Raw genomic sequence first — 72,089 nt, 5'->3', positions numbered from 1 at the left:
AATATTCCCTATGTCATTGCATACATGGTATATATAATCCTCATAATATTAAATTTACAGTTTTTGTAATGAATACTGTAAATTTATTAAAACTAAAATTAATTATACTGATTAAATAATATTAAAAATATATAGGCCTAGGCCTAGGCGTAGATCCTGGGCCTAATTTTAATTAGGTAGCCTACTAATACATATTAGGCTAGTAGTAGGCTAGCCTACTCAAGGCCAGGCTAACTAAGCCGGAAAGCTGCTTCTCTGTAGTAGGCTGCTAGAGAGCACAGGTCTAGCTAGGGCCTAGGCCTAGTATTAAAATAAAAATAGGGCCTATAATATTGGTATATGCCTACCCTACCCAGCCAGGCCTAAATAATTAATATAATGTAACATTTCCAAACTCATTTGGGTCAGCTGTCACATGAAAGGCAGTGTTGCAACTAGAGTAGACACAAGCCTAAGCCTAAAAATGACACAATTTGAAACGGCCATAGCTCAAAAATTCAACCATCACCTCTCGACCATTACGTTATAACATTCACAAATAACTAACTAATGCGATTTGAAGGTATTCTGAGCACTTTGGTGTTTTTATGTTAACAAGTTTTTTCGAAAATCACAAAATGGTCTAAAACGTCTCCAAATGCGATTTGAAGCTATTTTGTAAACTTTGATGTTTTGTGTGGAAAAGTTTTTTCGAAATGCTCAAAATGGTCTAAAACGTTTTTAAATACGATATTAAGCTATTTTGTGGACTTTGATGTTTTTGTGTGAAAAGTTTTAACGAAATGCTCAAAATGTGATTTTAAGCACTTTGATGTTTTTGTGTAACCAAGTTTCATCGAAATGCACAAAATGGTCTAAAACGTCTCCAAATGCGATTTGAAGCTATTCTGTACACTTTGATGTTTTGTGAGAAAAAGTTTTGTTGAAATGCTCAAAATGGTCTAAAACGTTTTTAAATACCATATTAAGCTATTTTGTGCACTTTGATGTTTTTGTGTGTAAAATTTTATCGAAATGCTCAAAATGGGTTAAAACGTCTCCAAATGCGATTTGAAGCTATTCTGTACACTTTGATGTTTTGTGTGAAAAAGTTTTGTCGAAATGCTCAAAATGGTCTAAAACGTTTTTAAATACGATATTAAGCTATTTTTTGCTCTTTGATGTTTTTCTGTGAAAAATTTTAACGAAATGCTCAAAATGGTCTAAAACGGTTTCTAATGTGATTTTAAGCACTTTGATGTTTTTGTGTAACCAAGTTTCATCGAAATGCACAAAAGGGTCTAAAACGTCTCCAAATGCGATTGGAAGCTATTCTTAGCACTTTGGTGTTTTTATGTAAACAAGTTTTTTCGAAAATCACAAAATTGTCTAAAACGTCTCCAAATGCGATTTGAAGCTATTTTGTACACTTTGATGTTTTGTGTGAAAAAGTTTTGTCGAAATGCTCAAAATGGTCTAAAACGTTTTTAAATACGATATTAAGCTATTTTTTGCTCTTTGATGTTTTTGTGTGAAAAGTTTTAACGAAATGCTCAAAATGTGATTTTAAGCACTTTGATGTTTTTGTGTAACCAAGTTTCATCGAAATGCACAAAATGGTCTAAAACGTCTCCAAATGCGATTTGAAGCTTTTCTAAGCACTTTGGTGTTTTTATGTTAACAAGTTTTTTCGAAAATCACAAAATTGTCTAAAACGTCTCAAAATACGATTTGAAGGTATTCTGAGCACTTTGGTGTTTTTATGTTAACAAGTTTTTTCGAAAATCACAAAATGGTCTAAAACGTCTCCAAATGCGATTTGAAGCTATTCTGTACACTTTGATGTTTTGTGTGAAAAAGTTTTGTCGAAATGCTCAAAATGGTCTAAAACGTTTTTAAATACGATATTAAGCTATTTTTTGCTCTTTGATGTTTTTCTGTGAAAAATTTTAACGAAATGCTCAAAATGGTCTAAAACGGTTTCTAATGTGATTTTAAGCACTTTGATGTTTTTGTGTAACCAAGTTTCATCGAAATGCACAAAATGGTCTAAAACGTCTCCAAATGCGATTTCAAGGTATTCTGAGCACTTTGGTGTTTTTATGTTAACAAGTTTTTCCAAAATCACAAAATGGTCTAAAACGTCTCAAAACACGATTTGAAGGTATTCTGAGCACTTTGGTGTTTTTATGTTAACAAGTTTTTTCGAAAATCACAAAATGGTCTAAAACGTCTCAAAATGCGATTTGAAGGTATTCTGAGCACTTTGGTGTTTTTATGTTAACAAGTTTTTTCGAAAATCACAAAATGGTCTAAAACGTTTTTAAATACGATATTAAGCTATTTTGTGGACTTTGATGTTTTTGTGTGAAAAGTTTTAACGAAATGCTCAAAAAAGTCTAAAACGGTTTCTAATGTGATTTTAAGCACTTTGATGTTTTTGTGTAACCAAGTTTCATCGAAATGCACAAAAGGGTCTAAAACGTCTCCAAATGCGATTTGAAGCTCTTTTGTGTTTTTATGTTAACAAGTTTTTCGAAAACTAAAAAAATGGTCTAAAACGTCTCCAAATGCGATTTAAAGCTATTCTGTACACTTTGATGTTTTGTGTGAAAAAGTTTTGTCGGAATGCTCAAAATGGTCTAAAACGTTTTTAAATACTTTTGTGCTCTTTGATGTTTTTGTGTAACCAAGTTTCATCGAAATGAACAAAATGGTTTAAAACGTCTCCAAATGCGATTTGAAGCTTTTCTAAGCACTTTGGTGTTTTTATGTAAACAAGTTTTTTCGAAAATCACAAAATTGTCTAAGACGTCTCCAAATGCGATTTGAAGCTATTTTGTACACTTTGATGTTTTGTGTGAAAAAGTTTTTTCGAAATGCTCAAAATGGTCTAAAACGTTTTTAAATACGATATTAAGATCTTTTGTGCTCTTTGATGTTTTTGTGTAACCAAGTTTCATCGAAATGAACTAAATGGTCTAAAACGTCTCCAAATGCGATTTGAAGCTTTTCTAAGCACTTTGGTGTTTTTATGTTAACAAGTTTTTTCGAAAATCACAAAATGGTCTAAAACGTCTCAAAACACGATTTGAAGGTATTCTGAGCACTTTGGTGTTTTTATGTTAACAAGTTTTTTCGAAAATCACAAAATGGTCTAAAACGTCTCCAAATGCGATTTGAAGGTATTCTGAGCACTTTGGTGTTTTTATGTTAACAAGTTTTTTCGAAAATCACAAAATGGTCTAAAACGTCTCCAAATGCGATTTGAAGCTATTTTGTAAACTTTGATGTTTTGTGTGGAAAAGTTTTTTCGAAATGCTCAAAATGGTCTAAAACGTTTTTAAATACGATATTAAGCTATTTTGTGGACTTTGATGTTTTTGTGTGAAAAGTTTTAACGAAATGCTCAAAATGTGATTTTAAGCACTTTGATGTTTTTGTGTAACCAAGTTTCATCGAAATGCACAAAATGGTCTAAAACGTCTCCAAATGCGATTTGAAGCTATTCTGTACACTTTGATGTTTTGTGAGAAAAAGTTTTGTTGAAATGCTCAAAATGGTCTAAAACGTTTTTAAATACCATATTAAGCTATTTTGTGCACTTTGATGTTTTTGTGTGTAAAATTTTATCGAAATTGTCAAAATGGGTTAAAACGTCTCCAAATGCGATTTGAAGCTATTCTGTACACTTTGATGTTTTGTGTGAAAAAGTTTTTTCGAAATGCTCAAAATGGTCTAAAACGGTTTCTAATGGGATTTGAAGCTATTCTGTACACTTTGATGTTTTTGTGTAACCAAGTTTCATCGAAATGCACAAAATGGTCTAAAACGTCTCCAAATGCGATTTGAAGCTTTTCTAAGCACTTTGGTGTTTTTATGTTAACAAGTTTTTTCGAAAATCACAAAATTGTCTAAAACGTCTCAAAATACGATTTGAAGTTATTCTGAGCACTTTGGTGTTTTTATGTTAACAAGTTTTTTCGAAAATCACAAAATGGTCTAAAACGTCTCCAAATGCGATTTGAAGGTATTCTGAGCACTTTGGTGTTTTTATGTTGTTTTTTCGAAAATCACAAAATGGTCTAAAACGTCTCCAAATGCGATTTCAAGGTATTCTGAGCACTTTGGTGTTTTTATGTTAACAAGTTTTTTCGAAAATCACAAAATGGTCTAAAACGTCTCCAAATGCGATTTGAAGCTATTTTGTAAACTTTGATGTTTTGTGTGAAAAAGTTTTTTCGAAATGCTCAAAATGGTCTAAAACGTTTTTAAATACGATATTAAGCTATTTTGTGGAATTTGATGTTTTTGTGGGAAAACTTTTAACGAAATGTTCAAAATGGTCTAAAACGTTTTCCCATATCATATTAAGCCATTTTGTGCAATTTGATGTTTTTGTGTTTTTGTTTCATCGAAATGAACAAAATGGTCTAAAACGTCTCCAAATGCGATTTAAAGCTATTCTGTACAATTTGATGTTTTGTGTGAAAAAATTTTGTCGAAATGCTCAAAATGGTCTAAAACGTTTTTAAATACGATATTAAGCTATTTTTTACTCAATTTTTTTTTGTGTGAAAAGTTTTAACGAAATGCTCAAAATGTGATTTTAAGCACTTTGATGTTTTTGTGTAACCAAGTTTCATCGAAATGCACAAAATGGTCTAAAACGTCTCCAAATGCGATTTCAAGCTTTTCTAAGCACTTTGGTGTTTTTATGTTAACAAGTTTTTTCGAAAATCACAAAATGGTCTAGAACGTCTCAAAACACGATTTGAAGGTATTCTGAGCACTTTGGTGTTTTTATGTTAACAAGTTTTTTCGAAAATCACAAAATGGTCTAAAACGTCTCAAAATGCGATTTGAAGGTATTCTGAGCACTTTGGTGTTTTTATGTTTACAAGTTTTTTCGAAAATCACAAAATGGTCTAAAACGTCTCCAAATGCGATTTGAAGCTATTTTGTAAACTTTGATGTTTTGTGTGAAAAAGTTTTTTCGAAATGCTCAAAATGGTCTAAAACGTTTTTAAATACGATATTAAGCTATTTTGTGGACTTTGATGTTTTTGTGTGAAAACTTTTAACGAAATGTTCAAAATGGTCTAAAACGTTTTCCCATATCATATTAAGCCATTTTGTGCAATTTGATGTTTTTGTGTTTTTGTTTCATCGAAATGAACAAAATGGTCTAAAACGTCTCCAAATGCGATTTAAAGCTATTCTGTACACTTTGATGTTTTGTGTGAAAAAATTTTGTCGAAATGCACAAAATGGTCTAAAACGTCTCCAAATGCGATTTCAAGCTTTTCTAAGCACTTTGGTGTTTTTATGTTAACAAGTTTTTTCGAAAATCACAAAATGGTCTAAAACGTCTCAAAATGCGATGTGAAGGTATTCTGAGCACTTTGGTGTTTTTATGTTAACAAGTTTTTTCGAAAATTACAAAATGGTCTAAAACGTCTCCAAATGCGATTTGAAGCTTTTCTAAGCACTTTGGTGTTTTTATGTTAACAAGTTTTTCCGAAAATCACAAAATAGTCTAAAACGTCTCAAAATGCGATTTGAAGGTATTCTGAGCACTTTGGTGTTTTTATGTTAACAAGTTTTTTTGAAAATCACAAAATGGTCTAAAATGTCTCCAAATGTGATTTGAAGCTATTTTGTAAACTTTGATGTTTTGTGTGAAAAAGTTTTTTCGAAATTCTCAAAATGGTCTAAAACGGTTTCTAATGCGATTTGAAGCTATTCTGTACACTTTGAAGTTTTGTGTGAAAAAGTTTTCTCGAAATGTTCAAAATGGTCTAAAACGTTTTCCCATACCATATTAAGCCATTTTGTGCAATTTGATGTTTTTGTGTAACCAAGTTTCATCGAAATGAACAAAATGGTTTAAAACGTCTCCAATTGCGATTTAAAGCTTTTCTGAGCACTTTGGTGTTTTTATGTTAACAAGTTTTTTCGAAAATCACAAAATGGTCTAAAACGTCTCCAAATGCGATTTCAAGGTATTCTGAGCACTTTGGTGTTTTTATGTTAACAAGTTTTTCCAAAATCACAAAATGGTCTAAAACGTCTCAAAACACGATTTGAAGGTATTCTGAGCACTTTGGTGTTTTTATGTTAACAAGTTTTTTCGAAAATCACAAAATGGTCTAAAACGTCTCCAAATGCGATTTGAAGGTATTCTGAGCACTTTGGTGTTTTTATGTTAACAAGTTTTTCCAAAATCACAAAATGGTCTAAAACGTCTCAAAACACGATTTGAAGGTATTCTGAGCACTTTGGTGTTTTTATGTTAACAAGTTTTTTCGAAAATCACAAAATGGTCTAAAACGTCTCAAAATGCGATTTGAAGGTATTCTGAGCACTTTGGTGTTTTTATGTTAACAAGTTTTTTCGAAAATCACAAAATGGTCTAAAACGTCTCCAAATGCGATTTGAAGCTATTTTGTAAACTTTGATGTTTTGTGTGAAAAAGTTTTTTCGAAATGCTCAAAATGGTCTAAAACGTTTTTAAATACGATATTAAGCTATTTTGTGGACTTTGATGTTTTTGTGTGAAAACTTTTAACGAAATGTTCAAAATGGTCTAAAACGTTTTCCCATATCATATTAAGCCATTTTGTGCAATTTGATGTTTTTGTGTTTTTGTTTCATCGAAATGAACAAAATGGTCTAAAACGTCTCCAAATGCGATTTGAAGCTATTTTGTAAACTTTGATGTTTTGTGTGGAAAATTTTTATCGAAATGCTCAAAATGGGTTAAAACGTCTCCAAATGCGATTTGAAGCTATTCTGTACACTTTGATGTTTTGTGTGAAAAAGTTTTGTCGAAATGCTCAAAATGGTCTAAAACGTTTTTAAATACGATATTAAGCTATTTTTTGCTCTTTGATGTTTTTCTGTGAAAAATTTTAACGAAATGCTCAAAATGGTCTAAAACGGTTTCTAATGTGATTTTAAGCACTTTGATGTTTTTGTGTAACCAAGTTTCATCGAAATGCACAAAAGGGTCTAAAACGTCTCCAAATGCGATTTGAAGGTATTCTGAGCACTTTGGTGTTTTTATGTTAACAAGTTTTTTCGAAAATCACAAAATGGTCTAAAACGTCTCCAAATGCGATTTGAAGCTATTTTGTAAACTTTGATGTTTTGTGTGGAAAAGTTTTTTCGAAATGCTCAAAATGGTCTAAAACGTTTTTAAATACGATATTAAGCTATTTTGAGGACTTTGATGTTTTTGTGTGAAAAGTTTTAACGAAATGCTCAAAATGTGATTTTAAGCACTTTGATGTTTTTGTGTAACCAAGTTTCATCGAAATGCACAAAATGGTCTAAAACGTCTCCAAATGCGATTTGAAGCTATTCTGTACACTTTGATGTTTTGTGAGAAAAAGTTTTGTTGAAATGCTCAAAATGGTCTAAAACGTTTTTAAATACGATATTAAGCTATTTATTACTCTTTGATGTTTTTGTGTGAAAAGTTTTAACGAAATGCTCAAAATGTGATTTTAAGCACTTTGATGTTTTTGTGTAACCAAGTTTCATCGAAATGCACAAAATGGTCTAAAACGTCTCCAAATGCGATTTCAAGCTTTTCTAAGCACTTTGGTGTTTTTATGTTAAGAAGTTTTTTCGAAAATCACAAAATGGTCTAAAACGTCTCAAAATGCGATGTGAAGGTATTCTGAGCACTTTGGTGTTTTTATGTTAACAAGTTTTTTCGAAAATTACAAAATGGTCTAAAACGTCTCAAAACACGATTTGAAGGTATTCTGAGCACTTTGGTGTTTTTATGTTAACAAGTTTTTTCGAAAATCACAAAATGGTCTAAAACGTTTCCAAATGCGATTTGAAGCTATTTTGTAAACTTTGATGTTTTGTGTGGAAAAGTTTTTTCGAAATGCTCAAAATGGTCTAAAACGTTTTTAAATACGATATTAAGCTATTTTGTGGACTTTGATGTTTTTGTGTGAAAAGTTTTAACGAAATGCTCAAAATGTGATTTTAAGCACTTTGATGTTTTTGTGTAACCAAGTTTCATCGAAATGCACAAAATGGTCTAAAACGTCTCCAAATGCGATTTGAAGCTATTCTGTACACTTTGATGTTTTGTGAGAAAAAGTTTTGTTGAAATGCTCAAAATGGTCTAAAACGTTTTTAAATACCATATTAAGCTATTTATTACTCTTTGATGTTTTTGTGTGAAAAGTTTTAACGAAATGCTCAAAATGTGATTTTAAGCACTTTGATGTTTTTGTGTAACCAAGTTTCATCGAAATGCACAAAATGGTCTAAAACGTCTCCAAATGCGATTTCAAGCTTTTCTAAGCACTTTGGTGTTTTTATGTTAACAAGTTTTTTCGAAAATCACAAAATGGTCTAAAACGTCTCAAAATGCGATGTGAAGGTATTCTGAGCACTTTGGTGTTTTTATGTTAACAAGTTTTTTCGAAAATTACAAAATTGTCTAAAACGTCTCAAAACACGATTTGAAGGTATTCTGAGCACTTTGGTGTATTTATGTTAACAAGTTTTTTCGAAAATCACAAAATGGTCTAAAACGTCTCCAAATGCGATTTGAAGCTATTTTGTAAACTTTGATGTTTTGTGTGGAAAAGTTTTTTCGAAATGCTCAAAATGGTCTAAAACGTTTTTAAATACGATATTAAGCTATTTTGTGGACTTTGATGTTTTTGTGTGAAAAGTTTTAACGAAATGCTCAAAATGTGATTTTAAGCACTTTGATGTTTTTGTGTAACCAAGTTTCATCGAAATGCACAAAATGGTCTAAAACGTCTCCAAATGCGATTTGAAGCTATTCTGTACACTTTGATGTTTTGTGAGAAAAAGTTTTGTTGAAATGCTCAAAATGGTCTAAAACGTTTTTAAATACCATATTAAGCTATTTTGTGCACTTTGATGTTTTTGTGTGTAAAATTTTATCGAAATGCTCAAAATGGGTTAAAACGTCTCCAAATGCGATTTGAAGCTATTCTGTACACTTTGATGTTTTGTGTGAAAAAGTTTTGTCGAAAAGCTCAAAATGGTCTAAAACGTTTTTAAATACGATATTAAGCTATTTTTTGCTCTTTGATGTTTTTCTGTGAAAAATTTTAACGAAATGCTCAAAATGGTCTAAAACGGTTTCTAATGTGATTTTAAGCACTTTGATGTTTTTGTGTAACCAAGTTTCATCGAAATGCACAAAAGGGTCTAAAACGTCTCCAAATGAGATTTGAAGGTATTCTGAGCACTTTGGTGTTTTTATGTTAACAAGTTTTTTCGAAAATCACAAAATGGTCTAAAACGTTTCCAAATGCGATTTGAAGCTATTTTGTAAACTTTGATGTTTTGTGTGGAAAAGTTTTTTCGAAATGCTCAAAATGGTCTAAAACGTTTTTAAATACGATATTAAGCTATTTTGTGGACTTTGATGTTTTTGTGTGTAAAGTTTTAACGAAATGCTCAAAATGTGATTTTAAGCACTTTGATGTTTTTGTGTAACCAAGTTTCATCGAAATGCACAAAATGGTCTAAAACGTCTCCAAATGCGATTTGAAGCTATTCTGTACACTTTGATGTTTTGTGAGAAAAAGTTTTGTTGAAATGCTCAAAATGGTCTAAAACGTTTTTAAATACCATATTAAGCTATTTTGTGCACTTTGATGTTTTTGTGTGTAAAATTTTACCGAAATGCTCAAAATGGGTTAAAACGTCTCCAAATGCGATTTGAAGCTATTCTGTACACTTTGATGTTTTGTGTGAAAAAGTTTTGTCGAAATGCTCAAAATGGTCTAAAACGTTTTTAAATACGATATTAAGCTATTTTTTGCTCTTTGATGTTTTTCTATGAAAAATTTTAACGAAATGCTCAAAATGGTCTAAAACGGTTTCTAATGTGATTTTAAGCACTTTGATGTTTTTGTGTAACCAAGTTTCATCGAAATGCACAAAAGGGTCTAAAACGTCTCCAAATGCGATTTGAAGGTATTCTGAGCACTTTGGTGTTTTTATGTTAACAAGTTTTTTCGAAAATCACAAAATGGTCTAATACGTCTCCAAATGCGATTTGAAGCTATTTTGTAAACTTTGATGTTTTGTGTGGAAAAGTTTTTTCGAAATGCTCAAAATGGTCTAAAACGTTTTTAAATACGATATTAAGCTATTTTGTGGACTTTGATGTTTTTGTGTGAAAAGTTTTAACGAAATGCTCAAAATGTGATTTTAAGCACTTTGATGTTTTTGTGTAACCAAGTTTCATCGAAATGCACAAAATGGTCTAAAACGTCTCCAAATGCGATTTGAAGCTATTCTGTACACATTGATGTTTTGTGAGAAAAAGTTTTGTTGAAATGCTCAAAATGGTCTAAAACGTTTTTAAATACGATATTAAGCTATTTATTACTCTTTGATGTTTTTGTGTGAAAAGTTTTAACGAAATGCTCAAAATGTGATTTTAAGCACTTTGATGTTTTTGTGTAACCAAGTTTCATCGAAATGCACAAAATGGTCTAAAACGTCTCCAAATGCGATTTCAAGCTTTTCTAAGCACTTTGGTGTTTTTATGTTAAGAAGTTTTTTCGAAAATCACAAAATGGTCTAAAACGTCTCAAAATGCGATGTGAAGGTATTCTGAGCACTTTGGTGTTTTTATGTTAACAAGTTTTTTCGAAAATTACAAAATGGTCTAAAACGTCTCAAAACACGATTTGAAGGTATTCTGAGCACTTTGGTGTTTTTATGTTAACAAGTTTTTTCGAAAATCACAAAATGGTCTAAAACGTTTCCAAATGCGATTTGAAGCTATTTTGTAAACTTTGATGTTTTGTGTGAAAAAGTTTTTTCGAAATGCTCAAAATGGTCTAAAACGTTTTTAAATACGATATTAAGCTATTTTGTGGACTTTGATGTTTTTGTGTGAAAAGTTTTAACGAAATGCTCAAAATGTGATTTTAAGCACTTTGATGTTTTTGTGTAACCAAGTTTCATCGAAATGCACAAAATGGTCTAAAACGTCTCCAAATGCGATTTGAAGCTATTCTGTACACTTTGATGTTTTGTGAGAAAAAGTTTTGTTGAAATGCTCAAAATGGTCTAAAACGTTTTTAAATACCATATTAAGCTATTTATTACTCTTTGATGTTTTTGTGTGAAAAGTTTTAACGAAATGCTCAAAATGTGATTTTAAGCACTTTGATGTTTTTGTGTAACCAAGTTTCATCGAAATGCACAAAATGGTCTAAAACGTCTCCAAATGCGATTTCAAGCTTTTCTAAGCACTTTGGTGTTTTTATGTTAACAAGTTTTTTCGAAAATCACAAAATGGTCTAAAACGTCTCAAAATGCGATGTGAAGGTATTCTGAGCACTTTGGTGTTTTTATGTTAACAAGTTTTTTCGAAAATTACAAAATGGTCTAAAACGTCTCAAAACACGATTTGAAGGTATTCTGAGCACTTTGGTGTTTTTATGTTAACAAGTTTTTTCGAAAATCACAAAATGGTCTAAAACGTTTCCAAATGCGATTTGAAGCTATTTTGTAAACTTTGATGTTTTGTGTGGAAAAGTTTTTTCGAAATGCTCAAAATGGTCTAAAACGTTTTTAAATACGATATTAAGCTATTTTGTGGACTTTGATGTTTTTGTGTGAAAAGTTTTAACGAAATGCTCAAAATGTGATTTTAAGCACTTTGATGTTTTTGTGTAACCAAGTTTCATCGAAATGCACAAAATGGTCTAAAACGTCTCCAAATGCGATTTGAAGCTATTCTGTACACTTTGATGTTTTGTGAGAAAAAGTTTTGTTGAAATGCTCAAAATGGTCTAAAACGTTTTTAAATACCATATTAAGCTATTTATTACTCTTTGATGTTTTTGTGTGAAAAGTTTTAACGAAATGCTCAAAATGTGATTTTAAGCACTTTGATGTTTTTGTGTAACCAAGTTTCATCGAAATGCACAAAATGGTCTAAAACGTCTCCAAATGCGATTTCAAGCTTTTCTAAGCACTTTGGTGTTTTTATGTTAACAAGTTTTTTCGAAAATCACAAAATGGTCTAAAACGTCTCAAAATGCGATGTGAAGGTATTCTGAGCACTTTGGTGTTTTTATGTTAACAAGTTTTTTCGAAAATTACAAAATTGTCTAAAACGTCTCAAAACACGATTTGAAGGTATTCTGAGCACTTTGGTGTTTTTATGTTAACAAGTTTTTTCGAAAATCACAAAATGGTCTAAAACGTCTCCAAATGCGATTTGAAGCTATTTTGTAAACTTTGATGTTTTGTGTGGAAAAGTTTTTTCGAAATGCTCAAAATGGTCTAAAACGTTTTTAAATACGATATTAAGCTATTTTGTGGACTTTGATGTTTTTGTGTGAAAAGTTTTAACGAAATGCTCAAAATGTGATTTTAAGCACTTTGATGTTTTTGTGTAACCAAGTTTCATCGAAATGCACAAAATGGTCTAAAACGTCTCCAAATGCGATTTGAAGATTTTCTAAGCACTTTGGTGTTTTTATCACAGCTGTTTCAACTAGTGTTAAGGTATCAGAAAAAGTCAAGCGCCCTCAGTGTTAGCAGACGAGGCTCCCCCGAGTCGCGCGGACATATAATTTTTGTTTACAAACCATTATTTCGCGAACGCCAAATTAAATTTCGCTATCGTCAGTTTTTATGTAGTAAAAACATTTTATACAAAACTAAACGATTAAAAAAAGTGTATGTTCAATTAAAAAATAAATATTTTATTGTTTCTTTACTATAAATTAATAAATAAACGAGGATATTGTCCATTTTACTGAAATACTCTCCCGCACATAAACCAGGAAGTTGAGATAAACTGTGTAATGAAATAGTAAACAATCGTAAGTAGAAAATATCATTGTATTCTTTACTTTATTTTTGGATATAATTCATTTTTTTAGAAAAAGAACGAACTAGAATATAGTCCATCATTATTATATAAACAAAATAATACTAGTTTTGTTAATATAGCCTGGTTCAGTTTTTAGTAAAACTCGCATATTTTGCAACTCTTTTATGCATTATTATTATTAACGGTTTGGCGATAGGCTTAGAAAGTGCGTTGACGCCCGCGATGACCGTGACAGTAATGTGGGCCTAGAATGAAGCTAGGCCGAAACATAGAAAATTCGTAATAGTTAAACCTTTAATTACCTTAATCCTAAATGTAATCATTATAACTGTTACCAAATAATTAATGGCATGTGTTTATAATAATAATTATTGCTTTCCTGGTGCATTTTTAGGCTAGCTGGTGTGACTGAAGTGACAGTCACAGCCTAGGCTAGGCCTTAATAATATTAATACATTTTTACAGCATAATAATGGTTTAATATTTTGGCTATTAGCTCTCTTGTTTGGATTTGTTTGGACACAAAATTTGAAGTACTGTAGATTTAAAAATTGATTTATTTTTAAAAGAAAGTACAGTTGCATCTATTGTTTTTGTAATCAAGATGACATCAGAACCAACAATGTTCCTCAAGCCTGTAGATATATCAAGGCCTACAAGTCTTTTGTAGACCATGGCAGTGAAAAAAAGAAGCAAAACAATATCGCACAGCGTTGTTAGGCCATACCTGGTAGACATTGAATTAAACAGGATAGGTAAATAATCATAACCACCTCTTTAAAAAGTTTAATACACACTCCAAACAATGAAATGTGTGTTTGTACTTCATATTAAAGAACAATGTTAGTATAAAATAACTGTCGAAACAAACAATTGTTACAGTAATTTATAAATATACCTCTTTTCTTTATTAAATATTTCCTCAATCAACTATTTTTCCAGGTGTCAATATGTTATAATATTCAACATGCGACAGGATGCTGACATCTTGACTGGTAAATTCAAATGTTGTTTCAACTTTACATTGACATTACATAATAACTCAATTGGTCAAGTTGCTCTTTAAATATACATTGTCCCTTTGAGCATAGAATTTCAAAATTGTTTATCCTGTTTTTATGCATAATAAAGCAAACCTTTGGCTGGAACTTATTTTCCTATGAATTATCCATATCATTATCTGCTACAAGAAATAGTTGTTAACATTTTTTAAATATAATAATTTTGATGCTCATTTTTTATGCAGATTGACGTTTATTTGGTTGACCAATATTGTTTAATCTCAGGTGATCATCTAGCAGAAAGAGAAAATCAGAAGCTGCAGCACATCGACATGCTACAAAGTACAATGATTAAAATCCAGTCTTTAGAAGAGAATCTTGAGCATTTAAGAAATGAACTCTCAGTGTCACTTGTGACAAAACAGCATAGTAAGATTGCAGAGACTGGCCACAGACTAAATCTAAAAGAACAAGAGGTCAAAGACTTGGTCAGTCCTACATTATACACCTTTAAAATTTTGTCTAAAACATGCAAATACTATAAAAATTAATGCCATATTTCTTTTATATATTTTATATAGTGAACTACTATGAACCAAGAGATTTGAAACTGGACCTCTATGTACAAAAATGGACGAGGTATTTAGAAAAAATTAATTCCTCGACAGCAGTACCATGGAAAAAGTTTTGTGGGAAATCATGAAGTCACATCTGACGTTTATTTCACCTGAGATCCAGCATGAAGTAACTAAGTGGAGAAAAGTTGAGGAATAGTTTGCTATTTCTCAGTTAATTGTTACAGTATTGCATATTATTATGTACAGTATACTGTATGAATGGTAGTATTTTTTTGTGTTATTGCTAGAACAATGATTTTGTAAATATTTAACAAATGGTATATGAATTGTAAATGAATTTAATTTTTTGGAAGCTATTTTATTTTAATTTGGTTTATATATATTATTGATTGATAACGGAAATTGATGTTATTTAGTGATTTAGATTGTGATTGCATATATAATACAATACAAATATGAAAGAAATATGCATTTATAATTAAATATCTAATGTCACAGTACTCTATAGCTTCTTTCTATTAATATATTACAGATCTTTGACTAAGACATGCTAGGTAGGCTGCTAGTCTTTAACCTGCTGATGATGTAGCCTAGCATATATATAGTATAGGCCTAGCTAGGCTAGGCCTGTAACCTGGCCTACTCTGTACTCCTCTCTCCCAATATGAATGATTATTAAAAAAGCTTAGGCCTAGGCTAGGCCTAATTTTTAATTAGGACCAGGAACAAGTAATTAATCAGCTTTATAACAGGTCAACTGTCACTCAGGCCCCCGAATAGACATGTTGACGTGTTAAAAATAAACAGTTATTTTATTTTAATTTGGTTTATATATTAATAATTATTGATTGATAACGGAAATTGATGTTATTTACTGATTTAGATTGTGATTGCATATCAAAATAATAAATATACAATAGTCAATACAAATATGAAAGAAATATGCATTTATGATTAAATATCTAATGTCACAGTACTCTATATCTTCTTTCTATTAATATATTACAGATCTTTGACTAAGACATGCTAGGTAGGCTGCTAGCCTTTAACCTGCTGATGATGTAGCCTAGCCTATTATATAGGCCTAGCTAGGCTACTAGGCTAGGCCTGTAGCCTGGCCTACTCTGTACTCCTCTCCCAATATGAATGATTATTAAAAAAGCTTGGGGCTAGACTAGGCCTAATTTTTAATTAGGACCAGGAACAAGTAATTAATCAGCTTTATAACAGGTCAACTGTCACTCAGGCCCTCCGAATATACATGTTTACGTGTTAAAAATAAACAGCCATTAGTCTTACACAGCTGGTTTTAACCACGCAATGGGGCCTGGGCATAGCCTATTATAAGCTAGCATAGGAAAAAATCCAGCCAGGCAATATGAATACGATCCTTGTTAAAACATTCAAGGATAACTAAAGTATCCAACTAAATCAAAGAATTCAACAGAAAAAATTATTTTTAAACTGATATGGAAAACAACATTTATACCTACTTTTTAAATGTATCGCTTGAGAAAAAAACTGGCGTTGGGTGTACAATTTTCAATTACATTACCTCTTAAAATCCACGTGATAAAACGACGACAACATGTTTTTCACCTTCATCCAGGGTTGTTCTAATGAATATTCATTATTTTTCTGACTTTCGCGGTCTTTATTTGTTTTTATTGGCTATTAAAAAACAGTCGTTTTATGCTTGATTGCTTCCGGATTCCTCATGGGGTTCGTATACAATATGTTTTCGGAATCGCTACTCCATAAAACGCTATGAAACGTTGGGGGCGCTACACTTAATTCATATTTCTGGAACAGCTGTGTTATGTTAACAAGTTTTTTCAAAAATCACAAAATGGTCTAAAACGTCTCCAAATGCGATTTGAAGGTATTCTGAGCACTTTGGTGTTTTTATGTTAACAAGTTTTTTCGAAAATCACAAAATGGTCTAAAACGTCTCCAAATGCGATTTGAAGCTATTTTGTAAACTTTGATGTTTTGTGTGAAAAAGTTTTTTCGAAATGCTCAAAATGGTCTAAAACGTTTTTAAATACGATATTAAGCTATTTTGTGGACTTTGATGTTTTTGTGTGAAAAGTTTTAACGAAATGCGCAAAATGGTCTAAAACGGTTTCTAATGTGATTTTAAGCACTTTGATGTTTTTGTGTAACCAAGTTTCATCGAAATGCACAAAAGGGTCTAAAACGTCTCCAAATGCGATTTGAAGGTATTCTGAGCACTTTGGTGTTTTTATGTTAACAAGTTTTTTCGAAAATCCCAAAATGGTCTAAAACGTCTCAAAATGCGATTTAAAGCTATTCTGTACACTTTGATGTTTTGTGTGAAAAAGTTTTGTCGAAATGCTCAAAATGGTCTAAAACGTTTTTAAATACGATATTAAGCTCTTTTGTGCTCTTTGATGTTTTTGTGTAACCAAGTTTCATCGAAATGAACAAAATGGTCTAAAACGTCTCCAAATGCGATTTGAAGCTTTTCTAAGCACTTTGGTGTTTTTATGTAAACAAGTTTTTTCGAAAATCAAAAAATGGTCTAAAACGTCTCCAAATGCGATTTGAAGCTATTTTGTAAACTTTGATGTTTTGTGTGAAAAAGTTTTGTCGAAATGCTCAAAATGGTCTAAAACGTTTTTAAATACGATATTAAGCTATTTTTTGCTCTTTGATGTTTTTGTGTGAAAAGTTTTAACGAAATGCTCAAAATGTGATTTTAAGCACTTTGATGTTTTTGTGTAACCAAGTTTCATCGAAATGCACAAAATGGTCTAAAACGTCTCCAAATGCGATTTGAAGCTTTTCTAAGCACTTTGGTGTTTTTATGTTAACAAGTTTTTTCGAAAATCACAAAATGGTCTAAAACGTCTCCAAATGCGATTTGAAGGTATTCTGAGCACTTTGGTGTTTTTATGTAAACAAGTTTTTTCGAAAATCACAAAATTGTCTAAAACGTCTCCAAATGCGATTTGAAGCTATTTTGTACACTTTGATGTTTTGTGTGAAAAAGTTTTTTCGAAATGCTCAAAATGGTCTAAAACGTTTTTAAATACGATATTAAGATCTTTTGTGCTCTTTGATGTTTTTGTGTAACCAAGTTTCATCGAAATGAACAAAATGGTCTAAAACGTCTCCAAATGCGATTTGAAGCTTTTCTAAGCACTTTGGTGTTTTTATGTTAACAAGTTTTTTCGAAAATCAAAAAATGGTCTAAAACGTCTCCAAATGCGATTTGAAGCTATTTTGTAAACTTTGATGTTTTGTGTGAAAAAGTTTTGTCGAAATGCTCAAAATGGTCTAAAACGTTTTTAAATACGATATTAAGCTATTTTTTGCTCTTTGATGTTTTTGTGTGAAAAGTTTTAACGAAATGCTCAAAATGTGATTTTAAGCACTTTGATGTTTTTGTGTAACCAAGTTTCATCGAAATGCACAAAATGGTCTAAAACGTCTCCAAATGCGATTTGAAGCTTTTCTAAGCACTTTGGTGTTTTTATGTTAACAAGTTTTTTCGAAAATCACAAAATGGTCTAAAACGTCTCCAAATGCGATTTGAAGGTATTCTGAGCACTTTGGTGTTTTTATGTTAACAAGTTTTTTCGAAAATCACAAAATGGTCTAAAACGTCTCCAAATGCGATTTGAAGCTATTTTGTAAACTTTGATGTTTTGTGTGAAAAAGTTTTTTCGAAATGCTCAAAATGGTCTAAAACGTTTTTAAATACGATATTAAGCTATTTTGTGGACTTTGATGTTTTTGTGTGAAAAGTTTTAACGAAATGCTCAAAATGTGATTTTAAGCACTTTGATGTTTTTGTGTAACCAAGTTTCATCGAAATGCACAAAATGGTCTAAAACGTCTCCAAATGCGATTTGAAGCTATTCTGTACACTTTGATGTTTTGTGAGAAAAAGTTTTGTTGAAATGCTCAAAATGGTCTAAAACGTTTTTAAATACCATATTAAGCTATTTTGTGCACTTTGATGTTTTTGTGTGTAAAATTTTATCGAAATGCTCAAAATGGTTTAAAACGTCTCCAAATGCGATTTGAAGCTATTCTGTACACTTTGATGTTTTGTGTGAAAAAATTTTGTCGAAATGCTCAAAATGGTCTAAAACGTTTTTAAATACGATATTAAGCTATTTTTTGCTCTTTGATGTTTTTCTGTGAAAAATTTCAACGAAATGCTCAAAATGGTCTAAAACGGTTTCTAATGTGATTTTAAGCACTTTGATGTTTTTGTGTAACCAAGTTTCATCGAAATGCACAAAAGGGTCTAAAACGTCTCCAAATGCGATTGGAAGCTATTCTTAGCACTTTGGTGTTTTTATGTAAACAAGTTTTTTCGAAAATCACAAAATTGTCTAAAACGTCTCCAAATGCGATTTGAAGCTATTTTGTACACTTTGATGTTTTGTGTGAAAAAGTTTTTTCGAAATGCTCAAAATGGTCTAAAACGGTTTCTAATGCGATTTGAAGCTATTCTGTACACTTTGATGTTTTTGTGTAACCAAGTTTCATCGAAATGCACAAAATGGTCTAAAACGTCTCCAAATGCGATTTGAAGCTTTTCTAAGCACTTTGGTGTTTTTATGTTAACAAGTTTTTTTCGAAAATCACAAAATTGTCTAAAACGTCTCAAAATACGATTTGAAGGTATTCTGAGCACTTTGGTGTTTTTATGTTAACAAGTTTTTTCGAAAATCACAAAATGGTCTAAAACGTCTCCAAATGCGATTTGAAGGTATTCTGAGCACTTTGGTGTTTTTATGTTAAGTTTTTTCGAAAATCACAAAATGGTCTAAAACGTCTCAAAATGCGATTTGAAGGTATTCTGAGCACTTTGGTGTTTTTATGTTAACAAGTTTTTTCGAAAATCACAAAATGGTCTAAAACGTCTCCAAATGCGATTTGAAGCTATTTTATAAACTTTGATGTTTTGTGTGAAAAAGTTTTTTCGAAATGCTCAAAATGGTCTAAAACGTTTTTAAATACGATATTAAGCTATTTTGTGGACTTTGATGTTTTTGTGTGTAAAGTTTTAACGAAATGCTCAAAATGGTCTAAAACGGTTTCTAATGTGATTTTAAGCACTTTGATGTTTTTGTGTAACCAAGTTTCATCGAAATGCACAAAAGGGTCTAAAACGTCTCCAAATGCGATTTGAAGTTCTTTTGTGTTTTTATGTTAACAAGTTTTTTCGAAAAATACAAAATGGTCTAAAACGTCTCCAAATGCGATTTAAAGCTATTCTGTACACTTTGATGTTTTGTGTGAAAAAGTTTTGTCGGAATGCTCAAAATGGTCTAAAACGTTTTTAAATACTTTTGTGCTCTTTGATGTTTTTGTGTAACCAAGTTTCATCGAAATGAACAAAATGGTTTAAAACGTCTCCAAATGCGATTTGAAGCTTTTCTAAGCACTTTGGTGTTTTTATGTAAACAAGTTTTTTCGAAAATCACAAAATTGTCTAAAACGTCTCCAAATGCGATTTGAAGCTATTTTGTACACTTTGATGTTTTGTGTGAAAAAGTTTTTTCGAAATGCTCAAAATGGTCTAAAACGTTTTTAAATACGATATTAAGATCTTTTGTGCTCTTTGATGTTTTTGTGTAACCAAGTTTCATCGAAATGAACAAAATGGTCTAAAACGTCTCCAAATGCGATTTGAAGCTTTTCTAAGCACTTTGGTGTTTTTATGTTAACAAGTTTTTTCGAAAATCACAAAATGGTCTAAAACGTCTCAAAACACGATTTGAAGGTATTCTGAGCACTTTGGTGTTTTTATGTCAACAAGTTTTTTCGAAAATCACAAAATGGTCTAAAACGTCTCAAAATACGATTTGAAGGTATTCTGAGCACTTTGGTGTTTTTATGTTAACAAGTTTTTTCGAAAATCACTAAATGGTCTAAAACGTCTCCAAATGCGATTTGAAGCTATTTTGTAAACTTTGATGTCATGTTTTGTGTGAAAAAGTTTTTTCGAAATGCTCAAAATGGTCTAAAACGGTTTCTAATGCGATTTGAAGCTATTCTGTACACTTTGAAGTTTTGTGTGAAAAAGTTTTCTCGAAACGTTCAAAATGGTCTAAAACGTTTTTAAATACGATATTAAGCTCTTTTGTGCTCTTTGATGTTTTTGTGTAACCAAGTTTCATCGAAATGAACAAAATGGTCTAAAACGTCTCCAAATGCTATTTGAAGCTTTTCTGTACACTTTGATGTTTTGTGTGAAAAAGTTTTTTCGAAATGCTCAAAATGGTCTAAAACGTTTTTAAATACGATATTAAGCTATTTTGTGGACTTTGATGTTTTTGTGTGAAAAGTTTTAACGAAATGCTCAAAATGGTCTAAAACGGTTTCTAATGTGATTTTAAGCACTTTGATGTTTTTGTGTAACCAAGTTTAATCGAAATGCACAAAAGGGTCTAAAACGTCTCCAAATGTGATTTGAAGGTATTCTGAGCACTTTGGTGTTTTTATGTTAACAAGTTTTTTTGAAAATCACAAAATGGTCTAGAACGTCTCCAAATGTGATTTGAAGCTATTTTGTAAACTTTGATGTTTTGTGTGAAAAAGTTTTTTCGAAATGCTCAAAATGGTCTAAAACGGTTTCTAATGTGATTTTAAGCACTTTGATGTTTTTGTGTGACCAAGTTTCATCGAAATGCACAAAAGGGTCTAAAACGTCTAAAAATGCGATTTGAAGCTATTCTTAGCTCTTTTGTGTTTTTATGTTAACAAGTTTTTTCGAAAACTACAAAATGGTCTAAAACGTCTCCAAATGCGATTTAAAGCTATTCTGTACACTTTGATGTTTTGTGTGAAAAAGTTTTGTCGAAATGCTCAAAATGGTCTCAAACGTTTTTAAATACGATATTAAGCTCTTTTGTGCTCTTTGATGTTTTTGTGTAACCAAGTTTCATCGAAATCTTTGATGTTTTTGTGTGTAAAATTTTATCGAAATGCTCAAAATGGTCTAAAACGTCTCCAAATGCGATTTGAAGCTTTTCTAAGCACTTTGGTGTTTTTATGTTAACAAGTTTTTTCGAAAATCACAAAATGGTCTAAAACGTCTCAAAATGCGATTTGAAGGTATTCTGAGCACTTTGGTGTTTTTATGTTAACAAGTTTTTTCGAAAATCACAAAATGGTCTAAAACGTCTCCAAATGCGATTTGAAGCTATTTTGTAAACTTTAATGTTTTGTGTGAAAAAGTTTTTTCTAAATGCTCAAAATGGTCTAAAACGTTTTTAAATACGATATTAAGCTATTTTGTGGACTTTGATGTTTTGTGTGAAAAAGTTTTGTCGAAATGCTCAAAATGGTCTAAAACGTTTTTAAATACGATATTAAGCTCTTTTGTGCTCTTTGATGTTTTTGTGTAACCAAGTTTCATCGAAATGCACAAAATTGTCTAAAACGTCTCCAAATGCGATTTGAAGCTTTTCTAAGCACTTTGGTGTTTTTATGTTAACAAGTTTTTTCGAAAATCACAAAATGGTCTAAAACGTCTCAAAATACGATTTGAAGGTATTCTGAGCACTTTGGTGTTTTTATGTTAACAAGTTTTTTCGAAAATCACAAAATGGTCTAAAACGTCTCCAAATGCGATTTGAAGCTATTTTGTAAACTTTGATGTTTTGTGTGAAAAAGTTTTTTCGAAATGCTCAAAATGGTCTAAAACGTTTTTAAATACGATATTAAGCTCTTTTGTGCTTTTTGATGTTTTTGTGTAACTAAGTTTCATCGAAATGCACAAAATGGTCTAAAACGTCTCCAAATGCAATTTGAAGCTTTTCTAAGCACATTGGAGTTTTTATGTTAACAAGTTTTTTCGAAAATCACAAAATGGTCTAAAACGTCTCAAAATGCGATGTGAAGGTATTCTGAGCACTTTGGTGTTTTTATGTTAACAAGTTTTTTCGAAAATCACAAAATGGTCTAAAACGTCTCCAAATGCGATTTGAAGCTATTTTGTAAACTTTGATGTTTTGTGTGAAAAAGTTTTTTCGAAATGCTCAAAATGGTCTAAAACGTTTTTAAATACGATATTAAGCTATTTTGTGGACTTTGATGTTTTTGTGTGAAAAGTTTTAACGAAATGCTCAAAATGGTCTAAAACGGTTTCTAATGTGATTTTAAGCACTTTGATGTTTTTGTGTAACCAAGTTTCATCGAAATGCACAAAAGGGTCTAAAACGTCTCCAAATGCGATTTGAAGCTCTTTTGTGTTTTTATGTTAACAAGTTTTTTCGAAAACTACAAAATGGTCTAAAACGTCTCCAAATGCGATTTAAAGCTATTCTGTACACTTTGATGTTTTGTGTGAAAAAGTTTTGTCGGAATGCTCAAAATGGTGTAAAACGTTTTTAAATACTTTTGTGCTCTTTGATGTTTTTGTGTAACCAAGTTTCATCGAAATGAACAAAATGGTCTAAAACGTATCCAAATGCGATTTGAAGCCTTTCTAAGCACTTTGGTGTTTTTATGTTAACAAGTTTTTTCGAAAATCACAAAATGGTCTAAAACGTCTCCAAATGCGATTTGAAGCTTTTTTGTAAACTTTGATGTTTTGTGTGAAAAAGTTTTGTCGAAATGCTCAAAATGGTCTAAAACGTTTTTAAATACGATATTAAGCTATTTTTTGCTCTTTGATGTTTTTGTGTGAAAAGTTTTAACGAAATGCTCAAAATGTGATTTTAAGCACTTTGATGTTTTTGTGTAACCAAGTTTCATCGAAATGCACAAAATGGTCTAAAACGTCTCCAAATGCGATTTGAAGCTTTTCTAAGCACTTTGGTGTTTTTATGTTAACAAGTTTTTTCGAAAATCACAAAATGGTCTAAAACGTCTCAAAATGTGATTTGAAGGTATTCTGAGCACTTTGGTGTTTTTATGTTAACAAGTTTTTTCGAAAATCACAAAATGGTCTAAAACGTCTCCAAATGCGATTTGAAGCTATTTTGTAAACTTTGATGTTTTGTGTGAAAAAGTTTTTTCGAAATGCTCAAAATGGTCTAAAACGTTTTTAAATACGATATTAAGCTATTTTGTGGACTTTGATGTTTTTGTGTGAAAAGTTTTAACGAAATGCTCAAAATGGTCTAAAACGGTTTCTAATGTGATTTTAAGCACTTTGATGTTTTTGTGTAACCAAGTTTCATCGAAATGCACAAAAGGGTCTAAAACGTCTCCAAATGCGATTTGAAGCTATTCTTAGCTCTTTTGTGTTTTTATGTTAACAAGTTTTTTCGAAAACTACAAAATGGTCTAAAACGTCTCCAAATGCGATTTAAAGCTATTCTGTACACTTTGATGTTTTGTGTGAAAAAGTTTTGTCGAAATGCTCAAAATGGTCTAAAACGTTTTTAAATACGATATTATATCTCTTTTGTGCTCTTTGATGTTTTTGTGTAACTAAGTTTCATCGAAATGAACAAAATGGTCTAAAACGTCTCCAAATGCGATTTGAAGCTTTTCTAAGCACTTTGGTGTTTTTATGTTAACAAGTTTTTTCGAAAATCACAAAATGGTCTAAAACGTCTCAAAATGCGATTTGAAGATATTCTGAGCACTTTGGTGTTTTTATGTTAACAAGTTTTTTCGAAAATCACAAAATGGTCTAAAACGTCTCCAAATGCGATTTGAAGCTATTTTGTAAACTTTGATGTTTTGTGTGAAAAAGTTTTTTCGAAACGCTCAAAATGGTCTAAAACGTTTTTAAATACTATATTAAGCTATTTTGTGGACTTTGATGTTTTTGTGTGAAAAGTTTTAACGAAATGCTCAAAATGTGATTTTAAGCACTTTGATGTTTTTGTGTAACCAAGTTTCATCGAAATGCACAAAATGGTCTAAAACGTCTCCAAATGCGATTTGAAGCTATTCTGTACACTTTGATGTTTTGTGAGAAAAAGTTTTGTCGAAATGCTCAAAATGGTCTAAAACGTTTTTAAATACCATATTAAGCTATTTTGTGCACTTTGATGTTTTTGTGTGTAAAATTTTATCGAAATGCTCAAACTGGTTTAAAACGTCTCCAAATGCGATTTGAAGCTATTCTGTACACTTTGATGTTTTGTGTGAAAAAGTTTTGTCGAAATGCTCAAAATGGTCTAAAACGTTTTTAAATACGATATTAAGCTATTTTTTGCTCTTTGATGTTTTTCTGTGAAAAATTTTAACGAAATGCTCAAAATGGTCTAAAATGGTTTCTAATGTGATTTTAAGCACTTTGATGTTTTTGTGTAACCAAGTTTCATCGAAATGCACAAAAGGGTCTAAAACGTCTCCAAATGCGATTGGAAGCTATTCTTAGCACTTTGGTGTTTTTATGTAAACAAGTTTTTTCGAAAATCACAAAATTGTCTAAACGTCTCCAAATGCGATTTGAAGCTATTTTGTACACTTTGATGTTTTGTGTGAAAAAGTTTTTTTCGAAATGCTCAAAATGGTCTAAAACGTTTTTAAATACGATATTAAGATCTTTTGTGCTCTTTGATGTTTTTGTGTAACCAAGTTTCATCGAAATGAACAAAATGGTCTAAAACGTCTCCAAATGCGATTTGAAGCTTTTCTAAGCACTTTGGTGTTTTTATGTTAACAAGTTTTTTCGAAAATCACAAAATGGTCTAAAACGTCTCAAAATACGATTTGAAGGTATTCTGAGCACTTTGGTGTTTTTATGTTAACAAGTTTTTTCGAAAATCACAAAATGGTCTAAAACGTTTCAAAATGCGATTTGAAGGTATTCTGAGCACTTTGGTGTTTTTATGTTAACAAGTTTTTTCGAAAATCACAAAATGGTCTAAAACGTCTCCAAATGCGATTTGAAGCTATTTTGTAAACTTTGATGTTTTGTGTGAAAAAGTTTTTTCAAAACGCACAAAATGGTCTAAAACGTTTTTAAATACTATATTAAGCTATTTTGTGGACTTTGATGTTTTGTGTGAAAAAGTTTTTTCGAAATGCTCAAAATGGTCTAAAACGTTTTTAAATACGATATTAAGCTATTTTTTACTCTTTGATGTTTTTGTGTGAAAAGTTTTAACGAAATGCTCAAAATGTGATTTTAAGCACTTTGATGTTTTTGTGTAACCAAGTTTCATCGAAAATCACAAAATGGTCTAAAACGTCTCCAAATGCGATTTGAAGCTTTTTTAAGCACTTTGGTGTTTTTATGTTAACAAGTTTTTTCGAAAATCACAAAATGGTCTAAAACGTCTCAAAATACGATTTGAAGGTATTCTGAGCACTTTGGTGTTTTTATGTTAACAAGTTTTTTCGAAAATCACAAAATGGTCTAAAACGTCTCAAAATGCGATTTGAAGGTATTTTGTAAACTTTGATGTTTTGTGTGAAAAAGTTTTTTCGAAATGCTCAAAATGGTCTAAAACGTTTTTAAATACGATATGAAGCTATTTTGTGGACTTTGATGTTTTTGTGTGAAAAGTTTTAACGAAATGCTCAAAATGGTCTAAAACGGTTTCTAATGTGATTTTAAGCACTTTGATGTTTTTGTGTAACCAAGTTTCATCGAAATGCACAAAAGGGTCTAAAACGTCTCCAAATGCGATTTGAAGCTCTTTTGTGTTTTTATGTTAACAAGTTTTTTCGAAAACTACAAAATGGTCCAAAACGTCTCCAAATGCGATTTAAAGCTATTTTGTACACTTTGATGTTTTGTGTGAAAAAGTTTTGTCGAAATGCTCAAAATGGTCTAAAACGTTTTTAAATACGATATTAAGCTATTTTTTACTCTTTGATGTTTTTGTGTGAAAAGTTTTAACGAAATGCTCAAAATGTGATTTTAAGCACTTTGATGTTTTTGTGTAACCAAGTTTCATCGAAATGCACAAAATGGTCTAAAACGTCTCCAAATGCGATTTGAAGCTTTTCTAAGCACTTTGGTGTTTTTATGTTAACAAGTTTTTTCGAAAATCACAAAATGGTCTAAAACGTCTCAAAATGCGATGTGAAGGTATTCTGAGCACTTTGGTGTTTTTATGTTAACAAGTTTTTTGGAAAATCACAAAATGGTCTAAAACGTCTCAAAATGCGATTTGAAGGTATTCTGAGCACTTTGGTGTTTTTATGTTAACAAGTTTTTTCGAAAATCACAAAATGGTCTAAAACGTCTCCAAATGCGATTTGAAGCTATTTTGTAAACTTTGATGTTTTGTGTGAAAAAGTTTTTTCGAAATGCTCAAAATGGTCTAAAACGTTTTTAAATACGATATTAAGCTATTTTGTGGACTTTGATGTTTTTGTGTGAAAAGTTTTAACGAAATGCTCAAAATGGTCTAAAACGGTTTCTAATGTGATTTTAACCACTTTGATGTTTTTGTGTAACCAAGTTTCATCGAAATGCACAAAAGGGTCTAAAACGTCTCCAAATGCGATTTAAAGCTCTTTTGTGTTTTTATGTTAACAAGTTTTTTCGAAAACTACAAAATGGTCTAAAACGTCTCCAAATGCGATTTAAAGCTATTCTGTACACTTTGATGTTTTGTGTGAAAAAGTTTTGTCGAAATGCTCAAAATGGTCTAAAACGTTTTTAAATACGATATTAAGCTCTTTTGTGCTCTTTGATGTTTTTGTGTAACCAAGTTTCATCGAAATGAACAAAATGGTCTAAAACGTCTCCAAATGCGATTTGAAGCTTTTCTAAGCACTTTGGTGTTTTTATGTTAACAAGTTTTTTCGAAAATCACAAAATGGCCTAAAACGTCTCAAAATGCGATTTGAAGGTATTCTGAGCACTTTGGTGTTTTTATGTTAACAAGTTTTTTCGAAAATCACAAAATGGTCTAAAACGTCTCCAAATGCGATTTGAAGCTATTTTGTAAACTTTGATGTTTTGTGTGAAAAAGTTTTTTCAAAACGCTCAAAATGGTCTAAAACGTTTTTAAATACTATATTAAGCTATTTTGTGGACTTTGATGTTTTTGTGTGAAAAGTTTTTTTCGAAATGCTCAAAATGTGATTTTAAGCACTTTGATGTTTTTGTGTAACCTAGTTTCATCGAAATGCACAAAATGGTCTAAAACGTCTCCAAATGCGATTTGAAGCTATTCTGTACACTTTGATGTTTTGTGAGAAAAAGTTTTGTTGAAATGCTCAAAATGGTCTAAAACGTTTTTAAATACCATATTAAGCTATTTTGTGCACTTTGATGTTTTTGTGTGTAAAATTTTATCGAAATGCTCAAAATGGTTTAAAACGTCTCCAAATGCGATTTGAAGCTATTCTGTACACTTTGATGTTTTGTGTGAAAAAGTTTTGTCGGAATGCTCAAAATGGTCTAAAACGTTTTTAAATACGATATTAAGCTATTTTTTGCTCTTTGATGTTTTTCTGTGAAAAATTTTAACGAAATGCTCAAAATGGTCTAAAACGGTTTCTAATGTGATTTTAAGCACTTTGATGTTTTTGTGTAACCAAGTTTCATCGAAATGCACAAAAGGGTCTAAAACGTCTCCAAATGCGATTGGAAGCTATTCTTAGCACTTTGGTGTTTTTATGTAAACAAGTTTTTTCGAAAATCACAAAATTGTCTAAAACGTCTCCAAATGCGATTTGAAGCTATTTTGTACACTTTGATGTTTTGTGTGAAAAAGTTTTTTCGAAACGCTCAAAATGGTCTAAAACGTTTTTAAATACGATATTAAGCTATTTTTTACTCTTTGATGTTTTTGTGTGAAAAGTTTTAACGAAATGCTCAAAATGTGATTTTAAGCACTTTGATGTTTTTGTGTAACCAAGTTTCATCGAAATGAACAAAATGGTCTAAAACGTCTTCAAATGCGATTTGAAGCTTTTCTAAGCACTTTGGTGTTTTTATGTTAACAAGTTTTTTCGAAAATCACAAAATGGTCTAAAACGTCTCCAAATGCGATTTGAAGCTATTTTGTAAACTTTGATGTTTTGTGTGAAAAAGTTTTTTCGAAATGCTCAAAATGGTCTAAAACGTTTTTAGTCGCGTGGAAGCGACTCTATAGTTCACTATGTCGGTCGGTCGGTCTGTCTGTCTGTCTGTCTGTCTGTCGGTCTGTCTGTCGGTCTGTCTGTCTGTCGGTCCGGTATCACTATGCGTTTTATCGCTTTATGACCTTATCTTGATATCAGTTTAATCTAGCTAAATCAATTTTTCACAGAATATTCCTTATGGCCAGGAATCGATGTGGTTATGATTTCACGGTGCGCAATAAAAAATTACGCGGTCTACGCACGATTTAACGAAATCACGTTTGTAATCATATCTTAACAACCATGAATCACAATTAAATAAAATTTGGTACTCATAAATTTCAGGGCATAAATCATCATATGGCAATACAATTACGTGCGTAGCGCATGTAACGCATGCGTACGCGCGCCTAAAATTTTCAAAATTTATTTTCGATGAAATAAGAGTACGTTTCTGGCAATTTTAAGCGTTTACAAAATTGCCATGAGTGCGCAGATTTTTGCGCGCGCACTGCGCGTTAAATGTTATTGCGCACTCTTTTTGCCCGATTTCTGTTTTCTTGACTTACTTTTCAACTCGAAATTACGTTATACGAGCACGTCAAAAGTGACAGGCTACGCACGTGTAAATTAAAAAAATATAAATTTTTTTAAACATTTCAACATTTTTAAACATGTTCAGTAATTTCGGTCAGTATAGTTCACTATGTCGGTCGGTCCGTCTGTCTGTCGGTCTGTCGGTCTGTCGGTCTGTCTGTCTGTCGGTCTGTTTGTCTGTCGGTCCGGTATCACTATGCATTGTAGCACGCGACTTAATGGCTGTTGGCCTTGTTAAATACGATATTAAGCTCTTTTGTGCTCTTTGATGTTTTTGTGTAACCAAGTTTCATCGAAATGAACAAAATGGTCTAAAACGTCTTCAAATGCGATTTGAAGCTTTTCTAAGCACTTTGGTATTTTTATGTTAACAAGTTTTTTCGAAAATCAGAAAATGGTCTAAAACGTCTCAAAATACGATTTGAAGGTATTCTGAGCACTTTGGTGTTTTTATGTTAACAAGTTTTTTCGAAAATCACAAAATGGTCTAAAACGTCTCAAAATGCGATTTGAAGGTATTCTGAGCACTTTGGTGTTTTTATGTTAACAATTTTTTTCGAAAATCACAAAATGGTCTAAAACGTCTCCAAATGCGATTTGAAGCTATTTTGTAAACTTTGATGTTTTGTGTGAAAAAGTTTTTTCGAAATGCTCAAAATGGTCTAAAACGTTTTTAAATACGATATGAAGCTATTTTGTGGACTTTGATGTTTTTGTGTGAAAAGTTTTAACGAAATGCTCAAAATGGTCTAATACGGTTTCTAATGTGATGTTTTTGTGTAACCAAGTTTCATCGAAATGCACAAAAGGGTCTAAAACGTCTGCAAATGCGATTTGAAGCTCTTTTGTGTTTTTATGTTAACAAGTTTTATTATGTATGTATTAAATAAATTGGTAAGGCCCTATACTGTTTATATTTAAGGAAAGTTGATATACACTATTATTTTATGCCTACCAATATTAGTATTAATTGTTTATGTAACTATTTTGTCTAATTGCATTGATTTTTCGTATAGGCCAATGGCATTAATGTTTTCTCAAATCAAATTAGCCTAATAATGCCATATTTAGAAACATAATTCATTGATTTCTGATATTCTGTACTTGTGTATGCATTACTAAAATAGTAGTTATTTTATTTCATTTATAATGTATGTATACATTTTTATTCAGTATTTTTTTACATTTTTAAGTTTAAAAATTATTAAAATACCTATCTACCTTTCTGTTATTGTTACTATTATAATATTTTTTGAGGCAGATTGATTTCAATAAAAAAATTTTAAACAATTAATTTGATTTATACTGTACTATGTTAGTTCAGGAGATGAAGTGTGTGTTGGTAGAATCTGGTGTGTTGGAGGTTGGTGATGTGAGGTGTATTTTTGTCACTTTAAGACCTAAATTAGATGTTTTCTGAAGAAAAGAAATAAGTGGATAGGCTTTCAAACAACTCCAAGAAGATTCACACAAAAATAATTACTTCCCAATAAAATAATATGTAACAGTGTATATTACACTACATTGAATAAACTCGAGCGGAAAAATAACACACATAAAAAATCATTCATTTCCTTGTCGAAAAGCGCCCTCGCTAGTTTTCTATTAATTTATTAATAATTATTATTAATTAATGAGTAATATAAACTTATTTTTAACATTTAATGCTGGAAGCTGATTCTACTCCTAACAAGGTGTCATACCTCCAAATTTCGTCAACGTATTCAAAGCACTTCAATAAATATCACATTGAACATTAAAAATTAGGGTTATGGATAGAATTTTGCTTAAAAACATATACAAAAAACATCAATAAACTATCAATAAAGCTATAAAGCTATTGGTACGAGTTGACCAATTATTTGGGTACGAGTTAGCCAAGTTTGGTACGAGTTGACATGGGTACGTTGCGGGTTGACCAGCCCCACGGATAAAAATCAACCCGTACCCCCATGCCGACTCGTTCCCATCCCATGGTAGAATACTACTTACATGTTAGTTTAGCCTGGCTGGGCTAACCTACCTCACCTCTCACATGCCCTCCTGAAAAAATTACTGGAAACCTACCCTAGCCTACTAGACCTAGATAGTAGTGATCCGTAGTACCATGGAACTATAATAAATGGTAGACGTACTAGTACTGTGTAGTATATGTTAACATGTCTTGCTCAACGAGGCCTTTTTATGCTCATAGGATGGCTTTTTTGGGCGTCCCAATGTAGGCCTATGCCTATAGCTAGAGCAGATTTCCCATTCCTGCAGGCCTGTAGCCTATGCTCTAGTAGGGCGGCCGGGTGTACTCTGGTCGATTCACCCCTGGTCGACTCGTACCCATGCCAACTTTCATTTCATTTCATTTCATTATTTATTTGGTCTATTTAAGTATATACAAAACAAAAAAAACTGAAATTGGGGAGACCAGGGTCAACCTAAGTGAACTTAATCACTGTAGCTGAGCCGGTTGACCCAACCCCAAAGTCAGTTTACACATAAAAGACACAAAGACAAAAAACAGTTACAGCGAATCAAAATGAATATGAACTTTTCTAATGAAGGCTGATGGGCTTTCTAGGACTGCAGCATCTGTCAACGGTCTGGGAAGCTGGTCCCAGACACGGGGTAACCTGATTGCTATAGAATGAAAAAAAGCCTGTGTTAAAATACAGTCATGAACTGTGCTGCAGTCCAGAAACCCACCAGAACCTTAAAACAAAATATAATAAGAAATTTATCTCTTCTAACAGACAAAGATGAAACTGAAAGCAAATTTAACCTCTCCTCACAGCACATCTTTCCACGATGCTGTTTGAGAGCAAGACGAGTTGCTCTCCTATGGACCCCCTCAAGCTGATCTGACAAAGACTTTGTCCATGGAAACCAAGCAGGTTGCGCATACTCTAGATCGGGCAAAACAAGACTTTTGTACAAAGACAAAAATGCACTGGTCGAAGCATGTCCAGCCACACTCCAAACAAAGCCCAACATACGTTTAGCTTTGGAAACAATGACATGGACATGGTCATCCCAGGTCAATTTTGAGTTAAAAGTAACACCAAGATATTTAAAAGATGTCACCGGACTAATATGAGAGCCAAACAAAAGGTATTTAGACAACTGTCTGTTACGCAAACGTGTGACATGCAGGATATTCGTCTTCATAACATTGAAAGGCATGCGATTTGCTTGGCTCCACAGACCAAGTCGGTCCAGATCAGCTTGAAGGTTTAGAGAATCCTGAAGAGAGTTAATTGCATTATAAATAAGAGTATCGTCAGCAAAAATAGCAGTTTTACATTTAAGTGAACAAATAATATCGTTAATAAAAAAGTTAAAAAGAATGGGACCAAGTACACTACCTTGAGGTACCCCACTGGTTACCTCCACCCAGTTAGATGAAGACCCTTTAAATTGAACCTTTTGGTATCTTTCAATTAAAAAAGACTTTAACCAGTACCATATATCACCAGTAATGTTAAATTGCTGGGAAAGCCTATTGAGGAGAATGTCATGAGGCATCCGGTCAAAGGCCTTCGAGATATCTAAAAAAATGGCATCAATATGGGGTGGAGATCTTTTATCTAAAATAGAGGACCAGTCATGGATAATAGTTGCAAGTTGCGTGGCACATGATTTATTAGGTAAAAACCCATGTTGGTTTTCGATAAACAAGCAATTTTCAGTAGCATGTTTTAGAAGTGCTTGCACCACAAGCCTCTCCAGCAATTTACCGACAACAGATGTTAAAGCCACCGGGCGGTAGTTGTTAAAATCGGTAGTCACTCCTTTCTTAAAGATAGGGGTGACATGTGCCCTCTTCCAACCTTCTGGCACACAACCTGATGAAATAGAAATTTTAAACAACTCGTAAAGAACTGGGGCAAATGTCGGGGCACAGAGCTGGAGAAGCTTGGGAGATAAGTTGTCTGGGCCTGCAGCCTTGTTTGTTTTAAGTTTCTGCAACATGCTAGTGATTTTTGAAACAGAAAAATAAACATTAGATAAGGTTGGTAGTGGATATAAACAAGGTAAATGAGTATCTGGAATATTCTCAGAATAATTAAAAACGGACGAAAAGACATTTTGAAAGCACTGAGCGATATCTTCCGGCTTTTCAATTTGTGTTCCATCAAGCATGAAAACACTAGCACAAGAAGAATTACGTTTCATTCTGACATGTCCCCAGAATCTACGTTTGTTGTCAGGAGATGAAAACAACTTATTTACATAATTATAATACGCTCTTTTGGTCTTGTATTTTAAATCATTTCTAATTTGTTTATATTTAGTCCAAATGTCCATTGATTGAGTCTTCACAAACTTTCTAAACAGAGCTCGTTTCTTGTTGGCTAGCCGTAAGATGTCGATCGTAATCCATGGTTTGTTCTTGGATTTCTTGCGTATCACCACTGGGACACTGTCTCTAACCGCGGCCTCTAGTAGGTCCAGGCAGCCTTCCCAAGATGAGTTGATGTCTTGATGGTCAATCACCATACACCACGGGGCAAGGTGCAATAACTGGTTAAGATGATTAGTGTCGTTATTCGCATAAGACAAAAACTGCCTTATAAGTGCTGGTTCAGGTTGAGCTTTTTGCATTTGAAATTTGTATTCGACAGTGGTCAGATTCAAGTGGATTGTCTGCGGTTTGTATTAACGAAAGACTGTCAGACGGATTCATGTAGAAGTGATCAATAAGAGTTCCTTCTGTTGGATCATCCAATGAAGGTCGAGTGAACGTTGGGACTAATTGAAGAAGTCCATATGTTTCCGTTATATCAACTAAATGACGTTTGCCAGATGTGTTCACCAACCAGTCGATGTTAAGATCTCCAAGCAGGATGATACCTGTGACGTCGTAAAGCTTGTGTTCGATGTTGGTTAATGCAACTTGGAGTTTCTCCCAGTATGCAACTGTGGATGACGGAGGACGGTATATGGTGCCAATTAGCCACTTACATTTGTGACCACTGCACATCACCCATATCAGCTCAAGATCGTCAGGTTCAAGGTCATTTAGACGAATTGGTGCAAGATAGGTATGTACTGCAGTGAGAATACCACCACCCCTGTTAGAACGATCCCTCCAAAATACGATGTGGGTTGAAGGCATACTCACGAGAAGAATAGTATCCAAGGACAACCAAGTTTCGACAATAGAGATAAAATCAAACCGTTGACTGTTGAGGAACATTTCTAGCGTATGAGTCTTACTGTTGATACTTCTAGCATTGAAAAACATTCCAGAAAGTTCATTTCTTTCATTACTACCGTTGCTTCCACCATGTTGTGGTAGAATAACTGGAACAGACCTAGGCCTATCTGGTCCAGGATTTGTGTCAATGTCCCTTGAAAGAAGTAGTTGGAATGTTGAAGAATGATTGCTTGTATATGGAATTCTTGATTTACCAAATTTTTTAGGCCGTTGCCCGGAATAAACCGGGTCCATGTGTTGACAAATTTCCAGGGCAGGAAGCTCACCGTAGCCTGGAAAACAATAACTCTGAAGCATGCTTGGATGACTCAGTGGGCCTAGCATTCTGCTAGGATTGTAAACATTCCATTTCACTATACCAACTGATACTGCCGTTGTTATTACGGTAGAAATATACACTACACGCATTATAGACATTGCAAATGTTACAAAAGTAACTAATTAATAAGAATCACTGGCTATAGATCAGCTAATACCATGCAGTTTGTCATGTTACCCTATGGCAAGATACACAGTTCACATAACCATCCATTTTACTCGTACTTAACTTCCTACCCTAAACTCGTATCCAACCAAATAATTGGTTGATTTCCCGCTAGACTAGTAGGCCTAGCCTAGCTACAATATTCATTATGTCCTGCTAAAAAGGTAGATGAGCTACTAGACTAATTACGTAATTCGTATAATAATAACAATAATTGACTAGAAGGCCTAAAAGCGGCGGAAAACACCTATCCATTCTTGCATGGCAGTACGAAAACCTGCCTATGGTTGTACATCATTGTAAATTGTCAACACACACTGTGCTACAGACAGTGTACCGTGTGTTAAAAGTACAGCATTTATAGCAGACAGCAACGTGTATAACTTGCTATAGTTTTACAGATAGCACCTGTGGACAGTAGCAGAATCGGGTGAACATATTATCTTCCCCATAATACACGTGCACAAGCTCATTTGCATAACAACCACGACGGCATACCAAACTGTTTAAAATAAAAAAAATAGAGTTGCACAGACTCCCGCCTGAAAATGGTACTTTACATAATTTGAAATTATATGAAACAAAATATATAAGACTAACAAGGACAATAGAGCTTGTCCCCGGAAAGTGCACCTATTCATTGAAATATGAAATTAAATATTAGGTCTCCAGTAGGCCTACTAGTCCATCATGTTTGGGGCAGAGCTAATAATGAAAATAGAGCCCAGAATTGCACTTATACTTATACTTATTACCATACATAATCACCTATGATATTTATGATATTTGTTAAAAATTCAACTATCCAGATGCGAATTCAAAAGTTTAGGTAGAGTTTTCTACTTTAAAAACTCGACTTCGTATATGCCTAAGGCCTAGCCCGGCGGCGGAATTAGTCTAAGTTTCGAAATCAGTCTGGAAATCGGCATCTTTGCAAATGTTCTATATTTGATCTATTTCACTCTCCATTAACCCCATACCAAAATCATCGAAGACAAATTATCTGTTTAAAACATGTTTATTCTGGGACGGTGCGGCCATACATACCAACTACCATCCATAAATGTTTATTCATAACATATTACAATTCAATATCTTGCATGAATCGAACATTTCGCTACCAATGTAGCAACATTGATTAACAAAATCAAAATTCAACAGTGTGGCGTGTTGACCGCGAATTACTAACAATACCATCTTTCCCACTACACCTGCAAAAACTCATTTGCATAATAACAAACGGCAAACCAAACTACGGTGAGACATACATTCTCTTCTAAACACGTAACGAAGATAAATTAATTTCTTTTTACATTAAATTGAGGGCGCTAAACATAAAATTTACGAGATCAAATATATGTAGCGAAAGCCAAAAAAAAATTTTAAAATGTGCTCTCCCTGCCTCAGCACTAAGGCCCTGCCACGGCCATGGGGTCGTTTCCACGACATCATCACCAGATGCATTGCTAGTGCCTTCTCAAGATGTGTGGTGGAAAGGGGGACGTAAATTCTGTGAACCCCAAACACAGTTGGTCGCATACCTTTAACTCTATTTCACTGACCAGCGTGGGAATCGAACCCACGACATACGTGTCAGTCGTCTGAGCTAACTGGCCATGTTGGTTTTAAAAAGGTTAATATGATATTCATGACGTAATGATGAATTACGTAATACACTTATAAATAGACTATTATAAACTGTTCTGTCGTGTACTACTTTATGGCATAACGGGTAATGCTCAGTTTTGAGTGGTCCCAGTAGTGGGTTCGAACCTGTAATTAGAAAATAAATATTGTTTTTGAAAGTGAGATATTTTGAAGGTTGTAAATGTCAGGCCTAAACAAGTGGACATTTTTTTCAATCAGAAACAAAGTTGCATGGCATTATTTTTTATTGATTGATCATTCATTTCATATAAATAGACTGTTATCAGCTCTTCAGTCATCTACTGGTTTGTGGCGTAACCGGTAGTGCTCAGGTTTGAGTTCTCGCAGTAGTGGGTTCGAACATCTACGAATCTTATTTTTCTTTTTTTTTTTAATTGAAAATAAATATTGTTTTTGAAAGTGAGATATTTTGAGGGTTGTAAATGTCAGGCCTAAACAAGTGGACCTTTTTTAAAATCAGAAACAAAGTTGCATGACATAATTTTTCATAGATTGATCATTTATTTCATATAAATAGACTATTATCAGTTCCTCAGTCATCTACTGGTTTGTGGCGTAACGGGTAATGCGCAAGTTTGAGTGCTCCCAGTAGTGGGTTTGGACTTCTAGGGATATTTCTTTTCTTTTTTTTTTAATTGAAAATAAATGTTTTTTTTTGAAAGTGAGATATTTTGAGGGTTGTAAATGTCAAGCCTAAACAAATGAACCTTTTTTAAAATAAGAAACAAACTTGCATGGCATTATTTTTCATTGATTTATTATTTATTTCATCTAAATAGAGTATTATCAGCTCTTCAGTCATCTACTGGTTTGTGGCGTAACGGGTAATGCTCAAGTTTGAGTGCTCTCACTAGTGGGTTCGAACCTCTAGGGATATTTTGTTTCTTTCTTTTTTTTAATTGAAAATAATATTGTTTTTGAAAGTGAGATATTTTTTGAGGGTTGTAAATGTCAGGCCTAAACAAGTGAACCTTTTTGAAAGTCAGAAACAAAGTTGCATGGCATTATCAATCATGATTGATCATTAATTTCATATAAATAGACTATTATCAGCTCTTCAGTTATCTACTGGTTTGTGGTGTAACGGGTAAAACCCAGGTTTGAGTGCTCTCAGTAGCGGGTTCCAACCTGTAAGGATATTTTTTTTTTAATTGAAAATAAATATTGTTTTTGAAAGTGAGATATTTTGAGGGTTGTAAATGTCAGGCCTAAACAAGTGGACCTTTTTTAAAATCAGAAACTAAGTTGCATGGCATTATTTTTCATTGGTTGATCATCCATTTCATATATATAGACTATTATCAGCTCTTCAGTCATATACTGGTTTGCGGCGTAACGGGTAATGCTCAGTTTTGAGTGATTTCAATAGTGGGTTTGAACTTCTAGGGATATTTTTTTTATTTTTTTTTTATTTGAAAATAAATATTGTTTTTGAAAGTGAGATATTTTGAGGGTTGTAAATGTCAGGCCTAAACAAGTGAACCTTTTTGAAAATCAGAAACAAAGTTGCATGGCATTATTTTTCATTGATTGATCATTAATTTCATATAAATAGACTATTATCAGCTCTTCAGTTATCTACTGGTTTGTGGCGTAACGGGTAATACCCAGGTTTGAGTGCTCTCAGTAGCGGGTTCCAACCTCTAGGGATATTGCTTTTTTTTTTCTTATTGAAAATAAATATTTTTTTTGAAAATGAGATATTTTTTAGGGTTGTAAATGTCAGGCCTAAACAAATGGATCTTTTTTAAAATCAGAAACAAAGTTGCATGGCATTATTTTTCTTTGATTGAAAATTCATTTCATATAAATAGACTATTACCAGCTCTTCAGTCATCTACTGGTTTGTGGCGTAACGAGTAATGCTCAGGTTTGAGTGCTCTGAGTAGTGGGTCGAACCTCTAGGGATATTTTTTTTCTTTTTTTTTTAAATTGAAAATAAATATGGTTTTTGAAAGTGAGATATTTTGAGGGTTGTAAATGTCAGGCCTAAACAAGTGGACCTTTTTTAAAATCAGAAACAAAGTTGCATGGCATTATTTTTCATTGATTGATAATTCATTTCATATAAATAGACTATTATCAGCTCTTCAGTCATCTACTGGTTTGTGGCGTAACGGGTAATGCTCAGGTTTGAGTGCTCTGAGTAGTGGGTCGAACCTCTAGGGATATTTTTTTTCTTTTTTTTAAATTGAAAATAAATATGGTTTTTGAAAGTGAGATATTTTGAGGGTTTTAAATGTCAAGCTTAACCAAGTGGACCTTTTTTTAAAATCAGAAACAAAGTTGCATAACATCATTTTACATTGATAGATCATTCATTTCATATAAATAGACTGTTATCAGCTCTTCAGTCATCTACTGGTTTGTGGCGTAACCGGTAGTGCTCAGGTTTGAGTTCTCGCAGTAGTGGGTTCGAACCTCTACGAATATTTTGTTTCTTTTTTTTTTAATTGAAAATAAATATTGTTTTTGAAAGTGAGATATTTTGAGGGTTGTAAATGTCAGGCCTAAACAAGTGGACCTTTTTTAAAATCAGAAACAAAGTTGCATGGCATTATTTTCATTGATTGATCATTCATTTCATATAAATAGACTATTATCAGCTCCGCAGTCATATACTGGTTTGTGGCGTAACGGATAATGCTCAGGTTTGAGTGCTTTCAGTAGTGGGTTCGAACCTCTAGGGGTTTTTTTTTTTTAAATTGAAAATAAATATTGTTTTTGAAAGTGAGATATTTTGAGGGTTGTAAATGTCAGTCCTAAACAAGTGGACCTTTTTTAAAATCAGAAACAAAGTTGCATGGCATTATTTTTCATTGGTTGATCATCCATTTCATATAAATAGACTATTATCAGCTCTTCAGTTATTTACTGGTTTGCGGCGTAACGGGTAATGCTCAGTTTTGAGTGATTTGAATAGTGGGTTCGAACTTCTAGGGATATTTTTTTTTTTTTTTTATATTTGAAAATAAATATTGTTTTTGAAAGTGAGATATTTTGAGGGTTGTAAATGTCAGGTCTAAACAATTGAACATTTTTTTCAATCAGAAACAAAGTTGCATGGCATTATTTTTCATTGATTGATCATTCATTTCATATATATAGACTATTATCAGCTCCTCAGTCATCTACTGGTTTGTGGCGTAACGGGTAATCCTCAGGTTTGAGTGCTCTCAGTAGTGGGTTCGAACCTATACGGGTATTTTTTAAAATTTTTTTTTTAATTGAAAATAAATATTTTTTTTGAAAGTGAGATATTTTGAGGGTTGTAAATGTCAGGCCTAAACAAATGAACCTTTTTAAAAATCAGAAACAAAGTTTCATGGCATTATTTTTCATTGATTGATCATTAATTTCATATAAATAGACTATTATCAGCTCTTCAGTTATCTACTGGTTTGTGGCGTAACGGGTAATACCCAGGTTTGGTCGTGTTTATACAACACCCTAAATTTGAACACGGCTTTAATTTTTAGCGTGTTGTTCGGACCGAGGTCAACCCACCTTAACGTTTGCTGTTATACTAGAAATCACGATACCGTGTTATACCGGAAGTTTCATCAACACGCAGTGCATGCTAGGATAAAAGGTCAAATCGTTGATCGCTTGAATTGGCTGGGTTGTCAACAATCATCGTCGCCTCCGCGTTGTCCGATGTATTCGCGCGGTTTTTACCATTTTCATTATTGTATTCGTTCACGTTTGCATTGTTGTTTATTTTGTTCTCGGTTCATTTAAATTAATAAAAGTTATTTTAAGAGTTTCATTGTTTCATCTATACACTATGGAAGAAGATGCCATTTTTGCGATGTTATTTTTTATTCTGTTTGGAGTGGGAAACGATAGAGGCCTACTACCACTACGAGTTGGCCCCACTAGGCTAGCTAGGCGTAAAGCTTGGTTCCCACTAGAACGTAACGCAAGGACGTAAACGCAACGCAAGCGTTTTAACCAATGACAAGCGAAGTTATAGACAGTTAGCAATCACAAGCGAATAAAGCATCGATTGTGATTGGTGGTCAATTCACTTGCGTTGCGTTACGTCCTTGTGTTGCGTCGCTAGTGCGTGGGAACCACGCTTAAGACGTGGTAGGAGGATGATTGCTGGCAGCGAAGCAGCAATAAATGGGCCCAATCTTGTTAGCAACGTCGCATGACATGATTGATATTACGACCTGTTTTAACGAGAGGTCAAAATATACCCTGAGGACACTTCCAACACGGTAACGGCGACCGGGAATCCACCAAATTTTAGGATTCAGCCAAGTAGCCTTTTTTACAATTCAAATCTCATTACACGGAATCTCTTTGTTGTTATACAACACACTTCTCGTAGGCGTGTAGAATATGCGTGTAATAGCGTGTTGTATAAACGCGCCCTTTGAGTGCTCTCAGTAGCGGGTTCCAACCTCTAGGGATATTGCCTTTTTTTTTCTTATTGAAAATAAATTTTTTTTTTTAAATGAGATTTTTTTTAGGGTTGTGAATGTCAGGCCTAAACAAATGGATCTTTTTTAAAATCAGAAACAAAGTTACATGCATTATTTTTCATTGATTGATCATTCATTTCATATAAATAGACTATTATCAGCTCCTTAGTCATCTACTGGTTTGTGGCGTAACGGATAATACTCAGGTTTGAGTGCTCGCAGAAGTGGGTTCGGACCTCTAGGGATTTTTTTTTTTTCAATTGAAAATAAATATTGTTTTTGAAAATGAGATATTTTGAGGGTTGTAAATATCAGGCCTAAACAAGTGGACCTTTTTTAAAATCAGAAACAAAGTTGCATGGCATTATTTTTCATTGATTTATTATTTATTTCATATAAATAGAGTATTATCAGCTCTTCAGTCATCTACTGGTTTGAGGCGTAACGGGTAATGCTCAAGTTTGAGTGCTCGCAGTAGTGGGTTCGAACCTCTAGCGATATTTTTTTTCTTTCTTTTTTTTAATTGAAAATAAATATTTTTTTTGAAAGTGAGATATTTTGAGGGTTGTAAATGTCAGGCCTAAACAAGTGGACATTTTTTTCAATCAGAAACAAAGTTGCATGGCATTATTTTTCATTGATTGATCATTCATTTCATATAAATAGACTGTTATCAGCTCGTCTGTCATCTACTGGTTTGTGGCGTAACCGGTAGTGCTCTGGTTTGAGTTCTCGCAGTAGTGGGTTCGAACATCTAGGGATATTTTGTTTCTTTTTTTTTTAATTGAAAATAAATATTGTTTTTGAAAGTGAGATATTTTGAGGGTTGTAAACGTCAGGCCTAAACAAGTGGACCTTTTTTAAAATCAGAAACAAAGTTGCATGGCATTATTTTCATTGATTGATCATTCATTTCATATAAATAGACTATTATCAGCTCCGCAGTCATCTACTGGTTTGTGGCGTAACGGATAATGCTCAGGTTTGAGTGCTTTCAGTAGTGGGTTCGAACCTCTAGGGGTTTTTTTTTTTAAATTGAAAATAAATATTGTTTTTGAAAGTGAGATATTTTGAGGGTTGTAAATGTCAGTCCTAAACAAGTGGACCTTTTTTAAAATCAGAAACAAAGTGGCATGGCATTATTTTTCATTGGTTGATCATCCATTTCATATAAATAGACTATTATCAGCTCTTCAGTTATTTACTGGTTTGCGGCGTAACGGGTAATGCTCAGTTTTGAGTGATTTCAATAGTGGGTTCGAACTTCTAGGGATATTTTTTTTTTTTTTTTATATTTGAAAATAAATATTGTTTTTGAAAGTGAGATATTTTGAGGGTTGTAAATGTCAGGCCTAAACAAGTGAACATTTTTTTCAATCAGAAACAAAGTTGCATGGCATTATTTTTCATTGATTGATCATTCATTTCATATATATAGACTATTATCAGCTCCTCAGTCATCTACTGGTTTGTGGCGTAACGGGTAATGCTCAGGTTTGAGTGCTCTCAGTAGTGGGTTCGAACCTATACGGGTATTTTTTTAAATTTTTTTTTTAATTGAAAATAAATATTTTTTTTGAAAGTGAGATATTTTGAGGGTTGTAAATGTCAGGCCTAAACAAATGAACCTTTTTAAAAATCAGAAACAAAGTTGCATGGCATTATTTTTCATTGATTGATCATTAATTTCATATAAATAGACTATTATCAGCTCTTCAGTTATCTACTGGTTTGTGGCGTAACGGGTAATACCCAGGTTTGAGTGCTCTCAGTAGCGGGTTCCAACCTCTAGGGATATTGCCTTTTTTTTTTCTTATTGATTTTTTTTTTTTTAAATGAGATTTTTTTTAGGGTTGTGAATGTCAGGCCTAAACAAATGGATCTTTTTTAAAATCAGAAACAAAGTTGCATGGCATTATTTTTCATTGATTGATCATTCATTTCATATAAATAGACTATTATCAGCTCTTCAGTTATCTACTGATTTGTGGCGTAACGGGTAATACCCAAGTTTGAGTGCTCTGAGTAGTGGGTCGAACCTCTAGGGATAATTTTTTTCTTTTTTTTTTAAACTGAAAATAAATATGGTTTTTATAAGAGAGATATTTTGAGGGTTGTAAATGTCAGGCCTAAACAAGTGGACCTTTTTTAAAATCAGAAACAAAGTTGCATGGCATTATTTTTCATTTATTGATCATTCATTTTATATAAATAGACTATTATCAGCTGCTCAGTCATCTACTGGTTTGTGGCGTAACGGGTAATGCTCCGGTTTGAGTGCTCTCAGTAGTGGGTTCGAACTTATACGGGTATTTTTTTTCTTTTTTTTTTAATTGAAAATAAATATTGTTTTTGAAAATGAGATATTTTGAGGGTTGCAACTGTCAGGCCTAAACAATTGAACCTTTTTTAAAATCAGAAATAAAGTTGCATGGCATTATTTTTCATTGATTGATCATCCATTTCATATAAATAGACTATTATCAGCTCTTCAGTCATATACTGGTTTGCGGCGTAACGTGTAATGCTCAGGTTTGAGTGATTTCAATAGTGGGTTCCAACTTCTAGGGATATTTTTTTTCTTAATTTTTTTATTTGAAAATAAATATTGTTTTTGAAAGTGAGATATTTTTATGGTTTTAAATGTCAAGCCTAACCAATTGGACCTTTTTTTAAATCAGAAACAAAGTTGCATAACATCATTTTACATTGATGGATCATTCATTTCATAAAAATATACTATTATCAGCTCTTCACTCACCTACTGGTTTGTGGCTTAACCGGTAATGCTCAGGTTTGAGTTCTCTCAGTAGTGGGTTCGAACCTCTAGGAATATTTTTTTTCTTTTTTTTAAAATTGAAAATAAATATTGTTTTTGAAATCAAATACATGTAAAAAGACTGCCATAAAGCCTCCAAAAGATGCCAATGTTCTCCTTCATATTCAGTACTTATGGGTGAGCTTCTTTTACACCTGGAATTCTTTTCGAGAGCTGCTGGGTTCCCGCCCGGAAAATGTTTTATTTACATGATTTGAACAATATTCTAATGTAAATATTAACAGCATCAAAATTTAACAGTGTGGCGTGTTGACCGCGAATGATTAACATATTATCTTCCCCATAATACACGTGCACAAGCTCATTTGCATAACAACCACGACGGCATACCAAACTGTTTAAAATAAAAAAATAGTGTTGCACAGAGTCCCGCCTGAAAATGGTACTTTACATGATTTGAAATTATATGAAACAAAATATATAAGACTAACAAGGACAATAGAGCTTGTCCCCGGAAAGTGCACCTATTCATTGAAATATGAAATTAAATATTAGGTCTCCAGTAGGACTACTAGCCCACCATGTTTGGGGGGGGGGGGGGCAGAGCTAATAATGAAAATAGAGCCCAGAACTGCACTTATACTTATACTTATTACCATACATAATCACCTATGATATTTATGATATTTGTTAAAAATTCAACTATCCAGATGCGAATTCCAAAGTTTAGGTAGAGTTTTCTGCTTTAAAAACTTGACTTCGTATATGCCTATGGCCTAGCCCGGCGGCGGAATTAGTCTAAGTTTCGAAATCAGTCTGGAAATCGGGATCTTTGTAAATGTTCTATATTTGAACATATTACAATACAATATCTTTCATGAATCGGACATTTCGCTACCAATGTAGCAATGTTGATTAACAACATCAAAATTCAACAGTGTGGCGTGTTGACACCGAATTACTAACAATACCATCTTTCCCACTACACCTGCAAAAACTCATTTGCATAATAACAAATGGCATACCAAACTACGGTGAGACATACATTCTCTTCTAAACACGTAACGAAGATAAATTAATTTCTTTTTACATTAAATTGAGGGCGCTAAACATAAAATTTACGAGATCAAATACATGTAGCGAAAGCCAAAAAAAAAATTTAAAATGTGCTCTCCCTACCTCAGCACTAAGGCCCTGCCACGGCCTTGGGGTCGTTTCCACCACATCATCACCAGATCCATTGCTAGTGCATTCTCAAGATTTGTGGTGGAAAGGGGGACGTAAATTCTGTGAACCCCAAACACCGTTGGTCGCATACCTTTAACTCTATTCCACCGACCAGCGTGTGAATCAAACCCACGACATACGTGTTGTCAACACGACGCTAACTGGCCATTTTGGTTTTAAAAAGGTTAATATGATATTTATGACTTAATGATGAATTACGTAATACACTTATAAATAGACTATTATAAACTGTTCTGTCGTGTACTACTTTATGGCATAACGGGTAATGCTCAGTTTTGAGTGCTCCCAGTAGTGGGTTCGAACCTGTAAGGATATTTTTTTTTTATTTGAAAATAAATATTTTTTTTGAAAGTGAGATATTTTGAGGGTTGTAAATGTCAAGCCTAAACAAATGAACCTTTTTTAAAATCAGAAACAAACTTGCATGGCATTATTTTTCATTGATTTATTATTTATTTCATATAAATAGAGTATTATCAGCTCTTCAGTTATCTACTGGTTTGTGGCGTAACGGGTAATACCCAGGTTTGAGTGCTCTCAGTAGCGGGTTCGAACCTGTAAGGATATTTTTTTTTTTTTGAAAATAAATATGAGATATTTTGAGAGTTGTAAATGTCAGGCCTAAACAAGTGAACATTTTTTTCAATCAGAAAAAAAGTATCATGGCATTATTTTTCATTGATTGATCATTCATTTCATATAGACTATTATCAGCTCCTCAGTCATCTACTGGTTTGTGGCGTAACGGGTAATGCTCAGGTTTGAGTGCTCTCAGTAGTGGGTTCGAACCTCTAGGGATATTTCTTTTCTTTTTTGTTTTAATTGAAAATAAATATTTTTTTTGAAATTGAGATATTTTAAGGGTTGTAAATGTCAGGCCTAAACAAATGAACCTTTTTTTAAATCAGAAACAAAGTTGCATGGCATTATTTTTCATTGATTGATCATTAATTTCATATAAATAGACTATTATCAGCTCTTCAGTTATCTACTGGTTTGTGGCGTAACGGGTAATACCCAGGTTTGAGTGCTCTCACTAGCGGGTTCCAACCTCTAGGGATATTGCTTTTTTTTTTCTTATTGAAAATAAATATTTTTTTTGAAAATGAGATATTTTTTAGGGTTGTGAATGTCAGGCCTAAACAAATGCATCTTTTTTAAAATCAGAAACAAAGTTGCATGGCATTATTTTTCATTGATTGATCATTCATTTCATATAAATAGACTATTATCAGCTCTTCAGTCATCTACTGGTTTGTGGCGTAACGGGTAATGCTCAGGTTTGTGTGCTCTGAGTAGTGGGTCGAACCTCTAGGGATATTTTTTTTTCTTTTTTTTTAAATTAAAAATAAATATGGTTTTTTAAAAGTGAGATATTTTGAGGGTTGTAATTGTCAGGCCTAAACAAGTGGAGATTTTTTAAAATCAGAAACAAAGTTGCATGGCATTATTTTTCATTGATTGATCATTCATTTCATATATATAGACTATTATCAGCTCTTAAGTCATCTACTGGTTTGTGGCGTAACGGGTAATGCACAGGTTTGAGTGCACTCAGTAGTGGATTCGAACCTATACGGGTATATTTTTTCTTTTTTTTTTAATTGAAAATAAATATTGTTTTTGAAAGTGAGATATTTTGAGGGTTGCAACTGTCAGGCCTAAACAAGTGAACCTTTTTTAAAATCAGAAACAAAGTTGCATGGCATTATTTTTCATTGATTGATCATTCATTTCATACCAATAGACTATTATCAGCTCTTCAGCCATCTACTGGTTTGTGGCGTAACGGATAATGCTCAGTTTTGAGTGCTCTCAGTAGTGGGTTCGAACCTCTACGGATATTTTGTTTATTTTTTTTTTCTATTTACAATAAATATTGTTTTTGAAAGTGAGATATTTTGAGGGTTGTAAATGTCAGGCCTAAACAAGTGAACCTTTTTTCAATCAGAAACAAAGTTGCGTGGAATTATTTTTCATTGATTTATTATTAATTTCATATAAATAGACTATTATCAGCTCTTCAGTTATCTACTGGTTTGTGGCGTAACGGGTAATACCCAGGTTTGAGTGCTCTCAGTAGCGGGTTCCAACCTCTAGGGATATTGCTTTTTTTTTCTTATTGAAAATAAATATTTTTTTTGAAAATGAGATATTTTTTAGGGTTGTAAATGTCAGGCCTAAACAAATGGATCTTTTTTAAAATCAGAAACAAAGTTGCATGGCATTATTTTTCATTGATTGATAATTCATTTCATATAAATAGACTATTACCAGCTCTTCAGTCATCTACTGGTTTGTGGCGTAACGAGTAATGCTCAGGTTTGAGTGCTCGCAGTAGTGGGTTCGAACCTCTAGGGATATTTCTTTTCTTTTTTTTTTAAATTGAAAATAAATATTTTTTTTGAAAGTGAGATATTTTGAGGGTTGTAAATGTCAGGCCTAAACAAATGAACCTTTTTAAAAATCAGAAACAAAGTTGCATGGCATTATTTTTCATTGATTGATAATTCATTTCATATAAATAGACTATTATCAGCTCTTCAGTCATCTACTGGTTTGTGGCGTAACGGGTAATGCTCAGGTTTGAGTGCTCTGAGTAGTGGGTCGAACCTCAAGGGATATTTTTTTTCTTTTTTTTTAAATTGAAAATAAATATGGTTTTTGAAAGTGAGTTATTTTGAGGGTTTTAAATGTCAAGCCTAACCAAGTGGACCTTTTTTTTAAATCAGAAACAAAGTTGCATAACATCATTTTACATTGATGGATCATTCATTTCAAATAAATAGACTGTTATCAGCTCTTCAGTCATCTACTGGTTTGTGGCGTAACCGGTAGTGCTCAGGTTTGAGTTCTCGCAGTAGTGGGTTCGAACCTCTACGAATATTTTTTTTCTTTTTTTTTTAATTGAAAATAAATATTGTTTTTGAAAGTGAGATATTTTGAGGGTTGTAAATGTCAGGCCTAAACAAGTGGACCTTTTTTAAAATCAGAAACAAAGTTGCATGGCATTATTTTCATTGATTGATCATTCATTTCATATAAATAGACTATTATCAGCTCTTCAGTCATCTACTGGTTTGTGGCGTAACGGGTAATGCTCAGGTTTGAGTGCTCTGAGTAGTGGGTCGAACCTCTAGGGATATTTTTTTTCTTTTTTTTTTAAATTGAAAATAAATATGGTTTTTGAAAGTGAGATATTTTGAGGGTTGTAAATATCAGGCCTAAACAAGTGAACCTTTTTTAAAATCAGAAACAAAGTTGCATGGCATTATTTTTCATTGATTGATCATTCATTTCATATAAATAGACTATTATCAGCTCTTCAGTCATCTACTGGTTTGTGGCGTAACGGGTAATGCTCAAGTTTGAGTGCTCTCACTAGTCGGTTCGAACCTCTACTGATATTTTATTTCTTTTTTTTTTTAATTGAAAAAATATTGTTTTTGAAAGTGAGATATTTTGAGGGTTGTAAATGTCAGGCCAAAACAAGTGAACCTTTTTTAAAATCAGAAACAAAGTTGCATGGCATTATTTTTCATTGATTTATTATTTATTTCATATAAATAGAGTATTATCAGCTCTTCAGTCATCTACTGGTTTGTGGCGTAACGGGTAATGCTCAAGTTTGAGTCCTCTCACTAGTGGGTTCGAACCTCTACGGATATTTTGTTTCTTTTTTTTTTTTTATTTAAAATAAATATTGTTTTTGAAAGTGAGATATTTTGAGGGTTGTAAATATCAGGCCTAAACAAGTGGACCTTTTTTAAAATCAGAAACAAAGTTGCATGGCATTATTTTTCATTGATTTATTATTTATTTCATATAAATAGAGTATTATCAGCTCTTCAGTCATCTACTGGTTTGTGGCGTAACGGGTAATGCTCAAGTTTGAGTTCTCTCACTAGTGGGTTCGAACCTCTACGGATATTTTGTTTCTTTTTTTTTTTTTTTTAAATAAATATTGTTTTTGAAAGTGAGATATTTTGAGGATTGTAAATGTCAGGCCTAAACAAGTGAACCTTTTTTAAAATCAGAAACAAAGTTGCATGGCATTATTTTTCATTGATTTATTATTAATTTCATATAAATAGACTATTATCAGCTCTTCAGTCATCTACTGGTTTGTAGCGTAACTGGTAGTGTTCAGGTTTGTGTTCTCGCAGTGGTGGTGTTCGAACCTCTACTGATATTTTATTTCTTTTTTTTTTTTAATTCAAAAAATATTGTTTTTGAAAGTGAGATATTTTGAGGGTTGTAAATGTCAGGCCAAAACAAGTGAACCTTTTTTAAAATCAGAAACAAAGTTGCATGGCATTATTTTTCATTGATTGATCATTCATTTCATATAAATAGACTATTATCAGCTCCTCAGTCACCTACTGGTTGGTGGCGTAACGGATAATGCTCAGGTTTGAGTTCTCTCAGTAGTGGGTTCGAACCTCTAGGGATTTTTTTTTTTAAATTGAAAATAAATATTGTTTTTGAAAGTGAGATATTTTGAGGGTTGTAAATGTCAGGCCTAAACAAGTGGACCTTTTTTAAAATCAGAAACAAAGTTGCTTGGCATTATTTTTCATTGATTGATCATTCATTCCATATAAATAGACTATTATCAGCTCTTCAGTCATCTACTGGTTTGTGGCGTAACGGGTAATGCTCAGGTTTGAGTGCTCTGAGTAGTGGGTCGAACCTCTAGGGATATTTTTTTTCTTTTTTTTTTAAATTGAAAATAAATATGGTTTTTGAAAGTGAGATATTTTGAGGGTTGTAAATGTCAGGCCTAAACAAGTGGACCTTTTTTAAAATCAGAAACAAAGTTGTATGGCATTATTTTTCATTGATTTATTATTTATTTCATATAAATAGAGTATTATCAGCTCTTCAGTCATCTACTGGTTTGTGGCGTAACGGGTAATGCTCAAGTTTGAGTGCTCTCACTAGTGGGTTCGAACCTCTACGGATATTTTGTTTCTTTTTTTTTTTATTTAAAATAAATATTGTTTTTGAAAGTGAGATATTTTGAGGGTTGTAAATGTCAGGCCTAAACAAGTGAACCTTTTTTAAAATCAGAAACAAAGTTGCATGGCATTATTTTTCATTGATTTATTATTAATTTCATATAAATAGAGTATTATCAGCTCTTCAGTCTTTTAAAGTACTACTCCTCCCTTATTCGTTGTAGTATTGAGCTGGGATTTGGCATGAATATACTACAGGGACATGTTCTCAAATCTATAGAGCCGGATTTTTAATTTTTTGTTAATTAATTTGTTTAATTAAGAAGCCACAATGTGTGACACACACCACAGCGTTATGTAGTTATATGGTTATATGCGGCTTCTTGGCGTAGTGGTTATCACGTTTGCTTAACACGCAGAAGGTACCTGGTTCGAGCCCGGACGAAACCTTTTTTTTTTAAACTTTATGGTGAAAAGTACTGTATACGCAATATAATAATAATAATAATATAATAATACCAGATTTATATAGCGCCCTTTTCATGAGTAATCATGCTCAAATGCGCTTTACAAGCATTATTACCCCAGTATTTTTTGGGATCAAACACGTATGGAAACATACTCCCATAATGCAGCCGGTAACCAGTGCAGTTGTGTCTAGATCTAACTGGGTACCCATTTATACACCTGGGTGGAGAGAGGAAACGTAAGTAAAGTATCTTGCCTACTATACGGATACAAGCAATGCGGCGAGAGTTGGATTCGAACCTAGGTCTGACGATCGGTAGTCCAACGTCCAACACACTGCGCCACACGCCCTCACATATGATAATTATACAGAGTATATTTTATTTTTATTATTTTTTTTAATACTTATTTTGTGTAATCGGTAATTATCACTTTTACACATGTTTATTTTGCTTTGTGCTTATTACCATTTATTTGTAATTTAAATGGATTAAAAAACTTTCTGTAACCCACATTTTTAATGTAAGAGGTTTCGTAGTGTAGTGGTTGTCAAGTCTGCTTAACACGCAGAAGGTCCCGGTTCGAGCCCTGGCGAAACCTATTTTTCTTTACTTTCTAACTGTATACGTCTGTATACAGCTTCTTTCGCTGTACCCCGAGTATTGCACATTCGTGATTTTTTGTTAATTAATTTGTTTAATTAAGAAGCCACAATGTGTGACACACAACACAGCGTTATGTAGTTATATGCGGCTTCTTGGCGTAGTGGTTATCACGTCTGCTTAACACGCAGATGGTCCCCGGTTCGAGCCCGGGCGAAACCTTTTTTTTCAACTTTATGGTAAGTACTGATAAGGTATTATGATATACAGTATATCTTATTTTTATTATTTTTAAAAATATTTATTTTGTGTAATCGGTAATTATCACTTTTACACATGTTTATCTTGCTTTGTGCTTATTACATAATAATTTATTTGTAATTTAAATGGATTAAAAAACTTTGTGTAACCCACATTTTTGGTGTAAGAACTTTCGTAGTGTAGTGGTTGTCAAGTCTGCTTAACTCGCAGAAGGTCCCGGTTCGAGCCCTGGCGAAACCTATTTTTCTTTAACTTTATGGTGAAATATACTGTATACGTAAAATGATATAGAGTATATATCGTTTTATTAGTCGGGGTACCTGAGTCTAGGACTCTCTCATCTTTTCCTCTTCTTCTTCCATCCGGACACTATTGAGCAAAAAGTGCAATTTATAAAGTACTACTCCTCCCTTATTCGTTGTAGTATTGAGCTTGGATTTAGCATGAATATACTACAGGGACATGTCCTCAAAGCTATAGAGAGCCGGATTTTTTAATTTCATACCGGATGCAGCCATATGACGTCTCGAAGATGGTATCGTATAGCCGTATTTGGTAGCGCGGTTTTTGATGTGTATGTGACGTTACATCCGGTCTTATGACGTCATTACAGCTTCTTTCGCTGTTCCCCGAGTATTGCACATTCGTGCTTGTTTAAATCAGAAACAAAGTTGCATGGCATTATTTTTCATTGATTGATCATTCATTTCATATAAATAGACTATTATCAGCTCTTCAGTCATCTACTGGTTTGTGGCGTAACGGGTAATGCTCAGGTTTGAGTGCTCTGAGTAGTGGGTCGAACCTCTAGGGATATTTTTTTTCTTTTTTTTTTAAATTGAAAATAAATATGGATTTTGAAAGTGAGATATTTTGAGGGTTGTAAATGTCAGGCCTAAACAAGTGGACCTTTTTTAAAATCAGAAACAAAGTTGCATGGCATTATTTTTCATTGATTTATTATTTATTTCATATAAATAGAGTATTGTCAGCTCTTCAGTCATCTACTGGTTTGTGGCGTAACGGGTAATGCTCAAGTTTGAGTGCTCTCACTAGTGGGTTCGAACCTCTCCGGATATTTTGTTTCTTTTTTTTTTTTTATTTAAAATAAATATTGTTTTTGAAAGTGAGATATTTTTTAGGGTTGTAAATGTCAGGCCTAAACAAGTGAACCTTTTTTAAAATCAGAAACAAAGTTGCATGGCATTATTTTTCATTGATTTATTATTAATTTCATATAAATAGAGTATTATCAGCTCTTCATTCATCTACTGGTTTGAGGCGTAACGGGTAATGCTCAGGTTTGAGTTCTCGCAGTAGTGGGTTCGAACCTCTACGAATATTTTTTTTCTTTTTTTTTTTTTATTGAAAAAAATATTGTTTTTGAAAGTGAGATATTTTGAGGGTTGTAAATGTCAGGCCTAAACAAGTGGACCTTTTTTAAAATCAGAAACAAAGTTGTATGGCATTATTTTTCATTGATTTATTATTTATTTCATATAAATAGAGTATTATCAGCTCTTCAGTCATCTACTGGTTTGTGGCGTAACGGGTAATGCTCAAGTTTGAGTGCTCTCACTAGTGGGTTCGAACCTCTACGGATATTTTGTTTCTTTTTTTTTTTTTTATTTAAAATAAATATTGTTTTTGAAAGTGAGATATTTTGAGGGTTGGAAATGTCAGGCCTAAACAAGTGAACCTTTTTTAAAATCAGAAACAAAGTTGCATGGCATTATTTTTCATTGATTTATTATGAATTTCATATAAATAGAGTATTATCAGCTCTTCATTCATCTACTGGTTTGAGGCGTAACGGGTAATGCTCAGGTTTGAGTTCTCGCAGTAGTGGGTTCGAACCTCTACGAATATTTTTTTTCTTTTTTTTTTTTATTGAAAAAAATATTGTTTTTGAAAGTGAGATATTTTGAGGGTTGTAAATGTCAGGCCTAAACAAGTGGACCTTTTTTAAAATCAGAAACAAAGTTGCATGGCATTATTTTTCATTGATTGGTCATTCATTTCATATAAATAGACTATTATCAGCTCTTCAGTTATCTACTGGTTTGTGGCGTAACGGGTAATGCTCAAGTTTGTGTGCTCTCACTAGTGGGTTCGAACCTCTACGGATATTTTTTTTTTTATTTAAAATAAATATTGTTTTTGAAAGTGAGATATTTTGAGGGTTGTAAATGTCAGGCCTAAACAAGTGAACCTTTTTTAAAATCAGAAACAAAGTTGCATGGCATTATTTTTCATTGATTTATTATTAATTTCATATAAATAGAGTATTATCAGCTCTTCAGTCATCTACTGGTTTGAGGCGTAACGGGTAATGCTCAGGTTTGAGTGCTCTCAGTAGCGGGTTCCAAACTCTAGGGATATTGCTTTTTTTTTTCTTATTGAAAATAAATATTTTTTTTGAAAATGAGATATTTTTTAGGGTTGTAAATGTCAGGCCTAAAGAAATGGATCTTTTTTAAAATCAGAAACAAAGTTGCATGGCATTATTTTTCATTGATTGATAATTCATTTCATATAAATAGACTATTACCAGCTCTTCAGTCATCTACTGGTTTGTGGCGTAACGAGTAATGCTCAGGTTTGAGTGCTCTGAGTAGTGGGTCGAACCTCTAGGGATACTTTTTTTCTTTTTTTTTACATTGAAAATAAATATGGTTTTTGAAAGTGAGATATTTTGAGGGTTGTAAATGTCAGGCCTAAACAAGTGGACCTTTTTTAAAATCAGAAACAAAGTTGCATGGCATTATTTTTCATTGATTGATAATTTATTTCATATAAATAGACTATTATCAGCTCTTCAGTCATCTACTGGTTTGTGGCGTAACGGGTAATGCTCAGGTTTGAGTGCTCTGAGTAGTGGGTCGAACCTCAAGGGATATTTTTTTTCTTTTTTTTTAAATTGAAAATAAATATGGTTTTTGAAAGTGAGATATTTTGAGGGTTTTAAATGTCAAGCCTAACCAAGTGGACCTTTTTTTAAAATCAGAAACAAAGTTGCATAACATCATTTTACATTGATGGATCATTCATTTCATATAAATAGACTGTTATCAGCTCTTCAGTCATCTACTGGTTTGTGGCGTAACCGGTAGTGCTCAGGTTTGAGTTCTCGCAGTAGTGGGTTCGAACCTCTACGAATATTTTTTTTTCTTTTTTTTTTAATTGAAAATAAATATTGTTTTTGAAAGTGAGATATTTTGAGGGTTGTAAATGTCAGGCCTAAACAAGTGGACCTTTTTTAAAATCAGAAACAAAGTTGCATGGCATTATTTTTCATTGATTGATCATTCATTTCATATAAATGGACTATTATCAGCTCCGCAGTCATCTACTGGTTTGTGGCGTAACGGATAATGCTCAGGTTTGAGTGCTTTCAGTAGTGGGTTCGAACCTCTAGGGTTTTTTTTTTTTTTTTAAATTGAAAATAAATATTGTTTTTGAAAGTGAGATATTTTGAGGGTTGTAAATGTCAGGCCTAAACAAGTGGATCTTTTTTAAAATCAGAAACAAAGTTGCATGGCATTATTTTTCATTGGTTGATCATCCATTTCATATAAATAGACTATTATCAGCTCTTCAGTTATATACTGGTTTGCGGCGTAACGGGTAATGCTCAGTTTTGAGTGATTTCAATAGTGGGTTCGAACTTCTAGGGATATTTTTTTTTTTTTTTTTATTTGAAAATAAATATTGTTTTTGAAAGTGAGATATTTTGAGGGTTGTAAATGTCAGGCCTAAACAAGTGAACATTTTTTTCAATCAGAAACAAAGTTGCATGGCATTATTTTTCATTGATTGATCATTCATTTCATATATATAGACTATTATCAGCTCCTCAGTCATCTACTGGTTTGTGGCGTAACGTGTAATGCTCAGGTTTGAGTGCTCTCAGTAGTGGGTTCGAACCTATACGGGTATTTTTTTTTCTTTTTTTTTTAATTGAAAATAAATATTGTTTTTGAAAGTGAGATATTTTTAGGGTTGCAACTGTCAGGCCTAAACAAGTGAACCTTTTTTAAAATCAGAAACAAAGTTGCATGGCATTATTTTTCATTGATTGATCATCCATTTCATATAAATAGACTATTATCAGCTCTTCAGTCATAAAATGGTTTGCGGCGAACGGGTAATGCTCAGGTTTGAGTGATTTCAATAGTGGGTTCGAACTTCTAGGGATATTTTTTTTCTTTTTTTTTTATTTGAAAATAAATATTGTTTTTGAAGGTGAGATATTTTGAGGTTTGTAAATGTCAAGCCTAAACAAGTGAACCTTTTTTAAAATCAGAAACAAAGTTGCATGGCATTATTTTTGATTGATTTATTATTCATTTCATATAAATAGAGTATTATCAGCTCTTCAGTCATCTACTGGTTTGAGGCGTAACGGGTAATGCTCAAGTTTGAGTGCTCGCAGTAATGGGTTCGAACCTCTAGGGATATTTCTTTTCTTTTTTTTTTTTATTGAAAATAAATATTTTTTTTGAAGGTGAGATATTTTGAGGGTTGTAAATGACAGGCCTGAACAAATGAACCTTTTTTAAAATCAGAAACAAAGTTGCATGGCATTATTTTTCATTGATTTATTATTTATTTCATATAAATAGAGTATTATCAGCTCTTCAGTCATCTACTGGTTTGTGGCGTAGCGGGTAATGCTCAAGTTTGAGTGCTCTCACTTCGAACCTTCGAACCTCTACTGATATTTTATTTCTTTTTTTTTTTAAATTGAAAAAATATTGTTTTTGAAAGTGAGATATTTTGAGGGTTGAGTTCTCTCAGTAGTGGGTTCGAACCTCTAGGGATTTTTTTTTTAAATTGAAAATAAATATTGTTTTTGAAAGTGAGATATTTTGAGGGTTGTAAATGTCAGGCCTAAACAAGTGGACCTTTTTTTAAATCAGAAACAAAGTTGCATGGCATTATTTTTCATTGATTGATCATTCATTTCATATAAATAGACTATTATCAGCTCTTCAGTCATCTACTGGTTTGTGGCGTAACGGGTAATACCCAGGTTTGAGTGCTCTCAGTAGCAGGTTCCAACCTCTAGGGATATTGCTTTTTTTTTCTTATTGAAAATAAATATTTTTTTTGAAAATGAGATATTTTTTAGGGTTGTAAATGTCAGGCCTAAACAAATGGATCTTTTTTAAAATCAGAAACAAAGTTGCATGGCATTATTTTTCATTGATTGATAATTCATTTCATATAAATAGACTATTACCAGCTCTTCAGTCATCTACTGGTTTGTGGCGTAACGAGTAATGCTCAGGTTTGAGTGCTCTGAGTAGTGGGTCGAACCTCTAGGGATACTTTTTTTCTTTTTTTTTACATTGAAAATAAATATGGTTTTTAAAAGTGAGATATTTTGAGGGTTGTAAATGTCAGGCCTAAACAAGTGGACCTTTTTTAAAATCAGAAACAAAGTTGCATGGCATTATTTTTCATTGATTGATCATTCATTTCATATAAATAGACTATTATCAGCTCTTCAGTCATCTACTGGTTTGTGGCGTAACGGGTAATGCTCAGGTTTGAGTGCTCTGAGTAGTGGGTCGAACCTCTAGGGATATTTTTTTTCTTTTTTTTTAAATTGAAAATAAATATGGTTTTTGAAAGTGAGATATTTTGAGGGTTGTAAATATCAGGCCTAAACAAGTGGACCTTTTTTAAAATCAGAAACAAAGTTGCATGGCATTATTTTTCATTGATTTATTATTTATTTCATATAAATAGAGTATTATCAGCTCTTCAGTCATCTACTGGTTTGTGGCGTAGCGGGTAATGCTCAAGTTTGAGTGCTCTCACTAGTGGGTTCGAACCTCTACTGATATTTTATTTCTTTTTTTTTTTAATTGAAAAAATATTGTTTTTGAAAGTGAGATATTTTGAGGGTTGTAAATGTGAGGCCTAAACAAGTGAACATTTTTTTCAATCAGAAACAAAGTTGCATGGCATTATTTTTCATTGATTGATCATTCATTTCATATATATAGACTATTATCAGCTCCTCAGTCATCTACTGGTTTTTGGCGTAACGTGTAATGCTCAGGTTTGAGTGCTCTCAGTAGTGGGTTCGAACCTATACGGGTATTTTTTTTTCTTTTTTTTTAATTGAAAATAAATATTGTTTTTGAAAGTGAGATATTTTTAGGGTTGCAACTGTCAGGCCTAAACAAGTGAACCTTTTTTAAAATCAGAAACAAAGTTGCATGGCATTATTTTTCATTGATTGATCATCCATTTCATATAAGTAGACTATTATCAGCTCTTCAGTCATAAAATGGTTTGCGGCGAACGGGTAATGCTCAGGTTTGAGTGATTTCAATAGTGGGTTCGAACTTCTAGGGATATTTTTTTTCTTTTTTTTTTATTTGAAAATAAATATTGTTTTTGAAGGTGAGATATTTTGAGGGTTGTAAATGTCAGGCCTAAACAAGAGAACCTTTTTTAAAATCAGAAACAAAGTTGCATGGCATTATTTTTGATTGATTTATTATTCATTTCATATAAATAGAGTATTATCAGCTCTTCAGTCATCTACTGGTTTGAGGCGTAACGGGTAATGCTCAAGTTTGAGTGCTCGCAGTAGTGGGTTCGAACCTCTAGGGATATTTCTTTTCTTTTTTTTTTTATTGAAAATAAATATTTTTTTTGAAGGTGAGATATTTTGAGGGTTGTAAATGACAGGCCTAAACAAATGAACCTTTTTTAAAATCAGAAACAAAGTTGCATGGCATTATTTTTCATTGATTTATTATTGATTTCATATAAATAGAGTATTATCAGCTCTTCAGTCATCTACTGGTTTGTGGCGTAGCGGGTAATGCTCAAGTTTGAGTGCTCTCACTAGAGGGTTCGAACCTCTACTGATATTTTATTTCTTTTTTTTTTTTAATTGAAAAAATATTGTTTTTGAAAGTGAGATATTTTGAGGGTTGTAAATGTCAGGCCAAAACAAGTGAACCTTTTTTTCAATCAGAAACAAAGTTGCATGGCATTATTTTTCATTGATTGATCATTCATTTCATATAAATAGACTATTATCAGCTCCTCAGTCACCTACTGGTTGGTGGCGTAACGGATAATGCTCAGGTTTGAGTTCTCTCAGTAGTGGGTTCGAACCTCTAGGGCTTTTTTTTTAAAATTGAAAATAAATATTGTTTTTGAAAGTGAGATATTTTGAGGGTTGTAAATGTCAGGCCTAAACAAGTGGACCTTTTTTAAAATCAGAAACAAAGTTGCATGGCATTATTTTTCATTGATTGATCATTCATTTCATATAAATAGACTATTATCAGCTCTTCAGTCATCTACTGGTTTGTGGCGTAACGGGTAATACCCAGGTTTGAGTGCTCTCAGTAGCGGGTTCCAACCTCTAGGGATATTGCTTTTTTTTTTCTTATTGAAAATAAATATTGTTTTTGAAAGTGAGATATTTTGAGGGTTGTAAATGTCAGGCCTAAACAAGTGGACCTTTTTTAAAATCAGAAACAAAGTTGCATGGCATTATTTTTCATTGATTGATCATTCATTTCATATAAATAGACTATTATCAGCTCTTCAGTCATCTACTGGTTTGTGGCGTAACGGGTAATGCTCAGGTTTGAGTGCTCTGAGTAGTGGGTCGAACCTCTAGGGATATTTTTTTTCTTTTTTTTTTAAATTGAAAATAAATATGGTTTTTGAAAGTGAGATATTTTGAGGGTTGTAAATATCAGGCCTAAACAAGTGGACCTTTTTTAAAATCAGAAACAAAGTTGCATGGCATTATTTTTCATTGATTGATCATTCATTTCATATAAATAGACTATTATCAGCTCTTCAGTCATCTACTGGTTTGTGGCGTAACGGGTAATGCTCAGGTTTGAGTGCTCTGAGTAGTGGGTCGAACCTCTAGGGATATTTTTTTTCTTTTTTTTTTAAATTGAAAATAAATATGGTTTTTGAAAGTGAGATATTTTGAGGGTTGTAAATATCAGGCCTAAACAAGTGGACCTTTTTTAAAATCAGAAACAAAGTTGCATGACATTATTTTTCATTGATTTATTATTTATTTCATATAAATAGAGTATTATCAGCTCTTCAGTCATCTACTGGTTTGTGGCGTAACGGGTAAAGCTCAAGTTTGAGTGCTCTCACTAGTGGGTTCGAACCTCTACGGATATTTTGTTTCTTTTTTTTTTTTTTTTTAAATAAATATTGTTTTTGAAAGTGAGATATTTTGAGGGTTGTAAATATCAGGCCTAAACAAGTGGACCTTTTTTAAAATCAGAAACAAAGTTGCATGGCATTATTTTTCATTGATTGATCATTCATTTCATATAAATAGACTATTATCAGCTCCTCAGTCACCTACTGGTTGGTGGCGTAACGGATAATGCTCAGGTTTGAGTTCTCTCAGTAGTGGGTTCGAACCTCTAGGGATTTTTTTTTTAAATTGAAAAGAAATATTGTTTTTGAAAGTGAGATATTTTTAGGGTTGTAAATGTCAGGCCTAAACAAGTGAACCTTTTTTTAAATCAGAAACAAAGTTGCATGGCATTATTTTTCATTGATTGATCATTCATTTCATATAAATAGACTATTATCAGCTCTTCAGTCATCTACTGGTTTGTGGCGTAACGGGTAATGCTCAGTTTTGAGTGCTCTGAGTAGTGGGTCGAACCTCTAGGGATATTTTTTTTCTTTTTTTTTTAAATTGAAAATAAATATGGTTTTTGAAAGTGAGATATTTTGAGGGTTGTAAATGTCAGGCCTAAACAAGTGGACCTTTTTTAAAATCAGAAACAAAGTTGCATGGCATTATTTTTCATTGATTGATCATTCATTTCATATAAATAGACTATTATCAGCTCTTCAGTCATCTACTGGTTTGTGGCGTAACGGGTAATGCTCAGGTTTGAGTGCTCTGAGTAGTGGGTCGAACCTCTAGGGATATTTTTTTTCTTTTTTTTTTAAATTGAAAATAAATATGGTTTTTGAAAGTGAGATATTTTGAGGGTTGTAAATATCAGGCCTAAACAAGTGGACCTTTTTTAAAATCAGAAACAAAGTTTCATGGCATTATTTTTCATTGATTGATCATTCATTTCATATAAATAGACTATTATCAGCTCTTCAGTCATCTACTGGTTTGTGGCGTAACGGGTAATGGTCAGGTTTGAGTGCTCTGAGTAGTGGGTCGAACCTCTAGGGATATTTTTTTTCTTTTTTTTTTAAATTGAAAATAAATATGGTTTTTGAAAGTGAGATATTTTGAGGGTTGTAAATATCAGGCCTAAACAAGTGGACCTTTTTTAAAATCAGAAACAAAGTTGCATGGCATTATTTTTCATTGATTTATTATTTATTTCATATAAATAGAGTATTATCAGCTCTTCAGTCATCTACTGGTTTGAGGCGTAACGGGTAATGCTCAAGTTTGAGTGCTCGCAGTAGTGGGTTTGAACCTCTAGGGATATTTCTTTCTTTTTTTTTTTATTTAAAATAAATATTTTTTTTGAAAGTGAGATATTTTTAGGGTTGTAAATGTCAGGCCTAAACAAGTGAACCTTTTTTTAAATCAGAAACAAAGTTGCATGGCATTATTTTTCATTGATTGATCATTCATTTCATATAAATAGACTATTATCACCTCTTCAGTCATCTACTGGTTTGTGGCGTAACGGGTAATGCTCAGTTTTGAGTGCTCTGAGTAGTGGGTCAAACCTCTAGGGATATTTTTTTTCTTTTTTTTTTAAATTGAAAATAAATATGGTTTTTGAAAGTGAGATATTTTGAGGGTTGTAAATGTCAGGCCTAAACAAGTGGAGCTTTTTTAAAATCAGAAACAAAGTTGCATGGCATTATTTTTCATTGATTGATCATTCATTTCATATAAATAGACTATTATCAGCTCTTCAGTCATCTACTGGTTTGTGGCGTAACGGGTAATGCTCAGGTTTGAGTGCTCTGAGTAGGGGGTCGAACCTCTAGGGATATTTTTTTCTTTTTTTTTTAAATTGAAAATAAATATGGTTTTTGAAAGTGAGATATTTTGAGGGTTGTAAATATCAGGCCTAAACAAGTGGACCTTTTTTAAAATCAGAAAAAAAGTTGCATTGCATTATTTTTCATTGATTTATTATTTATTTCATATAAATAGAGTATTATCAGCTCTTCAGTCATCTACTGGTTTGTGGCGTAACGGGTAATGCTCAAGTTTGAGTGCTCTCACTAGTGGGTTCGAACCTCTACGGATATTTTGTTTCTTTTTCTTTTTTTTTTTAAAATAAATATTGTTTTTGAAAGTGAGATATTTTGAGGGTTGTAAATGTCAGGCCTAAACAAGTGAACCTTTTTTAAAATCAGAAACAAAGTTGCATGGCATTATTTTTCATTGATTTATTATTAATTTCATATAAATAGACTATTATCAGCTCTTCAGTCATCTACTGGTTTGTAGCGTAACTGGTAGTGCTCAGGTTTGAGTTCTCGCAGTGGTGGGTTCGAACCTCTACGAATATTTTTTTTCTTTTTTTTTTAAATTTAAAATAAATATGGTTTTTGAAAGTGAGATAGTTTGAGGGTTGTAAATGTCAGGCCTAAACAAGTGGACCTTTTTTAAAATCAGAAACAAAGTTGCATGGCATTATTTTTCATTGATTTATTATTTATTTCATATAAATAGAGTATTATCAGCTCTTCAGTCATCTACTGGTTTGTGGCGTAACGGGTAATGCTCAAGTTTGAGTGCTCTCACTAGTGGGTTCGAACCTCTACTAATATTTTATTATTTTTTTTTTTTTAATTGAAAAAATATTGTTTTTGAAAGTGAGATATTTTGAGGGTTGTAAATGTCAGGCCAAAACAAGTGAACCTTTTTTAAAATCAGAAACAAAGTTGCATGGCATTATTTTTCATTGATTGATCATTCATTTCATATAAATAGACTATTATCAGCTCCTCAGTCACCTACTGGTTGGTGGCGTAACGGATAATGCTCAGGTTTGAGTTCTCTCAGTAGTGGGTTCGAACCTCTAGGGATTTTTTTTTTTAAATTGAAAATAAATATTGTTTTTGAAAGTGAGATATTTTGAGGGTTGTAAATGTCAGGCCTAAACAAGTGGACCTTTTTTAAAATCAGAAACAAAGTTGCATGGCATTATTTTTCATTGATTTATTATTAATTACATATAAATAGAGTATTATCAGCTCTTCAGTCATCTACTGGTTTGTGGCGTAACGGGTAATGCTCAGGTTTGAGTGCTCTGAGTAGTGGGTCGAACCTCTAGGGATATTTTTTTTCTTTTTTTTTTAAATTGAAAATAAATATGGTTTTTGAAAGTGAGATATTTTGAGGGTTGTAAATATCAGGCCTAAACAAGTGGACCTTTTTTAAAATCAGAAACAAAGTTGCATGGCATTATTTTTCATTGATTTATTAATTATTTCATATAAATAGAGTATTATCAGCTCTTCAGTCATCTACTGGTTTGTGGCGTAACGGGTAATGCTCAAGTTTGAGTGCTCTCACTAGTGGGTTCGAACCTCTACGGATATTTTGTTTCTTTTTTTTTTTTATTTAAAATAAATATTGTTTTTGAAAGTGAGATATTTTGAGGGTTGTAAATGTCAGGCCTAAACAATTGAACCTTTTTTAAAATCAGAAACAAAGTTGCATGGCATTATTTTTCATTGATTTATTATTAATTTCATATAAATAGAGTATTATCAGCTCTACAGTCATCTACTGGTTTGAGGCGTAACGGGTAATGCTCAGGTTTGAGTTCTCGCAGTAGTGGGTTCGAACCTCTAGGGATATTACTTTTTTTTTTCTTATTGAAAATAAATATTTTTTTTGAAAATGAGATATTTTTTAGGGTTGTGAATGTCAGGCCTAAACAAATGGATATTTTTTAAAATCAGAAACAAAGTTGCATGGCATTATTTTTCATTGATTGATCATTCATTTCATATAAATAGACTATTATCAGCTCTTCAGTCATCTACTGGTTTGTGGCGTAACGGGTAATGCTCAGGTTTGAGTGCTCTGAGTAGTGGGTCGAACCTCTAAGGATATTTTTTTCTTTTTTTTTTAAATTGAGAATAAATATGGATTTTGAAAGTGAGATATTTTGAGGGTTGTAAATGTCAGGCCTAAACAAGTGGACCTTTTTTAAAATCAGAAACAAAGTTGCATGGCATTATTTTTCATTGATTTATTATTTATTTCATATAAATAGAGTATTGTCAGCTCTTCAGTCATCTACTGGTTTGTGGCGTAACGGGTAATGCTCAAGTTTGAGTGCTCTCACTAGTGGGTTCGGACCTCTACGGGTATTTTGTTTTTTTTTTTTTTTTATTTAAAATAAATATTGTTTTTGAAAGTGAGATATTTTGAGGGTTGTAAATGTCAGGCCTAAACAAGTGAACCTTTTTTAAAATCAGAAACAAAGTTGCATGGCATTATTTTTCATTGATTTATTATTAATTTCATATAAATAGAGTATTATCAGCTCTACAGTCATCTATTGGTTTGAGGCGTAACGGGTAATGCTCAGGTTTGAGTTCTCGCAGTAGTGGGTTCGAACCTCTAGGGATATTACTTTTTTTTTTCTTATTGAAAATAAATATTTTTTTTGAAAATGAGATATTTTTTAGGGTTGTGAATGTCAGGCCTAAACAAATGGATATTTTTTAAAATCAGAAACAAAGTTGCATGGCATTATTTTTCATTGATTGATCATTCATTTCATATAAATAGACTATTATCAGCTCTTCAGTCATCTACTGGTTTGTGGCGTAACGGGTAATGCTCAGGTTTGAGTGCTCTGAGTAGTGGGTCGAACCTCTAAGGATATTTTTTTTCTTTTTTTTTTAAATTGAGAATAAATATGGATTTTGAAAGTGAGATATTTTGAGGGTTGTAAATGTCAGGCCTAAACAAGTGGACCTTTTTTAAAATCAGAAACAAAGTTGCATGGCATTATTTTTCATTGATTTATTATTTATTTCATATAAATAGAGTATTGTCAGCTCTTCAGTCATCTACTGGTTTGTGGCGTAACGGGTAATGCTCAAGTTTGAGTGCTCTCATTAGTGGGTTCGGACCTCTACGGGTATTTTGTTTTTTTTTTTTTATTATTTAAAATAAATATTGTTTTTGAAAGTGAGATATTTTGAGGGTTGTAAATGTCAGGCCTAAACAAGTGAACCTTTTTTAAAATCAGAAACAAAGTTGCATGGCATTATTTTTCATTGATTTATTATTAATTTCATATAAATAGAGTATTATCAGCTCTTCAGTCATCTACTGGTTTGAGGCGTAACGGGTAATGCTCAGGTTTGAGTTCTCGCAGTAGTGGGTTCGAACCTCTACGAATATTTTTTTTCTTTTTTTTTTTTAATTGAAAAAAATATTGTTTTTGAAAGTGAGATATTTTGAGGGTTGTAAATGTCAGGCCTAAACAAGTGGACATTTTTTAAAATCAGAAACAAAGTTGCATGGCATTATTTTTCATTGATTGATCATTCATTTCATATAAATAGACTATTATCAGCTCTTCAGTTATCTACTGGTTTGTGGCGTAACGGGTAATGCTCAAGTTTGAGTGTTCTCACTAGTGGGTTCGAACCTCTACGGATATTTTTTTTTTTTTTATTTAAAATAAATATTGTTTTTGAAAGTGAGATATTTTGAGGGTTGTAAATATCAGGCCTAAACAAGTGGACCTTTTTTAAAATCAGAAACAAAGTGGCATGGCATTATTTTTCATTGATTTATTATTTATTTCATATAAATAGAGTATTATCAGCTCTTCAGTCATCTACTGGTTTGTGGCGTAACGGGTAATGCTCAAGTTTGAGTGCTCTCACTAGTGGGTTCGAACCTCTACGGATATTTTGTTTCTTTTTTTTTTATTTAAAATAAATATTGTTTTTGAAAATGAAATATTTTGAGGGTTGTAAATGTCAGGCCTAAACAAGTGAACCTTTTTTAAAATCAGAAACAAAGTTGCATTGCATTATTTTTCATTGATTTATTTTTAATTTCATATAAATAGACTATTATCAGCTCTTCAGTCATCTACTGGTTTGTGGCGTAACGGGTAATGCTCAGTTTTGAGTGCTCTGAGTAGTGGGTTCGAACCTCTACGAATATTTTTTTTCTTTTTATTTTAATTGAAAATAAATATTGTTTTTGAAAGTGAGATATTTTGAGGGTTGTAAATGTCAGGCCTAAACAAGTGGACCTTTTTTAAAATCAGAAACAAAGTTGCATGGCATTATTTTCATTGATTGATCATTCATTTCATATAAATAGACTATTATCAGCTCTTCAGTCATCTACTGGTTTGTGGCGTAACGGGTAATGCTCAGGTTTGAGTGCTCTGAGTAGTGGGTCGAACCTCTAGGGATATTTTTTTTCTTTTTTTTTAAATTGAAAATAAATATGGTTTTTGAAAGTGAGATATTTTGAGGGTTGTAAATATCAGGCCTAAACAAGTGAACCTTTTTTAAAATCAGAAACAAAGTTGTATGGCATTATTTTTCATTGATTGATCATTCATTTCATATAAATAGACTATTATCAGCTCTTCAGTCATCTACTGGTTTGTGGCGTAACGGGTAATGCTCAAGTTTGATTGCTCTCACTAGTGGGTTCGAACCTCTACTGATATTTTATTTCTTTTTTTTTTTTAATTGAAAAAATATTGTTTTTGAAAGTGAGATATTTTGAGGGTTGTAAATGTCAGGCCAAAACAAGTGAACCTTTTTTAAAATCAGAAACAAAGTTGCATGGCATTATTTTTCATTGATTGATCATTCATTTCATATAAATAGACTATTATCAGCTCCTCAGTCACCTACTGGTTGGTTGCGTAACGGATAATGCTCAGGTTTGAGTTCTCTCAGTAGTGGGTTCGAACCTCTAGGGATTTTTTTTTTAAAATTGAAAATAAATATTGTTTTTGAAAGTGAGATATTTTTAGGGTTGTAAATGTCAGGCCTAAACAAGTGAACCTTTTTTTAAATCAGAAACAAAGTTGCATGGCATTATTTTTCATTGATTGATCATTCATTTCATATAAATAGACTATTATCAGCTCTTCAGTCATCTACTGATTTGAGGCGTAACGGGTAATGCTCAGGTTTGAGTTCTCGCAGTAGTGGGTTCGAACCTCTACGAACTTTTTTATTTTTTTTTTTTTATTGAAAATAAATATTGTTTTTGAAAGTGAGATATTTTGAGGGTTGTAAATGTCAGGCCTAAGCAAGTGGACCTTTTTTAAAATCAGAAACAAAGTTGCATGGCATTATTTTTCATTGATTTATTATTTATTTCATATAAATAGAGTATTATCAGCTCTTCAGTCATCTACTGGTTTGTGGCGTAACGGGTAATGCTCAAGTTTGAGTGCTCTCACTAGTGGGTTCGAACCTCTACGGATATTTTGTTTCTTTTTTTTTTTTATTTAAAATAAATATTGTTTTTGAAAGTGAGATATTTTGAGGGTTGTAAATGTCAGGCCTAAACAAGTGAACCTTTTTTAAAATCAGAAACAAAGTTGCATGGCATTATTTTTCATTGATTTATTATTAATTTCATATAAATAGAGTATTATCAGCTCTTCAGTCATCTACTGGTTTGAGGCGTAACGGGTAATGCTCAGGTTTGAGTTCTCGCAGTAGTGGGTTCGAACCTCTACGAATATTTTTTTTCTTTTTTTTTTTTTTATTGAAAAAAATATTGTTTTTGAAAGTGAGATATTTTGAGGGTTTTAAATGTCAAGCCTAACCAAGTGGACCTTTTTTTAAAATCAGAAACAAAGTTGCATAACATCATTTTACATTGATGGATCATTCATTTCATATAAATAGACTGTTATCAGCTCTTCAGTCATCTACTGGTTTGTGGCGTAACCGGTAGTGCTCAGGTTTGAGTTCTCGCAGTAGTGGGTTCGAACCTCTACGAATATGTTTTTTTCTTTTTTTTTTAATTGAAAATAAATATTGTTTTTGAAAGTGAGATATTTTGAGGGTTGTAAATGTCAGGCCTAAATAAGTGGACCTTTTTTAAAATCAGAAACAAAGTTGCATGGCATTATTTTTCATTGATTGATCATTCATTTCATATAAATGGACTATTATCAGCTCCGCAGTCATCTACTGGTTTGTGGCGTAACGGATAATGCTCAGGTTTGAGTGCTTTCAGTAGTGGGTTCGAACCTCTAGGGTTTTTTTTTTTTTTTTAAATTGAAAATAAATATTGTTTTTGAAAGTGAGATATTTTGAGGGTTGTAAATGTCAGGCCTAAACAAGTGGATCTTTTTTAAAATCAGAAACAAAGTTGCATGGCATTATTTTTCATTGGTTGATCATCCATTTCATATAAATAGACTATTATCAGCTCTTCAGTTATATACTGGTTTGCGGCGTAACGGGTAATGCTCAGTTTTGAGTGATTTCAATAGTGGGTTCGAACTTCTAGGGATATTTTTTTTTTTTTTTTTATTTGAAAATAAATATTGTTTTTGAAAGTGAGATATTTTGAGGGTTGTAAATGTCAGGCCTAAACAAGTGAACATTTTTTTCAATCAGAAACAAAGTTGCATGGCATTATTTTTCATTGATTGATCATTCATTTCATATATATAGACTATTATCAGCTCCTCAGTCATCTACTGGTTTGTGGCGTAACGTGTAATGCTCAGGTTTGAGTGCTCTCAGTAGTGGGTTCGAACCTATACGGGTATTTTTTTTTCTTTTTTTTTTAATTGAAAATAAATATTGTTTTTGAAAGTGAGATATTTTTAGGGTTGCAACTGTCAGGCCTAAACAAGTGAACCTTTTTTAAAATCAGAAACAAAGTTGCATGGCATTATTTTTCATTGATTGATCATCCATTTCATATAAATAGACTATTATCAGCTCTTCAGTCATAAAATGGTTTGCGGCGAACGGGTAATGCTCAGGTTTGAGTGATTTCAATAGTGGGTTCGAACTTCTAGGGATATTTTTTTTCTTTTTTTTTTATTTGAAAATAAATATTGTTTTTGAAGGTGAGATATTTTGAGGTTTGTAAATGTCAAGCCTAAACAAGTGAACCTTTTTTAAAATCAGAAACAAAGTTGCATGGCATTATTTTTGATTGATTTATTATTCATTTCATATAAATAGAGTATTATCAGCTCTTCAGTCATCTACTGGTTTGAGGCGTAACGGGTAATGCTCAAGTTTGAGTGCTCGCAGTAATGGGTTCGAACCTCTAGGGATATTTCTTTTCTTTTTTTTTTTTATTGAAAATAAATATTTTTTTTGAAGGTGAGATATTTTGAGGGTTGTAAATGACAGGCCTGAACAAATGAACCTTTTTTAAAATCAGAAACAAAGTTGCATGGCATTATTTTTCATTGATTTATTATTTATTTCATATAAATAGAGTATTATCAGCTCTTCAGTCATCTACTGGTTTGTGGCGTAGCGGGTAATGCTCAAGTTTGAGTGCTCTCACTTCGAACCTTCGAACCTCTACTGATATTTTATTTCTTTTTTTTTTTAAATTGAAAAAATATTGTTTTTGAAAGTGAGATATTTTGAGGGTTGAGTTCTCTCAGTAGTGGGTTCGAACCTCTAGGGATTTTTTTTTTAAATTGAAAATAAATATTGTTTTTGAAAGTGAGATATTTTGAGGGTTGTAAATGTCAGGCCTAAACAAGTGGACCTTTTTTTAAATCAGAAACAAAGTTGCATGGCATTATTTTTCATTGATTGATCATTCATTTCATATAAATAGACTATTATCAGCTCTTCAGTCATCTACTGGTTTGTGGCGTAACGGGTAATACCCAGGTTTGAGTGCTCTCAGTAGCAGGTTCCAACCTCTAGGGATATTGCTTTTTTTTTTCTTATTGAAAATAAATATTTTTTTTGAAAATGAGATATTTTTTAGGGTTGTAAATGTCAGGCCTAAACAAATGGATCTTTTTTAAAATCAGAAACAAAGTTGCATGGCATTATTTTTCATTGATTGATAATTCATTTCATATAAATAGACTATTACCAGCTCTTCAGTCATCTACTGGTTTGTGGCGTAACGAGTAATGCTCAGGTTTGAGTGCTCTGAGTAGTGGGTCGAACCTCTAGGGATACTTTTTTTCTTTTTTTTTACATTGAAAATAAATATGGTTTTTAAAAGTGAGATATTTTGAGGGTTGTAAATGTCAGGCCTAAACAAGTGGACCTTTTTTAAAATCAGAAACAAAGTTGCATGGCATTATTTTTCATTGATTGATCATTCATTTCATATAAATAGACTATTATCAGCTCTTCAGTCATCTACTGGTTTGTGGCGTAACGGGTAATGCTCAGGTTTGAGTGCTCTGAGTAGTGGGTCGAACCTCTAGGGATATTTTTTTTCTTTTTTTTTAAATTGAAAATAAATATGGTTTTTGAAAGTGAGATATTTTGAGGGTTGTAAATATCAGGCCTAAACAAGTGGACCTTTTTTAAAATCAGAAACAAAGTTGCATGGCATTATTTTTCATTGATTTATTATTTATTTCATATAAATAGAGTATTATCAGCTCTTCAGTCATCTACTGGTTTGTGGCGTAGCGGGTAATGCTCAAGTTTGAGTGCTCTCACTAGTGGGTTCGAACCTCTACTGATATTTTATTTCTTTTTTTTTTTAATTGAAAAAATATTGTTTTTGAAAGTGAGATATTTTGAGGGTTGTAAATGTGAGGCCTAAACAAGTGAACATTTTTTTCAATCAGAAACAAAGTTGCATGGCATTATTTTTCATTGATTGATCATTCATTTCATATATATAGACTATTATCAGCTCCTCAGTCATCTACTGGTTTTTGGCGTAACGTGTAATGCTCAGGTTTGAGTGCTCTCAGTAGTGGGTTCGAACCTATACGGGTATTTTTTTTTCTTTTTTTTTAATTGAAAATAAATATTGTTTTTGAAAGTGAGATATTTTTAGGGTTGCAACTGTCAGGCCTAAACAAGTGAACCTTTTTTAAAATCAGAAACAAAGTTGCATGGCATTATTTTTCATTGATTGATCATCCATTTCATATAAGTAGACTATTATCAGCTCTTCAGTCATAAAATGGTTTGCGGCGAACGGGTAATGCTCAGGTTTGAGTGATTTCAATAGTGGGTTCGAACTTCTAGGGATATTTTTTTTCTTTTTTTTTTATTTGAAAATAAATATTGTTTTTGAAGGTGAGATATTTTGAGGGTTGTAAATGTCAGGCCTAAACAAGAGAACCTTTTTTAAAATCAGAAACAAAGTTGCATGGCATTATTTTTGATTGATTTATTATTCATTTCATATAAATAGAGTATTATCAGCTCTTCAGTCATCTACTGGTTTGAGGCGTAACGGGTAATGCTCAAGTTTGAGTGCTCGCAGTAGTGGGTTCGAACCTCTAGGGATATTTCTTTTCTTTTTTTTTTTATTGAAAATAAATATTTTTTTTGAAGGTGAGATATTTTGAGGGTTGTAAATGACAGGCCTAAACAAATGAACCTTTTTTAAAATCAGAAACAAAGTTGCATGGCATTATTTTTCATTGATTTATTATTGATTTCATATAAATAGAGTATTATCAGCTCTTCAGTCATCTACTGGTTTGTGGCGTAGCGGGTAATGCTCAAGTTTGAGTGCTCTCACTAGAGGGTTCGAACCTCTACTGATATTTTATTTCTTTTTTTTTTTTAATTGAAAAAATATTGTTTTTGAAAGTGAGATATTTTGAGGGTTGTAAATGTCAGGCCAAAACAAGTGAACCTTTTTTTCAATCAGAAACAAAGTTGCATGGCATTATTTTTCATTGATTGATCATTCATTTCATATAAATAGACTATTATCAGCTCCTCAGTCACCTACTGGTTGGTGGCGTAACGGATAATGCTCAGGTTTGAGTTCTCTCAGTAGTGGGTTCGAACCTCTAGGGCTTTTTTTTTAAAATTGAAAATAAATATTGTTTTTGAAAGTGAGATATTTTGAGGGTTGTAAATGTCAGGCCTAAACAAGTGGACCTTTTTTAAAATCAGAAACAAAGTTGCATGGCATTATTTTTCATTGATTGATCATTCATTTCATATAAATAGACTATTATCAGCTCTTCAGTCATCTACTGGTTTGTGGCGTAACGGGTAATACCCAGGTTTGAGTGCTCTCAGTAGCGGGTTCCAACCTCTAGGGATATTGCTTTTTTTTTCTTATTGAAAATAAATATTGTTTTTGAAAGTGAGATATTTTGAGGGTTGTAAATGTCAGGCCTAAACAAGTGGACCTTTTTTAAAATCAGAAACAAAGTTGCATGGCATTATTTTTCATTGATTGATCATTCATTTCATATAAATAGACTATTATCAGCTCTTCAGTCATCTACTGGTTTGTGGCGTAACGGGTAATGCTCAGGTTTGAGTGCTCTGAGTAGTGGGTCGAACCTCTAGGGATATTTTTTTTCTTTTTTTTTTAAATTGAAAATAAATATGGTTTTTGAAAGTGAGATATTTTGAGGGTTGTAAATATCAGGCCTAAACAAGTGGACCTTTTTTAAAATCAGAAACAAAGTTGCATGGCATTATTTTTCATTGATTGATCATTCATTTCATATAAATAGACTATTATCAGCTCTTCAGTCATCTACTGGTTTGTGGCGTAACGGGTAATGCTCAGGTTTGAGTGCTCTGAGTAGTGGGTCGAACCTCTAGGGATATTTTTTTTCTTTTTTTTTTAAATTGAAAATAAATATGGTTTTTGAAAGTGAGATATTTTGAGGGTTGTAAATATCAGGCCTAAACAAGTGGACCTTTTTTAAAATCAGAAACAAAGTTGCATGACATTATTTTTCATTGATTTATTATTTATTTCATATAAATAGAGTATTATCAGCTCTTCAGTCATCTACTGGTTTGTGGCGTAACGGGTAA

General features: G+C 32.4%; 2 long non-coding RNA genes and 1 other non-coding gene across 3 annotated transcripts in view; 2 read left to right on the top strand and 1 right to left on the bottom strand.

Annotated features, from left to right (window-relative positions):
- LOC140056930 (uncharacterized) overlaps positions 1 to 358 on the bottom strand; it is a 3,336-nt gene extending 2,978 nt beyond the window's left edge. Inside the window, exon 1 of the long non-coding RNA XR_011846845.1 lies at positions 348 to 358. This is a non-coding gene — a long non-coding RNA (uncharacterized lncRNA). The remainder of the gene's footprint in view (positions 1 to 347) is intronic.
- Positions 359 to 13,805: 13,447 nt separating this feature from the next.
- Positions 13,806 to 15,313, top strand: LOC140056738 (uncharacterized). Its single transcript, XR_011846811.1, has 3 exons — positions 13,806 to 13,851; positions 14,103 to 14,345; positions 14,439 to 15,313. It is a non-coding gene; the product is annotated as an uncharacterized lncRNA (long non-coding RNA).
- Positions 15,314 to 51,013: 35,700 nt separating this feature from the next.
- Trnav-aac (transfer RNA valine (anticodon AAC)) lies at positions 51,014 to 51,086 on the top strand. The gene has a single exon. It is a non-coding gene; the product is annotated as a tRNA-Val (tRNA).
- Positions 51,087 to 72,089: the final 21,003 nt, after the last annotated feature.

This window comes from Antedon mediterranea, chromosome 8 (assembly GCF_964355755.1).
Source record: "Antedon mediterranea chromosome 8, ecAntMedi1.1, whole genome shotgun sequence".
Classification (NCBI taxonomy): Eukaryota; Metazoa; Echinodermata; class Crinoidea; order Comatulida; family Antedonidae; genus Antedon; species Antedon mediterranea.
The sequence above is the reverse complement of the archived record's forward strand: the minus strand, read 5'-3'. Positions and strand labels throughout refer to the sequence as shown.